Genomic DNA, 71,937 nt, shown 5'->3' on the forward strand with positions numbered 1-71,937 from the left:
CAGTATGAGGAAGGCCAGTATAACATGAACAACCTATCACTTTTAAATACAATTTCATACTGCATTTTAATACTATATGCCTATAAGGATTTCCTAGCTACTTTATATCCTTTATATATATCCCTTGGGTTGCATTTTGGTTAGTTGTACTAGGTGCCGCGCTATAACACATAATGGTCCTTTTTAATTAATTTGATTAATGGTATATGCAACTTAATTCTGAGAGTGGCCCTCTGTGTGGCTTGAGTGGCTCACGTCTCGTTAAAATTGGTTTTGTTAGAAACATGGTTTAGGGGGCCAGCACGGTGCTTACTGCCTGGTTGGCCACTCTCCATAAGGACCGGTTCATAGAGTGACAATCTGGGACAACAGCGCTACCACAAGACTGGAATGGGACGGTCTTGGTTTACTAATTAGGTCATTTTGGTTCGGGAGTAACTTACCTGCGGGGCAAGAGGGGAGTCGAGCTTCGATGGTGGTCAGGCTACGAGGCTAGTCTGTGTGTCTTGTACCCCCTCGAGGTGGACACCATCGTTGCATTGACTGAATCCTTAGCGGTTACACCTTACCAACGCGTCCTTTGTAATGGCCTCGTTGTGAGTTTGCTAATTATCTCACCTAAGGAAGTGTGATGAACAACTAGCGTAGCTCACGACTTGTGGGTAAAGATGTGCAACCTTTGAAGAGTGTAAAACTGGTATACTAGCCGTGCTCACGGTCATGAGCGGCCCAGATCCTCCTTTTGATTAGTGGGGTTATCTTCCTTTGACGAGGCAGGTTTCCCCGGGTGGCTTGGTTTCGGTTTGGTTCTCAGTAGTTTCTTAATTAATTCTGATTAATTACTATGTAACTGGGTTAATGGTAATTCATCAACTCGTAGTAAATAGCTTTAATAAATTTTTGCCAACACTTAAAAGCTAATGCAGTTGAGTCAGCCAACCTTAGAGCCTCATAGTTTGTGTTATACTTGTTGAGTACAAGTTGTGTACTCACTCTTGCCTCTTCTCTACTTTTTCCTCTTGGATACGCTACTGCTGCTTAGTTCCTGCCGACGCGAGGGAGTTCGCTCAGCGCTTCCAGGACTACGAGGACTTCTAGGCGTTCGTCTCCCAGTCGGCGTCCCTATGGCGCCCTGCTCAGCTTCGGAGAGTTTTTACCGTATTTGTACTTCGCTTCCGCTGTATCAGACATTTTGTCATTAATGTAATAAATAACATTCGTATTTCGATTTATTATGTCTTATTCATGATATGTGCTGTGATATACTGTTCATTCTGTTGTATATACGTGTGACTTGATCCTGGCACATATATGATTGCTCGGTTTATGCTCTATTATAAACCGGGTGTTACAGAGTGGTATCAGAGCCGTATCGACTGTAGGACGAAGCCTAGATAGAACTGGTCGAGTTTTAGGACTTCTTCTCTCCAATCCTTGTCTGCTGAAATTGTTTTGTTATTATACCCCTTGACTTCTATGACTTTTTACCCGTCTTGCCTTGATTTCTCTATCTGAAGACTAGTTTTCGTAGATTTTGGCCTGAATCAGTCATCTGACCACCATGAGTATTAGCTAGTTGACCCTTTTATAATAATACGGTAGTACGTTCTGCGACGCATTGTGTTAGTCGAGTCGGATGTTAAACTCGGCTAAGTTGTGAAATTTGTATGCTTGTTATTATGCTACATGTTTGATTTGGATTTTTGAATGATTGCATAGCTTAGTAGTTTAAATTTGTTTAATGAAAATCAGTATTAAGTTAAAGTTAATTAAATAATAAAACGAGATAGATTGTTGGGGGGTAAAACTGTCCACTCTATCCTGTCTACTTTATCATGTCCGAGTCTTTTCCGCAAAGAGTTATCGTATCCATCTGAATTTATCTCTGCAATATCCTTACTCATGAAATCTTTTGTCCAAAATCAGATGTTGAACACCAGGCGTGGTTCTGACCAGCAGGTGCAGAACAACCAGGGTCAGAACACCCAGGGGACCGGGATCCCGATGCCTCCGCCTTTGACTCCGGAGCAGTACTTCCAGCTCTAGATGCAGATGATGGCCACCCTGAACAACATTGTTCAGGCTCTTCAGCAGGCTCACACTCAGCCTCCGCCTCCTCCACCGCCGCAGCCTCGCGACAGGCGTGCCGAGTTCCTGAGGGGTCACCCGCCGACGTTCTCTCACACGTCCGACCCTCTTCAGGCTGACGACTGGCTCCGTGCAGTGGAGCGCCAGCTGGACATCGCCCAGTGCGATGATCGTGAGCGCGTCTTGTACGCAGCAGGATAGCTGCGAGGGGCAGCTTTGGACTGGTGGGAGTCCCACCCAGTTCAGGACCGCGAGGCTCTCACCTGGGCTCCAGTTCCGGGAGCGGTTCCGCAGCCACAACGTCCCCGCGGGCGTTATGAAGATGAAGCAGAAGGAGTTCCTTGCACTGAAGCAGGTAATCTTAGATATAATCATTCCGCGGTTTCTTTTGAGCTAATGCCCCTTGTTCTATCCTTATGAATCTTGAGTTAATCTTTCGATATCTATCTGTCTTTGTCACTCCAGGGGACTATGTCGGTCACGGAGTATCGTGATCGCTTTCTGCAGCTCGCTCGCTACGCCCCTGCCGATGTTGCGGATGACCGCAAGAAGCAGGAGCACTTCATGGAGGGTCTTGAGGACTACCTCCAGTACGCACTGCTCAACCTCCGCTTCGACGACTTCAACCATCTGGTTGATAGCGCGCTCAACACGGAGCGCAAGTACCTGGAGATGGAGGATAAGAAGAGGAAGATGGTCCCCATTGCTTCCGGCAGCAACACTCGTCCTCGCCTCCAGCCGCCCCAGCCGTACTAGCAGCCGCAGTACCGGCCTCCCCAGCAGTACCAGCAGAGGCCGCAGCAGTACCCGCCTCGACAGCAGCAGGCAGGTCAGGGCCAGAGGTTACCGGCACCTCCGGCTCGTGCTCCACTAGCTCCGCCAGCACCTCAGGCTCCATGGCAGGCAGCTCCTCCTGCCGGACAGCAGGCTCCAGCACCTCCTCGCGTGTGCTATCACTACGGCCAGCCGGGGCACTACGCCAACACTTGCCCCCGGAAGGCGCAGGCGGGACAGCAGGGGCGCCCAGCTTAGCCCAGGGCGCCAGCACAGGGCAGAGTGAATCACGTGACGGCCGAGTCAGCGGCCGAGACTCCTAACGTGGTTATTGGTACGTTCATGGTCAACTCCCATCCAGCTACAGTGCTTTTCGATACTGGTGCTACTCATTCTTTCATCACCAAGTCATATGTTGAGGAGCATAGTTTCTTTACCACTGCATTAAGGAAGTGTCTGCTAGTCTCTTCACCGGGAGGGGAGTTGAGATCCCATATTGTTTGCCCCCGAGTCAGTGCAGCCATAAGGGGGGCAACGTTCAGTGCTGATCTGAGGGTGCTAGACACCAAGGGTATCGATGTGATTCTGGGAATGGATACTCTTGCCAAGTGGGGAGTCAGAATTGATTGTGCTCATCGGGCAGTTCACTTGACAGCATCTGATGGCCAAGAGGTGACAGTCAGTGCTTCAGAGCCTTCTGGATTTCTTCATCAGATGGAGGCTAGACCCACGGATGGTATTCGCGTGGTGTCTGAATTCCCGGATGTCTTTCCGGATGATTTGCCAGGTATGCCGCCTGAACGCGCCATTGAGTTTTGTATTGATCTCTTGCCTGGCACAGCTCCTATTGCAAAGCGGCCCTACCGTATGGCACCTATAGAGCATGAGGAAGTCAAGAAAACTATTGATGAGTTGCTAGCCAAGGGCTATATCCGTCGCAGCTTCTCTCCTTGGGCTTTTCCATTGTTGCTAGTTGATAAGAAGGATGGCTCGAAGAGAATGTGTGTTGATTATCGGGAGCTGAATGCAGTTACTATCAAGAACAAGCATCCATTGCCTCGTATTGAGGATCTCTTCGATCTGCTTCGAGGTGCCCGTATATTCTCGAAGATTGATCTTCGTTCGGGTTATTTTTAGCTGAGGATCCGTCCTGGGGATATTCCGAAGACGGCATTCACCTGCAAGTACGAGCTGTATGAGTACACGGTCATGTCCTTCGGCTTGACTAATGCCCCGGCTTTTTTCATGCATCTAATGAATTTGTGGTGATTTTCATTGATGATATTCTGATCTTCTCCAAGACAGAAGAAGAGCATGCGGAGCATCTGAGACTCGTATTGCAGAGACTGAGGGAGCATCAGTTGTATGCCAAGTTCAGCAAGTGCGAGTTCTGGATTGACGAGGTTCCATTCCTCGGTCATGTTATCTCTCAGGGAGGTATTGCTGTTGATCCGAGCAAGGTGAAGGATGTGCTCGAGTGGGAGACACCGCAGACAGTAAAGGAAGTCAGGTCATTCTTGGGCTTAGCTGGATATTATCGGAGGTTCATTGAGAATTTCTCCAAGATCGCGAAGCCTTTGACTTCTTTGCTGGAGAAAAAATGTGGCTTTCGTTTGGACTGATGAGCGTCAGAGGGCCTTTGATGAGCTGAAGAAAAGGTTGACTACGGCGCCAGTCCTGACTCTGCCAGACCAGACCAAGAGGTTCACGGTGTATTGTGATGCTTCGAAGGATGGCCTCGGTTGTGTTCTGATGCAGGAAGGCAGAGTGATAGCTTATGCTTCACGGCAGCTACGCCGGCATGAGCTGAACTATCCTACTCATGATCTTGAGTTAGCCGCAGTTGTGCATGCTCTGAAGATTTGGAGGCATTACTTGTATGGACAGCGGTGTGATATCTACACTGATCACAAGAGCCTCAAGTACATTTTCACGCAGAATGAGCTGAACATGCGGCAGAGGAGATGGCTAGAGTTGGTCAAGGACTATGATCTGGAGATTCACTATCATCCGGGCAAGGCCAATGTTGTAGCAGATGCTCTGAGCAGGAGAAGCTATGTCAACATGGCCGTGGCTTTCCAGATGCCTCCAGAGTTATGCGAGGAGTTCGAGCAGTTGAGTCTGGGCTTCTTGCATCATACCTCTAGTGCAGCGTTTGAGGCAGTACCGACTCTAGAGTCAGAGATCAGGCAGCATCAGAAAGAAGATGAGAAGCTGCAGGAGATCCGTGAGTTGCTCAAGAAGGGCAAGGCTCCTCATTTCAGAGAGGATGATCAGGGTACTTTGTGGTACAAGAACCAGATCTGTGTTCCAGATGTGAGTGATCTCCGGAAGTTGATTCTGAGTGAGGCCCATGATACAGCTTATTCTATTCATCCGGGCAGCACGAAGATATACTATGATCTGAAGGAACGTTTCTGGTGGTATGGGATGAAGCGTTCAGTGGCAGAGTACGTGGCTATTTGTGACACCTGTCAGCGTGTCAAGGCTGAGCATCAGAGGCCAGCAGGTCTGTTACAGCCTTTGAAGATTCCAGAGTGGAAATGGGAGGAGATCACTATGGACTTCATTGTTGGATTGCCTCGTACTCGGAAAGGGTACAACTCCATATGGGTAGTAGTGGATCGATTGACGAAGGTTGCTCACTTCATTCCAGTGAACACTACTTACTCCGGTGCTAGACTTGCAGAGTTGTACATCTCTCGGATTGTCTGCTTGCATGGTGTGCCCAAGAAGATCATATCTGACAGAGGGTCTCAGTTCACTTCTCGATTCTGGGAGCAGCTCCATGATTCGTTGGATACGAAGCTGTGTTTCAGTACAGCTTATCACCCTCAGACAGATGGGCAGACAGAGAGAACCAACCAAGTGTTGGAGGATATGCTGAGAGCTTGTGCCATTCAGTACGGTACTAGTTGGGATAAGTGCCTGTCTTATGCTGAGTTCTCATATAACAACAGCTATCAGGCCAGTCTGAAGAAGTCCCTCTTCGAGGCATTGTATGGCAGAAAGTGCAGGACTCCTCTCTATTGGGATCAGATTGGTGAGAAGCAGCTCTTTGGCTCTGAGATCATAGATGATGCAGAGCAGATGCTTCAGGCTGTGCGAGAAAATCTGAGGATTGCATAGAGCAGACAGAAGAGCTATGCTGATGGCAAATGGAGGGATCTGACCTTCAGTGTCGGTGATTATGTGTACCTGAAGGTGTCTCCGATGAGAGGAATCCGCAGATTCAATGTCAAGGGGAAGTTAGCACCTCGGTATGTTGGTCCATTCAAGGTGCTAGAGCGGAAAGGCGAAGTTGCTTATCGCCTGGAGTTACCTCTCAGCCTCTCAGGAGTTCACGATGTCTTCCATATATCTCAGCTGAAGAGGTGTTTGCGAGTACCCGAGGAGCAGGCACCACTGGATGGAGTAGATGTGCAAGAAGATCTGACTTATACTGAGCATCCGGTGAAGATTCTGGAGACATCAGAGAGGGTTACTCGGAACAAGCGCATCAAGATGTGCAGAGTTCAGTGGAGTCACCACAGTGAAGCTGAGGCTAATTGGGAGCGAGAAGATGAGTTGAGGAAGACCTATCCAGATCTCTTTGCTAGTCAGCCCAGCTAAATCTCGGGGACGAGATTTCTTTAAGGGGGTAGGGTCTGTAACACCCTAATTTAAATTTCAGCAATTTATAATGAATTTAATTGGCTTTATTTAAATTTCTAAGGTTTATTGTGTTAGGCTTGCATTTAATCTAAAATTTTGTTCCTCAAGTAATTAAAATTTTTCCTAGGTTTACTTTTAATGTTGCATTCATGCTGGAGCATTGATTTTTTTTGTTTGAGTGTTAGAGTTGAATTCAAATTCAAATTTGAATTCAAATAGATTTGGTTGAGTTAGTTTGAATAGGAAAAGAAATAGAAGAAGTAATAGAAAAGAACACAACCCAACCCAAAGCCAAACCCAACCCAGCAATCCAGCCCAACCCGCGGCCCCTTCGAGTTGGATAGAACCGAATCCGGCGTGCGGATCCAAAATCACCGCGGCTGCGTGGCCCACACCCAAGGTGCCTCCCTGCTCCTTCTTAAACGCCGTCAAGTTTCCCCTGAACCCCTGAACACAGAGCCGCCACGCCACGCACGCCCGAGACCCCCGCACCGCCCTCTCATTGTTACGCAAATCGGAGTTCCGCCGCCGCCGCAGGTGAGCCCGGCTCCGAGCCATCGCCCAACCCCGGCGATCCTCCAGCCTTGCTAACCCTTCTCCTAGAATCGCAGACCAACACAGCACTCGCCCGTGAAGATCCGGAGCCCGGAGTGCCGCTTCCGCACCATCTTCCGCGAGCCCCGCCACGGCCGCCGCCGGAACCCGACGTCGCCGGCCCTGCACGTCAGCACAGCCCAAATTCGGGCCTGTGAGTCACCCCAGAGGCCGGGCACCGCCCGCCGGTGGATTCCCGATGCCCAGAGTCGCCGCCGCCATCGCGAGCGCAGCTCCGAGCACCCCCCCCCCCCCCCCCCCCCCCCCCCGCGCTTGGCACGGGTGGATTAAGCGTGCCGTGCTGAGCCTCCCTAGCCCATCTCCCGCTCGGATTAGCCACGAGAAGGCCGAATTTGGCCAACTCCGGTGACCTACCGTGCCGCGCCGCCAAGGGAATTGGTTTCCCGGCGACCCGCGCCGCCGCCGTCGCCCCCTTTCAATCTAAACCGTCCGATCCACCACGTACGCCCAAGATTAGAACCCGTTTCGATCCAATCTGGACCGTTAGATCTAGATCCAGCGGCCGTAATCCAAACATACCGGTTCGCTGCGGCTGTTTTGCATAAGAGCCCCTGTAGTTTATAGTTATCAACCCACAGTCCATAATAGTGTAAAACTATTTGCAGTTTGGCCCAGAATTTAGCAAGCAGCCCCCTAAGCTTTTTAAATATTGAACCCGCCGTCCAGCACCTGGTCTTTTGCACGCTAGCCCTTAGATTTAACGGTTAATTACGTTTTAGTCCTTGGTTTTTGCAGAAAACCCCCTGGAACCTAGTTTTTCTCGCAGATAAGCCCCTAGACCTTGTTTTTGCTCTAGTTTTCGCGTTTTAGCTCCGTTTTAGGCGTTCTTTATGTCCACGCGATCGTTGTAACGCGTAGAATAGTTTTAGACTAGTTTAATGTGCTGTTTTTATGTATTGATGTATTGTTTCTTAGTTTTTGTTAGTGTTTGCTTGTATGCTTATTATTGTGCATTGTTTTGGCCATGTGTTCGTGAGTAGACGCTGATCCATCTGAGGAGCCCCAGTACCAGTACCAGGAGCAGCCGTCTTCCGAGCACTTTGAGCAGCAGTAGGAGAAATACGAGGAAGGCAAGTATAACATGAACAACCTATCACTTTTAAATACAATTTCATACTGCATTTTAATACTGTATGCCTATAAGGATTTCCTAGCTACTTTATATCCTTTATATATATCCCTTGGGTTGCATTTTGGTTAGTTGTGCTAGGTGCCGCGCTATAACACATAATGGTCCTTTTTAATTAATTTGATTAATGGTATATGCAACTTAATTCTGAGAGTGGCCCTCTGTGTGGCTTGAGTGGCTCACGTCTCGTTAAAATTGGTTTTGTTAGAAACATGGTTTAGGGGGCCAGCACGGTGCTTACTGCCTGGTTGGCCACTCTCCATAAGGACCGGTTCATAGAGCGACAACCTGGGACAACAGCGCTACCACAAGACTGGAATGGGACGGTCTTGGCTTACTAATTTGGTCATTTTGGTTCGGGAGTAACTTACCTGCGGGGCAAGAGGGGAGTCGTGCTTCAATGGTGGTCAGGCTACGAGGCTAGTCTGTGTGTCTTGTACCCCCTCGAGGTGGACACCATCATTGCATTGACTAAATCCTTAGCGGTTACAACTTACCAACGCGTCCTTTGTAACGGCCTCGTAGTGAGTTTGCTAGTCATCTCACCTAAGGAAGTGTGATGAACAACTAGCGTAGCTCACTACTTGTGGGTAAAGATGTGCAACCTCTGCAGAGTGTAAAACTGGTATACTAGCCGTGCTCACGGTCATGAGCGGCCCAGATCCTCCTTTTGATTAGTGGGGTTATCTTCCTTTGATGAGGCAGGTTTCCCCGGGTGGCTTGGTTTCGGTTTGGTTCTCAGTAGTTTCTTAATTAATTCTGATTAATTACTATGTAACTGGGTTAATGGTAATTCATCAACTCGTAGTAAATAGCTTTAATAAAATTTTGCCAACACTTAAAAGCTAATGCAGTTGAGTCAGCCAACCTTAGAGCCTCATAGTTTGTGTTATACTTGTTGAGTATAAGTTGTGTACTCACTCTTGCCTCTTCTCTACTTTTTCCTCTTGGATACGCTACTGCTGCTTAGTTCCTGCCGACGCGAGGGAGTTCGCTCAGCGCTTCCAGGACTACGAGGACTTCTAGGCGTTCGTCTCCTAGTCGATGTCCCTGTGGCGCCCTGCTCAGCTTCGGAGAGTTTTTACCGTATTTGTACTTCGCTTCCGCTGTATCAGACATTTTGTCATTAATGTAATAAATAACATTCGTATTTCGATTTATTATGTCTTATTTGTGATATGTGCTGTGATATACTGTTCATTCTATTGTATATACGTGTGACTTGATCCTAGCACGTATATGATTGCTCGGTTTATGCTCTATTATAAACCGGGTGTTACAGACGCCCATCATAGGATGGGGACCACTTTTTGGGACCCCACAAGCCCCACCCGAGAACCCTGAAGGGCCTACTGCCGCCGTTAAAGGAGAAGCTATTGAGCAACCCCTGGAAAACGGAGACGTAGATAATGGCGAGCAAGGAGTGCTCATTCCCCTGGAGAATGTGTGTTCTCCTCTTGTTCTAAGGGGAGAACCCACTCAAGCCAATGAGTCTGCCTAAGTGCTAGTGACCGTCAAGGGATGAAGCCGTGTGGTCCGAAGTTAGAGTTGTGCCCCCTTCTTTTGGAGTTGTGTACCCGGACGTGTAGTACGCATTTTGGCCTTACCAAAGTGTTGTACCCCCCTACAGTAATGAAGTTATTTGTGCTTGTTGCTTGCTAATCTATGTGTTTGTCGTTAGTTGGTGTGCTTTTGGCAGGAGGTGGATTCTGTCTTTTCAAAAATACGAACTAAATAACCTAAACATCACTTAATCCTAATCCTAGTCTCACAAAGACTCTATCCAATCTACAGATGGCTTCCCGACGCGGTTCAAGAGCCTCCCACAGTCGGACCTCTACAACCCCTGGCACAGGAGGACCGCAAAATGAGCACGGACAGGACCCTGTTCAGAGAGAGCAGGAGGTAAACCAGCAAGGAGGAGGAAGCCAAGGAGAAGTGCCACTGCCACCACCTCCACCTATCGGGGACTTGGCACAGGCGATAAACAATCAGACCCTCATACTGGAAGCCCTGGCCAATGCCCTCGTCAATAAGCGGTCACGAGAGCAGACCATGAATGACAAGTTGACAGCTTTCCTAAGAACCAAGCTACCCACCTTTGCCGGATCCAGCAACCCCTTGGAGGCAGATGACTGGCTGCGTGTGATCGAAAGGAAGCTCGAGCCATTCGAATGCCAAGACTAAGACAAAGTTCTTCTGGCATCTCACCAACTCACCGGAACTACCTTAGCTTGGTGGGAGAATTACTGTGCCGCTGCCGAAGATGCCACCACCACCACTTGGAATGAATTTGTGAAAGAGTTCCGCCGCTACCATATCCCCATAGCCACCATGAAGCGCAAGATGGATGAGTTTCGCGCACTACAGCAAGGGAGCATGTCTGTGGAAGAAGACACCTATCAGTTCATGGAACTTGCCCACTATGCACCGGAGGAAGTGGATAAGGATGAAAAGAAGCAAGACATGTTCAAGAAGGGATTAAGCCAGAACTCCGGACCTTTCTTACCCCTTAAATATACCCGGACTTCAATACTCTGATGAACATGGCCATTCTCACGGAAAGGGCCAAAGCTGAAGAAAGGAAAGAAAACAAGCGTAAGTTCCTGGAAAGCAAGGCCCGCCAACAGAACCGCTTCCAGAAAACAAGAAGCTCCTGCTATACTGCACCAGGATCACAGGCCCCAATGCAGTATATGACCCAGTCCCAAGTGACAGGCCCCCAGGCCCCTAACACACAGTTCAGGAACCAGACCACCATGAAAGCCCCGCAGAACAATACCAGCCAAGTCACCACTAACAACAACAATGCTAGGGCATGTTTCAACTGCCGTGAGATAGGGCATTACATTGCCAACTGCCCATATGCCAAAAACAAGCCTGCTACATCAGCCTTCTCCAACTCAGTGAATGGGCCTAGGCCACCTGTATCCGGAGCCAACCGTGTCCCCGCCGGCAGCAACAAAAAGGGCAACAACAACAGCCAGCAGCCTTATGGATGAGCCCGCGTCAACCACATCAACGCACAGGAGGCTCAGAGTGCACAAGGAGTGGTACTTGATGATCTAGTCGGCTCAACTCTGGCAACAGTATTATTTGATTCTGGAGCATCACACTCATTCATATCATCAAGCTTCATGGATAAGCATAAAATACCTACGGTACTACTAAAAACACCCCTATTAACCTGGACGCCTGGAGGTGACATCAAGTGTCAACTAGGTTGTTTACGTGTAAGGATCAATTTAAGTGGGGTAGAATTCCTAGCAGACCTAGTAGTACTTAAGTATAAGGAAATAAACGTGATCCTTGGAATGGACTGGTTAAGCCTACACAATGGCCTCATAGGCTGTGCTGACAAGGTAGTACACCTAATCAACTCAGATGGGATGCAAGTGACCTGCCATACTCGAGGAAGTGGACCAGACCCAATGGTTTTCAGTATGGATGGGAAATCCCTAGAAGGAGTTCCAGTTGTGAAGGAGTACCTTGATGTTTTCCCAGAAGAACTCCCCGGAATGCCACCTGACAGAGATATCGAGTTTGTCATTGAACTTATCCCCGGAACCTCTCCTATTGCCAAGAGACCCTATAGGATGGCAGCCTCAGAACTAGCAGAGCTGAAGAAACAACTAGAGGAGTTACAATGAAGTGGTTTTATCAGACCTAGCTCGTCCCCATGGGGAGCCCCAGTCCTATTTGTCAAGAAGAAGGACGGGAGTGTAAGGATGTGTGTAGATTATCGTGCACTGAATGAGATCACCATCAAGAATAAGTATCCCCTCCCCAGAATTGTTGATCTCTTCGATCAGCTAAAAGGAGACAAGTACTTCTCCAAGATTGATCTGAGATCAGGATATCACCAGCTCAACATTAAGGAAAGTGACAACTCAAAGACAGTCTTTGTCACCCATTATGGGCAGTATGAGTTTATTGTGATGTCTTTTAGACTCACTAATGCACCTGCTTATTTCATGAACCTCATGAACAAGGTATTTATGGACGAGTTAGATAAGTTTGTTGTAGTCTTTATTGACGACATACTCATCTACTCCAAAAGTGCTCAAGAGCATGAGAAACACCTTAGAGTGGTCTTGGAAAAGCTAAGAGCACATAAGCTATATGCCAATTTCAGCAAGTGTAAATTCTGGCTAGAAAAAGTAGCTTTCCTTGGTCATATTTTGACCGCAGAAGGAGTAGCAGTTGACCCCGAGAAAGTTGAGGCAGTTTCCAATTGGCAGCAGCCGACCAATGTTAGTGAAATCAGAAGCTTTCTTGGATTAGCTGGTTATTATCGGAGGTTCATTGAAGGATTTTCCAAGATAGCTCGGCCCATGACAGAACTAGTCAAGAAGGAAAAGAAATTCACCTAGACAGAGCCATGTGAAAGAAGTTTTCAAGAATTGAAGAGCAGGTTGACGACCGCCCCAGTGCTGACCCTACCAGATATTAATCGGGACTTTGTCATCTATTGTGATGCATCCTGACAAGGTTTAGGGTGTGTCCTTATGCAAGATGGGAAAGTAGTTGCATATGCTTCCCATCAGCTCAAGCCTCATGAGCAGAATTACCCAACTCATGACTTGTAATTTGCAGCCGTAGTGCATGCCCTCAAGATTTGGAGACATTATTTGATCGTAAATAAGTGTGAGATATATACGGATCATAAGAGCCTGAAGTATATCTTCACCCAACCAGATCTAAACCTCAGGCAGAGAAGATGGTTAGAACTGGTCAAGAATTATAATGTGGAAATTCACTACCACCCTGGCAAAGCTAACGTAGTAGCCGATGCCTTAAGCCGGAAATCGTATGGACCCAAGGATGCCCATCTGCAAGAGGAAATGGCACGATTGAATGTGCACATTGTCCCTCAAGGTTCCAGCCACAAGCTGAGTGTTCAACCTACCCTGGAGGACAGCATCAGAAAAGCCCAAGATTCAGACAAAGATTGAATGAAAATACGCAAACATACCGGAGAGAACAAATCACCGGATTTTCGAGTGGACGATAAGGGAACCCTGTGATACAAAGATAGGATTTGTGTGCCCAAAGAAGGAGAATTCCGGCAAATGATCATGGACGAGGCTCATAACTCGGCATATTCCATCCACCCAGGGTCTACCAAAATGTATTTGGATTTAAAACAAAAGTATTGGTAGAATGGAATGAAGTCAGACATTGCCCAGTTCGTTGCCCATTGCGACACATGTCAAAGGATCAAGACTAAGCATCAAAAGCCAGCAGGATTACTACAACCCTTACCTATTCTAGTTTTGAAATGGGACGAGATAGGAATGGATTTTTTTGTAGGATTGCCCAAGACCCAGAAAGGTTATGATTCCATTTGGGTAATAGTGGACCGGCTCACCAAAGTCGCTCACTTCCTACCAGTACGGACCAACTATGGAGGAGAAAAGCTCACCCGGCTCTATGTGGATAATATAGTAAAGCTGCATGGTGTGCCTAGTAGAATCGTTTCAGATCGAGGGACCCAATTCACCTCCAAGTTTTGGAAAAGTCTGCATAAGGCCATGGGGACCAAATTGGATTTTAGTTCGGCCTATCACCCGCAGACTGATGGACAGACTGAAAGGGTAAACCAAATTATGGAGGATATGTTAAGGGCATGTGTCCTTACCTATGGTAAAGATTGGGAATAAAGTTTACCCTATGCAGAGTTCTCCTACGACAACAGTTATCAGGCAAGCTTAGGCATGTCGCCATTTGAGGCTCTCTATGGAAGAAAGTGCAGGACCCCTTTGATGTGGTCAGAAGTAGGAGACCGTACACTAACCGGATCAGCTCTCATAAAAGAGGCAGAAGAACATGTGGCTGAGATTAGAGAGAAGCTAAAGGCAGCCCAATCACAGCAGAAGAGTTATGCAGACAAGCGAAGAAGAGAATTATGTTTTGAGGTTGGAGATTTCGTATACCTTATGGTCTCTCAGATTCGGGGGACTCGAAGGTTTCAAGTTCAAGGAAAATTAGCCCCTCGATATATTGGACCATACCAAGTAGTGAAAAGAGTTGGAACGGTAGCATACCGTATTCAATTGCCTAAGGAAATGTCGGATATACATTCGGTATTTCATGTCTCTTAGCTCAGAAAGTGCTTGAGCGTACCTGAAGAAGAAATAGTACCAATGGGAACAATTGATCTGCAAAAGGATCTTCGGTATCAAGAAGTGCCTGTCAAAATCTTAGACACTGTCACAAAAAGAACAAGGAATTTAGAGGTACGGGTTTGCAGAGTGCAATGGAACAGACACGGAGTAGAAGAAGCTACGTGGGAACGTGAAGATGCTCTGAAGAAGGAGTTTCCCCATCTCTTTAGGAACCAACCAAATCTCGAGGATGAGATTCATTTTAAGTGGGCTAGGTTTGTAACATCCGTAAAAATCCATCCAATTAAATCACCCGCTAAAATTATTTTTTTAAAAATCTTTTCGACGTTGAGCTCAAATCCTTTCAAATCTTTTTCCTTCCGAGCTCCTAATTTCCCCGAAATCTTTCCCGGCGATCCGCCGACCCGACATCAGTACCAATCGCCATCCTATTCCCTTTCCCTTTCCCTCGTTTTGCATGCACGTCGCCGCACGCGCATGGCCGACCGCAGCCGCGAATCGCGCTGACGCCTCTCTCTCTCTCTCTCTCTTCTCTCTTCTCTTTTTCTTTTCCTTTTTCCCTTTTCTCTTTTTTCTTTTTTTTCCCTTCCCTCTCATTCTTCCTCCTCCCTCTCTCCTCATGGAGCAGAGCACGCACAGCATGAGCATAGCTCGGCGCCGCCGTGCCCCCTTGCATTGGCCGGACCCCACCTGCGCCGCCCACCCCTCCACTTGTGCGTCCTTCCCTGCCACCCCGTCCCCTCGCCGGCCAAGCCCGCCCCGTCGCTCACGCCGGCCCTGGCGAGCCACGGCGAAGCTCGAAGCTGAGCAAAGCAGCGCAGCTGTAAGGATCACCGGGGTGTCCGACCCTAGAGGGGGAGGGGGTGAATAGGGTCACTAATCGCTTTTTAACCTAGGGCTCAAACTACTTGCATAAGATAAACCTAACACGTCCTACGCATGCTAGTTATGACTAAGGTTTATCTAAGCTACTCTCTACTAACCCCTAAAAAGACTTGCAACCTAGCTAATCCTAATCAAACTAACTAGGAAAGTAAAGGTATGCAAGGTAGAGTAAGTGCGGAAACGTAATGCGGTAAGTAAAGAGGTAAGTGCAAGAGGGATGCAAACTCCCGAGTAGACACGGTCATGTAACGTGGTTCGGCATAAACGCCTACGTCCACGGGACACCGAGGCTCTTCCGATCACCGTCTTGCACTACGCCACCAATGGCGATGCCGGCAAGCAAAGGCAAGTGCCCACAAGACACCGAGTCTCGTGCACCGCCACCGTCTCTCTCGGTCACCCGGCCGAAATCCACTACGGAGCTTCTCCACCAAGGAGGGGGCCTCCTCTTCCCCCGCACAAAGTGTCGTTGCCACTCCACACCAAGACGGAGGGTCACACGACGGATCACAAGTTGCTTGCCGCAGCAAGACTTCTCTCAAGGGAGCTCTCGCAAGAACTAATCCCTATTACAAGCACTAAGCACTCTCACAAGTGTGCTTACGCCTATATGATGTACAATGAAGCTCTATGGTGGTTGGAGATGATCTTTAGCTCTTGTATACTTCCTTGAACTCCAGCACTACCAAATGACCCGGCCTTGGGGGTATATATAGGCAGCCCAAGCAAATATAGCCGTTGGAGAAAAGCTGCCAGAAAAACGCTTAACGCCGGTTAATCCGACGTACCTCCAAAGCCATCATCGGTTTAACCGGTGTATGTAAACTGCTACTTGAAAAACTAGCCGTTAGCAATTAACCGGTGTATCGCCGGTTTAACCGATGCAATCAACCAGTGTATGTAAAATTGGCGTCGGTTTAACCGGTGATTGTTACTTCTTCACGTTCCTCCAAAAACCACCTCTCTGGACAACTGAACCGATGCAATTGACCGATGCATCGTCGGTTCAACCGGTGTATGTAATTTCCTCGGTCTTCATCTGCCAATGCACCGACGTATACATTTTCTTCAACGTCGGTTAATCCGGTGTTAAACCCTAGCCCGCAGACCTTCTCTGTGATTGCACCGGTGAGTTCATTTTGCCCTACGTCGGTTTAACCGATGATAGCAAAATGCCTCAATTCTTGTCCCTTGGACCGAAGCCTAGCTACGCCTCTCTTCGGCCCTTCGGACCTAGCTACGCCTCTCTTCTCTTTGTCATCACTTGAACCTAAAAGCCTGAGAATAGTCATCTTAACAATCACATTAGTCCAAGTGTTGTGTGTGTCATCAATCGCCAAAACATTATATTGAAATATGGCAAGAGAGGCCATTTTCGCTACAGCAGCGCCCCCCTGCATCGCACCTCTCCTAGGCGCGCCCCTCCCCGCTACGCGCCACCGTCCACCCCAGCACGCCGTCGTCTTAGCGCCACCGCCCCGCTTCGCGAATCCGCACCGGCCCCCATGCCATTAAAGGCGAGCGGCAACCTTGCCGACTGACCGGCCACCGCGGCCCCTCCTCCTCACCCCCGCCCGCCCTATAAATACCCCTCCACCGCAGCTCGCCATCCCCACAAACCCCGTCCGCCACCGCAAGCCCCCTCCCTATGCCCACAGCGCTGCCACCACCACCATAGCCGCCGCCTCCGGCAGGCCGCCTCCATAGGCCGCCTCCGCCCGAAGTAAGTGGGGGAAATCAACTCCCCTGTCCGCCCTCTCCCTTTTCCCCCTCCTCCCGGCCGCCCCCGGGCTCCCAGGCCGCCAGCCCAGGCCGCCGGCGGCAGGCTGCCCCCCTCCTCTGTTTCACAGGAGAGAGAGGAGGAAGAAAGGGCACTTTTGCCCAAAACCCCCTCCCTTCCTTACTATTCTTTTAAGAACCCTCCCCCTCTTATGTCTTTTTTCCAAATAAACCCTCCCTGTTTTCCTATTTAGGAAATAACCCCTGAACCATATAAAAATAATTCCAGATAGACCCCTGCCGCTTTGCAGAGTAATCCGGATATTTCCAAAAATTATAATCAAGTCCTTTGTCTCCCCAAATAATTACAAACAAGTCCCTAAACTCCAGTTTAGCCCCTAAAACCCTCTTTGACCTATCATTTCATGCGCCAAAAATCCTCCGTTTGCCCCGAAACTTTACCACACCATTTCTAATATAATTTTGGCCATGCCATTATAAAACCACCCAAAAATATTACTCCTATCCCCATATCTTAATTTTTTTCCGATTCGAGATTAACGGTAAAACCTTTATTTCTTTTTCTTTATTGTGTGCTTGTTTGTGTGAACGAGGGAGAACCCGTCGACAAGCAGTACCGCAAGCAAGAGTGCGAGGACCAATACCGTGACCCCGAACCCGAAGGACAGAACCTCGATCAGGATTTCCCGGAAGGCTTTGTGAATGGCAAGTTCAATCTCATCCTTTGATGTATATTTGGTCCCAGTTTTATAAACACAACCTACTGGCCTGTTTTACAAAACTGCATATGCTTTTACTGCTAAAACATGGTTGGATAGCCATCTCTTGATTTGTTATAACCATTCCTTGACCACCTAGATTGATGTCTACATATGATTCATTCTATGTGGATGTTAATCCCTGCTAGAATTGCTTAGGACCTTATACTCGTTCTACTACACATCAAATGTGATTATTTATAAAAGAAAATGTGTGAGTGTGTGGGAAGGGAAAAAGGTGGATTTGTTGGAAAAATAAATGAAAGATGTGTTTCGATGAGATGGAGGGCATTTCTGTGTGAATTGCCAAAAGGCGTGCTTGTACCTTTGTGGTTGAGCAAGAAGGTTGGGAGATATCCATCTTGTCATGATTAAGGACCGAGTTGATGTCTCATCTTGCCTGACTCAACTATCGTACAAACCACTCGACCATTGTATGTGGCAACGGCTTAGCATAAATCCCACTAGTTAGTCTGATAGCCATCAGGAGAGCTGAGAGCAACGGGTGATCAAGGAGAAGGGATAAGCTCTGTGTGACTTATGCCCCGGTTAAACCTCAGAAAAAGGTCAATGACCCCTTGGTGGATCCCGTGTTGGCTAGTCAGGTCTAGCTAAGGTGGGTAATGGCTTTGTTGGGATCTTCACCGACACTAAGGTGATCGTGCTGTGGTACCCCACTTGTGGGTAAAGTTGCACACCTCTGTAGAGTTAAAACCTATTCGAATAGACGTGCCCATGGTACTGGGTGAGTTACGGTTTGGTCACATAACTAGTGTTTGTTCTGGGAATGGTTGGGATGGCGTAAGTTGTTTTAGAAAAGTGTCTGGCAGCTGTGCCATGTGCTACGGCGGATGAGGAGTCTGGTGGCAACTTTTAAAATCTTGGATCATGTGTGGATCAACCCCACCGGTTAGAAAAGAATTGTTTTAAGAAAAACCTATTTCAAAATAAACCCTTGCATGTGTTAAAAATTAGCTTTTCGCAAAACAAACCCTAGCCTTATCCTTGATTTATCATGTGCATGGTCTCTGTTTATACCCCCTCCGTGGGTGCGGTTGGACTTGCTGAGTACGTTTGTACTCACCCCTTGCTTAATTTTTACAGAGGAAGATCCAGACTTTATTCCCGAAAACATTGAGTAGGGGGTCCATTCTGCACCCAACCTTACCTGTAGATAGGGTCACCCGCAGGAAGCTTCGTATGGCGCAAGACTCTGATGACATCTTCGTAGTTAATATCGTTGTTTGGGTTTTAGTTGTTATCCTCGCGATAGTGGCGCTTCATTACCCATTACCGCGCAGAGTTGTACGTTGATGTACCATCTGATGTAATAAATGTGTTATCAACCTCCTGGGACTGATATTTGTATCATATTTGAGTTACCTCTGATGAGGGGACGCTTCACCACAGTTCACAGTTTTGCAGTAGTACTCTTCCCTTTGCTAGTTACCCCGTAGTTTTTATTACTATGGATTGTTAGTTACCTCTGCAGATTGCTAAGTTTGTTGGAAAGCATTAACTTTGTCTTACTTTGTACAGGTGAATGAGTTCTATGACCTATGTACTTCTGAATCCAAGAAGCCATTCTAGCAGAGTTATGTTTGTGCAGTAATTCCCTCTTCCTGATTGTGCTTTTAGTTAAATTCTAGCAGCATAATTAGCGCATCTTTGTCTAAAAGCTGCACATTGCTGTATTGATAATCTTGTGAACGAGTTGAAATGAAAAAATAAAACCTACTGATAATTCTAGCAGCATAATTAGCGCAGCTCTTGCTTGTCATCGAGTACAGAAGCTGTTAGCTTGTTTATTTGCATGACTACTACAGAAGCTGTTAGCTTGTTTATTTGACCAATTAGCAATTCTTCCATACTGAGTGACCTGAACTTATGATTGAAATGGCTAGCTAAATGTCTACTATAGAAAGACCATATGATTTTTCTCTTTTGTTGCTCACATGTCAATACATAAACATGTACAAACTGTAATGCCCTTATATTTTGCAGCACGCAAAAGCTAGATATATTGAAGATGTGTGTGCTGATTCTTTTTGGTGATCACCTCTACCTCTAAAGGTCACTATCACATAAATCATCTCCCATTTGGCTGTTTAAGTAATCCATTTTGATTGTCTTTTATTTACAATTTAACTTGCCGATTCATCGGCAAAGAGGTCTGGGCATCAGCATATGTGCTTGTGGATGTGAGCAAGAATACAAAACTTGGGCAGGCCTTGAAGCATGGGTTTGCTTGAAGCTACTTTTTATTTGCTGTATTCTGAGATTTTGTGCTAGATAACTAGAGTTAGACTGATTTTATTTTAAATCGAAAAACATTGATGTATGTATGTGATCAGATGCTGGATAAGAATTTATTTATATATGGACTTCTTTATATCTTGAGCAGGGTTTCTCTTACTGACCGGTCCGGCCAAACCGGCCGGGTCCGGTACCGGTATACCGGATCGGTTTGGCCGGAAACCAGTCGGTACCGGTCGAAGTCAAATTTGAATTCAAAATTTGCAGTGCAAACGGTTCCGACCGGTATACCGGTCGGTTTGACCGGTTTACCGGCCGGTTTGACTGGTAACCGGCCGAATTCAATTTTTTTTCTTTTTTTGTTTAAATTCAAATGTCCGCAAAGTATACTAAATGAATGTTTGTATAATATGTTTTAGTCTAAATGAACTCTCCAATCTTTTTTTTACTACTTTTACATTGTATTTGTATACTTTTGTATGCACATTTTTTTTGTTTAACTTCAAATCCCCGCAAACTATACTAAATGAACGAATTTTTGAGAAAATTTGATACCATTAGATTCGTCGCACCTTGAAGTATTTTTAGGAATTTTTTGAGAATTTTTCATTTTTTTAATTTAATTTTGAATTTTGAATTTGAGCCGGTTTGGTACCGGTCCAAACCGGAACCGGGCCGGACCGGTTTGACCGGTTACCGGTCAAACCGGACCGGTTCCCACCGGTTAGGTAAACCCTGATCTTGAGATGGGGCTGAAATGATGATGGATTGATCAGAAAAATAGGCTGGATGTAAATGGGCTGTTTTTTTTCATTAGCAGATACATAAATGGGCTATATGCAATAGACCCATATCATTGTCCATGTCAGCATCCATGTGGAAGCCACATCATCACCACAATCCACATCATTGTCATGTCAGCAGCCACTGCATGATGTGGCAATTGAATCTATGCCGTTAATTTTCGTCATAGAAAACGGGCTTGGGTAGGGCTTCAGAGGGCCCGGAGACATTCTATGACGGTTTTAAAACATCATGGATCAAGCAACCTATGACAAAAATTTAAGGAACGTCACGAGGTGTGATCTGTGACGCTCAATACATGACGCTATTTGAGATCGTCATAGATACTGTTTTATGACGGTTTTTTAGTGATCTATGACGAAATTCAATCATCATGGATCAACAGATTTTTTGTAGTGTAAACAACCCGTTAAGTTCTAATAGAAGGCGGACAGAATGGTATACAGGTAAACAAAAATTTGTGCGATGGTACACTGGTATCTCCAAACTTTCAATGGTATGTTTGTAACCATGAACTTTCTTAATGGTATAGGCTTAAAAGACTCTTCTTTTACTTATTTGGTTAAGTTCTCGGGAACAAAAGGAAGAGATTGTGGATAGGTTAGGTCGTTAGGATAACCATAATCAACAAAATACAACAAATTATGCTCTTTATGTTTTTATTATCCTTCACGTTCCTCAACTTCATGATGTATAAACTTGCACCCTTTTTTCTTAAAAATTTGTGAGACTCTTGAGATATCATATCTTACTGTTTTCTTTTTCTTAGTTTCTGTTGACTATCTAAATCTAAATCATAGAAAATAAAACATACCGGACCACCAGTCTGACTGGAAAAAAACCGCGAACCGGCAGCCAGCCGGTTTGGTTCAGATTTATTTTGGACCAATTTCAGATTAAAAAAACCGGCAGCCAGTAGCTGTGTTTGTTTTGCCGTGGCTGGTGCTGATTTATTATGAGAGAACAGTACTGCTGACTGGCTGGTAGCTGGTGGCTGGTACTGATTTAGTATGAGAGAACAGTAATGCTAACTGGTTGGCTGAACAGTTAAACAAACAGAGCGCATATTTCTAGCTTTTTCGGGCTGAAAACTAGCCTCCAGCCGGCCCAATGAAGCAAGTGGAGACCCAAAGCGTAACACGATCTAAAAATGGAGAGAGAAAACGAGCTAAAGATCATAATATCCTTCTAGGTTGAGTTTTGCCTCCACCGTCTCACCATAAATCCATAATATAGCTTATGTAAGAATGTGGTTGAAATCTTCAGCTTGCATAGTTGACAATGATTACACTCTTAAAAGAGATCCGGATGGATTTTGTTCTCACACACTCTGTCTCTACATCAGTAAGTTTTCACCTTTGTACTAACTACTGTGGGATTAAGCTGATGAGCCATACGATAAAGTTCTGAGAGAGGGTTATCAAGCACCGCCTAAAAAGAGTGACAAATGTGACCCAAAATCAGTTTGGGTTCATGCTTGGAAGGTCGACCATGGAGGCGATTTTCCTAATACGACAATTGATAGAGAAATATAGGGAGCAAAAGAAGGACTTGCACATGATCTTTATTGACCTCGAGAAGGCGTATGACAAAATACCAAAAAAAATATCATGTGGTGGGCCTTGGAGAAGCACAAAGTCCCAACCAAATACATTACCCTCATCAAAGATATGTGCAAGAATGCGATAATGTTTGTCCGGACATGTGGTGGCGACACCACTGACTTCTCTATTACCATAGGCCTACATTAGGGGTCGGCATTGAGCCCTTATTTATTTGCTTTGGTGATGAATGAGGTCACAAGGGACATGCAAGGTGATATCCCTTAGTGTACGCTCTTTGCTGATGATGTGGTGCTAGTGGACGAGAGTAGAGCAGGGGTAAATAGGAAGTTAAAGCTGTGGAGACGCACATTAGAGTCAAAAGGGTTCAGACTTAGTAGGACCAAGACCGAGTACATAATGTGCGATTTCAGCGCATCTAGGCATGAGTGTGGTGACGTTAGTCTCGATGGGCAAGTGGTGGCCCATAAGGACACTTTTCGATATTTAGGTTCGATGCTACAAAAGGATGGCGGCATTGATGAAGATGTTAGGCATAGAATCTCAGTTGGCTGGTTGAAATGGCGTCAAGCTTCTGGTGTCCTCTATGACAGGAGGATGCCACAAAAGCTAAAAGGTAAGTTTTATAGGACAGCGATTCGCCCGGCGATGTTATGCAGTGCTGAATGTTAGCCTACAAAAAGACTGGAGCAGAGATGCGGATGTTACGGTGGTTTTGCTAGCACACAAGGAGAGATACAGTCCGGAACGAAGCTATTCGGAAAAGGGTAGGGATGGCACCAATTGAGGAGAAATTTACCCAACATCAGTTGAGATGGTTTGGACATGTCCAACGGAGGCATCCGAAAGCGCCGGTGCGTAGTGGGGTGCTAAAGCGTGTTGATAAGGTAAATAGGGGTAGAGGTAAATCTAAACTGATTTGGGTAAATCTAAATTGATTTGGGACGAGTCGATTAAGAGAGACCTTAAAGATTGGGATATCTCGGAGGAGTTAGTTTTGGATAAGAGCGCTTCAAGACTAGTTATCAACATCCATGAACCATGACATCTGTGTTTTTTGGGTTTTATCTCTAGCCTACTCCAACTCGTTTGGGAAATTAAAAAAACTATGTTGTTGTATTGAGATCAAAACCAGTTTCATCCATCCGAGGAATCGCAAGTGTGCAAATGTTGTACGAGCCGAGAAAAGTTGTGCAACCAAAATTTTAATCCTCAATTACCGCAGATATACCAGTACAAGGAACAAATCGAATGAAACAATCAAGCCAGTAGCCAGAGCCACCGCGTTTGGTAAGAGCAGCGCTGAATTACAGAATTGGTGTTATCCTTGTCAATGGCGTGCTTCATCAGTCATAATCCTCCATCGGCGTAGCACTTGCTGCGGTTGCTCCCTTTGCCCTCCTTTCGGAGCTTCTTGGCCCGACGCCGCCGGCGCTCGGCGTCCTCCACCCGCCGCACGGCCCGCTCCAGCGCGTCCACGCGCTCCGCCAGCGCCCCGATCACCGCGCACTGCTGCGCGCTCCGCTCGCACAGCGCCGCCACCATCTCCATCAGCCTCTTCGCGTCCGGGCCGCCGGTCTCCGCCGCCGTCCGGATCTCCTTCCCCGGCGCCGCTTCTTGTTGCGTCGGCGCTTCGCGCGGCGAACCCGCCGCGGCAGGCGCCGGCTCGTCTGCCACCATATTCTCACATTCATCCGGCTTGTCGTCGACATCAAGAAGATTGGCGTCGCGCGGAGCCGGTTCCCTCTCCACTCTGTTCTTTTCCGGCTCGCCGCCGGCGATTTCTCCATCCACCTCCATCCCGTCGGCCGTCTCAGCCGCCGCCTTCGCGTTGTTCTCAGCAACGTGGTCCACGGCGTCCGGCAGCCTCGGGACCACGGCGCTCTCCTCCGCAATCTCAACGGCCGCGGTGTCGTCCTCGGCCTCGGTCATCTCCTCCGCCACCGCGTCGGCTGCCGGCGCCGTCGCCGTCTTGGGCTCGAGGGCGTCGACGGCGTCCTGCAGCGCGAGCACCCGCCTGGTGACCCTCCGCCGGTACTCCCGCGCGCCGCGCACCGCGTCGAGCCGGAGCAGCAGCCTCATCAGCGCCTCCCCGACGGCGACCCGCGCCCTCGCGTCCCCGCGCAGCGCCTCCGCCTCGCGTGCGACCTTCCGCCCGACCTTCTCCGCCTCCCGCTCCACCTCGCGCACCGCCCGCACCGACCTCCGCGCCATGAACCCGCGCGCCGCCGCCTGCACCCGCACCGCGGCCTCCTCCGCCGACGGCGCCCGCTTCACATTCACAGGCACGACCGCCGTCCTGGCCACCGGCTCCGCGCGCAGCGCAGCCGCCTTCCTCTCCGGCATCGCCTCCGGGTCGGACCCGACGAAATGAACGGGGATCAAGACCGACCTCGCCCTGGGCGCAGTGTCCACGGCCGCCGCCCTCCTCACCGCCGCGGGCTCGGCGTCCGCGGCGACCGGGAAGAAGCCGCTGCATCTGTGGGCTGGGGCGGCCTGCTGCTGGTGGTACGGGTAGGGGTAGTGGTACGGGGTGGTGTAGTAGTAGTCGTAGGGGTCGTAGGCGAAGAACCGGCGGGACGCCATTGCCGTTGATGTCTCAAGCTTTTCTTGGAGTCGGTGTTGTTTTGTTTGCTCGTTTGCGAATTCGAGTTGTGATGGGGATGAGAATGGAGGATTTCGTGGTGCGGTATATATTGGGGACGAGGGGAAGGTTCGAGAAGGAGCGCGGTGTCCTCGGAAGGTTCTGGAGCGGCGGATTGCTTGGGAACGGGGCGGGGGAGAGGGGTTCGGGAACGTTCTGGAAGAACCAAAGAAGGGTGGGGAAGGCGGAAAGGGTCAGCGGTGGATGTTCTGAATCCGAGTCGTCCGATTGAGAATCGACGGTGTCGCAACCAGCAACGAATCTTCAGTTCGAGATTATTTTCTTTTTCCATGCTCCTGGAGAGGGAGCACAGGGACGAGATCGCAGTTGTACAAACAAAGAACCTTGAGGTGCTCCTGTACTCCACCGTCAAAAAAATACACCCACCATGAAAAAATACACCAAAATGTGCACGACAAATTTAACCGAAACTATACTACGTGGATCGCTGTAGTGAATAGAGGCTGCAACACACTATATTAATGCAAATTTTGAGATTGAAAAGGAAATATGTGCAAGAATAAACAAAAAAGACAAATCGGCATATGAAAAGGTGCGGGTCGCAGGTCCAGATGAACAGTGCATCGATCTGATTCCATCCTGATTTTGTCTTTTTTTTTTAATTGTCCTTGCACAGACATTTGTTGAGCCTCAAAAATTTTCTTTAATATAGATCATTTCATTCTCTATCCATACATATTTTTGGTTCAATTTTTCATGCACATTTCGGTGTGTTTTTTTATGGAGTACGGAAGCACCTCAAGGTGTTCGAGCACACGTACAACACCTTGTTGGGTTCAGAAACTCCCGTCAGTGGCACTTCTGAACCCACATTTCAGTGAAACAAAGGAGCATATCCGAAAACAAAAACTGAACCACCGGATATGCAAGTCCATCGATAGAGATATCGCAACTGCAAGTCTGCACTATTTTCTTCTCGCGTGAGGCTCTACTTGAAGAATGAAGATCAGCCATGTGCTTTCAGTTGGTTCCCGTGTGCCTGTGCACATTGCAAGCTGCAAGCACTGCCACTGCACTGCCCTGTTCTTACCAAACTGCAGTTCAAGAATACCAAGACATGAACAAAACAGATGCCAAAGCTACTACCACCAAACCAAACTGCTCTCGGCCGCAAAAAAAAAGCCTGAATATCCAAAAAAAAAAACCATGCCTGAAGGTTGATGAACCTGGTACTAACGGGTGATGCGAATCGACAAATCTCTTATTGCTCTGTTTGCTGTACAGCCTGTACTTGAGGTAGAGCCGTCTCTGTTTCCTGTACCATTGCATGCATGTTTGAGGGGATAAAGGGGCAAATATCCTGTATGAAGGGAATGAATCCTCCTATAAACAAATTCTAGTGTTTTCCTCGATTATCCAAGAATAGGCATCATACTTAATAGCCCACGTATCAACTATAGAAAGCACAGCATTAACCTCTGGACATATGTGATCCTGCATTGCCTTTAAAAAGCTTAATTTCATGTCAAAGTGGGAATCACCAAGGTTTATGCTGCATGACTGGAATAGCAACTGATGCGATTGCTTGGAGGACGTTCCTAACACTAACAGCACTGCAGAATAGTCTTCACCTGGTCAGTAAAATCAAAGCCGCAAGCAAACTTATTTCTGCAATGGATTGATGAAATGCTTCAGAGCTAGTCTTGCAAAACTTATCAACATATTTAAACAGAAGCAAACAGGAGTAGTTTACCTTCAAGTTTCTCAGAACATAACAATGAATAACTGCCTTTTGTTAACTGTTCTAATACCATGTCCATGCTCAACAGGTTGTACACATCAAGCAGAGTCATTGTTACAAGTGCCACTTTGTAAATCTTTCTCACCAGTTCCCTGCTTCCACATACAGTGGCTAGCTCATCTTTGGTCAGGAACTTCGTATTCGAGTGACAGTTTCAATGAGATAAACTTGATGGTTGTGTTCCAGTCATGTTGGAGTCACAAAGCCAGCATACAACTTTTGCACATGTTCACCTCTTGTAAGGCTTGATGTGATAAAGTTTGAACTCATCACCAAATTTTGCTGCTTCTTCATCAACCCTGCGCTTCAGCCTTCTCCAGGTCCTCAGCATATCTGCCTGTATCAGTCCACGATACAGCGTTTCAAAGGTGATCTTCTGGGGAAGAAAACCTTTCTCTATCATTTCCATGAAGAACTGGCATGCCTCCCTCCATTTCTGGCGGCCGCATAAACTATGAATCAGCAAGGTGTACGAATCAAGATCAGGACCCACTGTGCTCTCGCACATATCGCTCCAAATTTCCAGAACAGATCCATGTCGGTCCAGTTTGATGAACATTCCTAGCAGAATGTTGTATGTGTGAATATCAGGTGCTGTTGGTGAACCAGCTGCCTTCATCTTATTGTACAATTGTAGAGCACGACTCACATCCTTTCTCCCCCGATACTCCTTGAAGAAACAATTGTAGGTAGCTGGAGATGGACATACTCCCTCTGCAACCATCTCATCAAGCAAGGTCTCAGCATCTTCCAATCTCCCACAGGAGGCAAGGCACTTGATCACAGAAGTGTAGGTTGCTACTGTGGGGCAAATGCCTCTCTCTTTCATTGAGCGGAACATACAGAGACACAACTCAGGTTTATGTGCACGACTGTAAACATGCAAGATGATTGAGTAGCTGGTTACGTCCGGTTCAATTCGCTTGTCACGCATCTCCTTCAACAGATCCTCAGCTGCATGAACTGTTCTATCAAATCGGTTATCAGGGTGCAAACTTGCATGCCTGCAGATACTATTCAGGAGAATGTTGTATGTGACTATGTTTGGTTCTATTCCATGATCAATCATGTCTTTTAGGAACTTCTGTGCCATGTCATTCCGATTTACCTTGCACCATCCATAAATTAAAATAGTGTACATCTTTTCATTTGCCTCGTACTTGTATTTCCTTTTATTAAATATCTCAGTAGCGACCTATAATGGTGATAAAAATGCCAATGAAAAATCAGTAAATGAATCTAATCAGTCCCTCAAAAGGCCATAAAAAAAAAACTATAAGCTAACCGAAGATATAAGTGAAAGCTGACCAATGCAGTTCAAACCCTAGATGAGCTAAGTGTTTTATTAAGTTTCTAATTTACCTTCTCTGATTATCAGTTCAGAAGCATAGGCTTCCACACAGAACTTGGTACAAATGCAGTAACTGAAGTTGATAAATTCTAGAACTTGGCCCCTTACTAAAGTAGCTATAGCAGTAGTATATTAGTTTGATCATAAGCTTGTAAGCACACTGTTGACACATAAAATCTCACAAAAACTAACAAAAAGACAGATTCATTGAAATCATGTTCTTTTTAGGAAGTCACTGAAATCATCTTCCCAAATCAGAAATACCAAACATTAAAGTGTGCGATAAGACTGCATAACCATTTATCAGTAGAGTGATACTCTGGTCTTCGGTTGTCAGCAGCACACAGCAAAAGAACAACAAACGAACAATTTTAATGTGACAAACCTCTTGAAAAATCTAGAGAAGCAAATCTACTGAGTAATTTAAGCACTAATAGCCATTGCTACGATCATAAGCATCAAGCAAAGCAACCAGGTCTAGAGAAGGGCAAATTATCTCTGGTAGCACCCTTATTCAACTCAGTAAGCCTGACAAAGATACTCTATGTATTAATTTGCTCAAATATAACCCTGACATCATTCCATTTCACAATGGTGGATTGTCATTTCGCTATGCCATGGAGAACAGATCATATGCAGAAAGCAAAGACAATCCTATGCTTCAGCAACCCATTACTGAAATACTCCACCTGCTGTTGCTTACTGAAAGAGAGTATGGCTGGGAGAATTAGTAGATTGATTATGAGAGAGCCTACTGAAAGAGAGTATGGCTGGGAGAATTAGTAGATTGATTATGAGAGAGCCCAAGGCTCGAGTACATATAGGCAATGGTGTCCCGTGATTTAGGAAACAACTAATCACGGGAGATCCTTGCCATAGCCATAACCAACTAACCAAACATAGGAGGGGTGGAACATAAGGCAGGCATTGCACCTTGCAAGATAGCAGCCATACCCCCCCCCCCCCCCCCCTAGAACCCAGAATACATCACGCTAATACTTACCATGATAAGAAATAATTCATATGAAAATATGAATAACAAGATTCACAGGAGGCTCAAAACCAAAGTCGATGTCATACAACAACCGTGCAAATTTCATACAAAAATTATGCAAAATAAAAGAATGTCTGAGTAACCACTTGCATGTATCAGAAGGTAACAAAAAAAATAAGCCCAGAAATTCCAGAAGGAACCAACTGAATAGTGTCTGCCAACAGATTCTTTAGAAATTACTACAAATGGATCCACAAAAAACAACAATCATAGAACTATATTACCCATGTTCATTTGGAGATACCAAACTGCATAAAACAGAAACCAAAATACAATGAGAAGCTAAGAGCTTTGAGCTAAGCCACAAAAGAGCTAAATAGTGTTGGACAAAAAGCTAATCATATAAACAGCCAAAACACAGCTACAAGTACATAATATTGTCATCTTATCCGCAACAATTTGCAACAGATAAATGAGAATGACACCTCACACGCAGCAAAAATTTCATTGCATTGAACTATCACTCAAGCCTGGAGAAATGACCAGTACACATTTCCAACAAGCCAAGGTAGAACATCTACCTAATCTAGCTCAAGAGCAGAGCATCCGGGGGTTAAAGAATTAGCAATCAAGCAAGCATCTAAATGTGCAATGCTCAGCAGATTCGTGCATATCATCATCGACAACTGAAAAGACCAGTGCCAATCAATCAATCAATCAGGCAACAATGTTATCACGAGGCCTGCAACTACTGGTTTCCGGATTCCGAACCTTGGGGTACTTGTACTTGCAGAGCGTGTCGAGCAGCGTGGCGAACTCGACGGCGTCGGGCTCCCTCCCGACGAACGCCTCCATGTCGTCGAACGCCCGAATGGCCTGCCGCGTCATGCCCGCGGCGACGAGCCTCCGCGCCAGCACCGCGAACGTGCGTGGCGAGGCGGCGCCGTCGGCCGCGGCGTCGACGACGACCCGCCACGCGGCGTCGAACTGGCGCGCGCGGCCGAGCGCGTCGACGACGGCGTCGTAGGCGTCGGCGGGGGGCCGCGTGGGGGCGAAGGACGGGTGGAGGCGCGCGGAGTGGAGGAGCGAGAGCGCGAGCTTGGAGGCGCCGCGGAGGCGGAGGAGGAGCTGGACGAGGAGGTCCCCCGAAAGGGAGACGCCGCCGCCGGAGAGTAGCTGGAGCGGGGACTCGGCCGGATGGAAGGGGTTGTGGTGCGCCGGGAGTAGGCGTGCGAGCTCGTCGGCGGCGGGGGACGGGGTGAGGGGCGGGAGCGCGAGGAGGTGGGGCAGGGGGCCGGTCTCAGCAGGGACCGTGGCGGTGCAGAGGAGGCGGACGGCGGCGGCGCGCGCGGCGGATCCGCCGCCGGCGGGGATATGCGGCGGCATGGTGGGCGGCGGCGAGGCTGCGACCGAGGAGTTGTTTGGGGCCTCAGGATTGCAAGGACGATGGATCAGCACCGTTGGTAGTCTGACTGGACGGTCCGGAGATGAAAACAGGCTGCTTCAGCTTTCGTTCAGTGACGCTGGCTCACCTTGACACCTTGCATGCTTTCTTAGTTTCTTGTGTTTCTTTTGACAAAATAGCCGTGTTTTGCAAACTCAACTTTGATCTAAGGCCGTCAAATCGGCCAATGTAATCCCTCAAATTTATTTTTGAATTAAACTCATTATTATACTAATATTAATATTATACTTCATAATAATATGAGATTATGCGAGGGTTCTCTTAGCCCTTGACTCCTTGTGCTACCTACAAAAAGTTGACAGTTGAATATTATGGAGTATTTAACTATCTTTTTCTGATAAACACAATGTAAAAAAAAATAGCGCCCTATAGCACCGAAATAGCGCCGCTATAGCGGCCAGAAGCAGCTGCCGCGACGATATTGCACATGTTTACGCTATCTACGCTATCACCACTATTGCATGCAATAGCTGCGCTATTTACTGTTTTGTACATGTGGGCTAGAAACTAGGACATATGACTGTTTAGACTTTAGATGACTGTATGGGACTATGTCTTTACTCTTTAAACTTGTGGGCTATGTTTTTATGAACTATGAGTCTATGTCTACATGTGATGAGTGATGACTGTATGTGTTTATTTTATAATTGTATGACTATATGAAACGTATATTGTCTGTGCTTACCATTGTATGTTGTATGGTAAAAAATAGCGCGCTATAGCGTCAAAATAGCGTAGATATAGCGACCATAAATAGCTGGCGCTATAGCATATAGCAAACGCTATAGCAGAGCAATAGCGGTGCTATAGCACCCACTAAAGCGGCAATAGTGGTTTTTTCTAGCCTCCCGATAGCCCACGATTTTTTCCATGGGATAAACAAAATTAAAATGCTTCTCCATCGTTTTTTGTTCATAAGAATTTGTTTATGAAATAGGAGGGTGTACAGGTATACCATCAAATTAATGAAAAATACATTGCTCCAAGTGATTTATGTCATCGAATTGTGGGCGCACTTGATATGTCGCATGCCTAGCCTAATTGATGAAGTTAAGACAAACGTAGTTAAGCTTGTTTCTCTTGCACGTGATTGCGGCAAGGAGTTGTCGGCTTTCTTATAGGTTCGTTGTGCGTTGTGAACCATCATGATATGAACTTTTTTATAGACAGCCTTGCTTATGAGAGTACAAATTGTAGCATTTAAATTTACACATTGACACACACCCCATACACACCCAAGACCACACTCACACCTATGTGCAAGCTAAACGCTACCCCTATACTCACACTCACATGCCTACCTTGAAGGCACATACTTGCCAAAAATGGTAGGAGAATGCATTAATTACTTGCTGAAAATGGTAGGAAAAGACACTAATTACTTGCTGAAAGTGACAGAAAAAGGCACTAATTACTTGCTGAAAGTGACAGAAAAAGGCACTAATTACTTGCTGAAATGACAGGATAAGGCCTTAATTACTTGCTGAAAATGACAGAAAAATGTACTAATTAGTTGCTGAAAATGACAGGAAAAGGCACTAATTATTTGCTGAAAATGACAGGAAAAGGCACTAATTATTTGCTGAAAACAATATGAAAAAAGGCACTAATTACTTGCTGAAAAAGACTAGAATGAGCACTAATTACGCGCGGAAAAAGACTGGAAAATGCACTAGTTACTTGCTGAAAAAAATAAGACTGGAATGGTAACTAATTACTTGTTGGAAAAGACTGAAAAAGGCACTAATTACTTTCTGAAAATAACATGAAAAGAACTAATTACTTGCTGAAAAGGACTGGAAAAACACTAATTACTTGCTGAAATAGATTGGAATGGGCACTACTTACCTTGTAGCCAGTGTATTTTGTACTCGTAGATGCGAAAAAAAGTCCACTTGCAGCCCTGATAGGCTCTCTTGCATTTAGCTCTAATACTCTTGTCTTTTTTCACAATCTCAAAAGCATGATCATGCAAGATTGCATGATTGGTAACTGCAGACTTACACTGACCCACACCTGGGAACACCACATTTACATCGAGAATTGGATTATCAACGTCATATGAAAAGGGGGATGGTTATATTCATCATTATTGTCAATTACTTCACCATTAGGATCAAACTCAAGGTCCGAGCAGTCATCGTCAGAGTCAGATGATGGAGGCAATTCACTATCATAGCTGCTATCACTTGGCGCCACAAGCGAATCGGTGTCAGAATACATGCCCTCCTCGTCAACTCCTACACAGTCATCATAATCTCCACATTTTCCCTTACATTTGGTATCTCTCTTTTTCTTACTTGTGAATGTGGCTTTCTCATTGGTGCAGTCCTCATTGGTAGGTCCCTTGGTGGCTCTTTCATTGGTGGTGGTGTGTGCTTTATTTCTTACGGATGGGTGACACGGAACACTGCAATAGACCCTTAAAATCATTGATACGGGCATGAATTCGAACTACTCCCTTCTTTAGGTTAAGTTGAAACGACTCAATCAATTGCTCATCAGATTTTAACTTCATAAAATATTCTAACTCACACCATAAAGTAATGTGCTGCTTGGAAACTCACATGTAGTGTTCAGCTATGAAATCAACCAACTGCAAGAAGCTATAGTTATGGATGTCAACCATTTGAGTTGGCAAAATTTTACCCTGCATAATGTTTCTGGTCCACCATTGGGCAAACCAGGGGCGGATACAGGAGGGGGGCTAGGGGGGCTCAAGCCCCCCCAAGCTCCCCTAATTACACGCAAAACACTGTAGCAAGACCTCCAAATCACCATTAAATCTTCACACAAATCAACATCTCTATTGTTTCAGCCCCCCTTGCCTCCAATCCTGCATCCGCCACTGGGGCAAACTGAAGAAGGATCGAACCCTAACAACAAGATTTATGCTCATATGATTTGGCCTACAAATCAGAGGAATTGAAACTAAATTAGTGCAATTGTCTTGTCTAAATCCTGAGGTTAGTTCGTTCCACAATTGGCAAATACACGGTTAGAGATAGAAATTAAGTACTAGGCATTGCTATCTCCACGGCTCTAGACTCTGATTCCATGGGCGCCCACGCCACTGGCCCTCTGCATGAACTCGTGCTGGCCGGGCCTCGCGCACTGGCCGCGTGGCCAAGCCGCGCCCCCTCCCTGGCCGCCGCGTGCGCCCTCTCCCTGGCCATACGGTGCCCCCTCCGTGGCCGGGCGCGTGCCACCTCCCTGGGCCGCCGAGCCGTACTCCCTCTTTGGCCCGTGATGCCCCCTTCCTAGCCGCGCGCGCCCGCTCTTGGCCACACGCCCCCTCCCTGGCTCGTGGTGCCTCCTTCCTGGGCGCCCCCTCCTGGCCACGACGCGTCCCCTCCAAAGGCCCGCCGCCGCCACTGCCATCTCTAGGCGCGAGAGAGGGGAGGATGAGAGAGTTCTAGCCAGATCTGCTGGGGAGAAGAAATAAGGACAAGAGGTATGTTTGTCTTTTCACAGGGTTTCGGTAATTTTTCTAATTGTTTGTTTGGGATGAGCTGGTAAAACAGATGCTTCGTTTCAAATAGGGGTAAAAATGCAAAGTGAAAGAAAGTGGAGGTAAAATCATATATAATCGGGGTTGAGCAGGGGCAAGAACGTAATAACTCCTTTAGATTATTACCGTTAAATTTGGGAAATTTTAATTTAGGAAATTAGAAAGTAGGACAAAAAAAGTAAAAATGAAAAATAGAAAAAAATAAAAAATCGCACTTCGGGCTGCACTTGGGCCATAGGCCTTTTCTAGTGGGCTGTGTACGGATGTGAAATGCCGTCATCATCAATTGTGTTGTCAGAACGCAATGGATGTATCTTTTCTTTTCTTTTGCAACAACATATTTTCGAAATCTAGTATAGACCTTGAGATTCCAAAATTTTACACTAAAAAATATCACATCGAATGTTTGGACATATATATGGAGTACTAAATAAAATCTATTTGTAAAAGTTTTTGCACAGATGGGTTGCAAATCGCGAGACGAATCTAATGAGCCTACTTAATCCATGATTTGCAATAGTGATGCTACAGTAGCCATCTACTAATTATGAATTAATTAGGCTCATTAGATTCGTCTCGCGATTTACAACTCATCTGTGCAAAAAGTTTTGTATATAAACTTTATTTAATGCTCCGAAATAGTAAGATTCTATTCCAAAAATTTACGCCAAAAAAATCTAAAAACACCCATAGATACATTATATTCGTACGCTAGCACACTCAGCTCCATGAATATAGGCATGTAAAACTACTCCCGAGCACCTCCAAAAAAGCTGAACCAACCGATCTCGAGATTCACAAAATCACTATAGGTGTTCTTAGGGCATGTACAATGATGTAGACGGCTGCTGTTTGTAAATGTCTAGAACACCGTACACAGACAATAAAATAGACAACTTTACAATGAGATATCTGTTAGTGTGTCTGTTAGCTATTTAATCTATGTATGGGCACATAAATCATGATGATCAAATATGAACTAAATTTTTGTGTCCTATTCTGTTGCTTGCTCTAGAGAATGCATATTGTATGCTATTTGAGACAATTACATTTTATTTCGGATTCTTCTTTCATAATTAAAGGTTTCCTTTGTGATACATGAGAATAACAAGGATTATTATGTAAAATAGCTAGGGACTCAATCGTAAAACTGCATGGAATATCTCATCTGGCTTGCTCGGGTATCTCTCGACCACTCGTTTCTCAATCTCTCTCCATCTCTCTAACTGTCATTTTCCTAGTTCTCTGCCGGAATCGTATCTCTCCGGCTCATCGTTGACCAACGAGCAGGCAAGGCGCCGAGGCCAGCTCTGGCCTGCTTGACGCAGGCGCCGTACACGATAGGCTAGGCGGGAGTGAGCTGGCTAGACGGCGGCCGGCGTTGGCAGTGGGGGCAAGGCCCGGTAGCGGCGCGGCGGCGGGAGCGGGCAGACTCGGCGGCGGGAGCCGTGGGGGCAAGGCGCGGGGTCTGCTCTGACGGGAGCGGCGGCCGGCTCAGCGGCGCCGCGACGGCAGTGTGGAGGCAATGGCAAGGTGATATAGGTAGGCCATGGCTTCTCGCCGGCAGCACCATCGCAGCTTTCTCGCCACCGACCGTTTTGCTCGCGCTCTTGAAGGAAACCGAAACTGGTGCACGGGATCTCTCCCCACCGTAGCTGACTCGCAACGGGCGTCGGTAGGCTCTCGTGAGGCGACGGCACCAGCGGTTCACTCCTTAATTGGCATTGGTAATCACAATAAACCGTATATAGACGACTCATTAATTACCGTTGTACATGTTCTTCCCACTGATAGAATAGTGTTAGTTAAATTCGAAAAGAAATTGAGAAAAAAAAAATGTAAGTAGCGGTGATGAGTCGAGAACTCGAATCAGGATGGATACCGCCGCCCCGGAATCTTACCAGCCGAGTTACGTTCGCTTCCGAAAGGTCGATTGTGTTCTTAAAAAAAGAAAAAGAAAAGAAAAAACAGCACCAACTAAACAAACGCCCAGGATAAACATCCTAGTAGGATCCGATCCGATCGACGAAAGAATCAGACAATCAGCGCTCGTCTCTGTGTCGTCCGCAGTCAGCCTTTGCATATCTTGCACGCTAAACCAGCTCACTAGCTGAAGTTCCCGTCAGCTGGGGTTTGGCCAACGCTCCCCAACAGACTCCTCGACGCCGGCGGCGCGGGGCGGCGGTGGCCAACCCCAACGGAAGCCCGCGACCTCCCAACCGACATCGTCGCGGTGGATGGTCGGACGGGCCAGTATTTCTCCCCCCCCCCCCCCCCCCCCTTTTTGCAACTCGTCGGCCACGGAGAGACGCACGGCCGGGGCGCACACGCTCGCTGGCAGGTGGGCCCACGGGCCACGCGCTGTCGTGACACTGCTACGTCGGGCACTGGGGTGGAAGGGAGGGAGGTTTCCTGCCTTCCTGGACTGTTCTGAACAACAGCCTCAGGATGGGGACTGTACAGAGTTGACATCGGTGCCGTGGGGGTCCAAAAATAAGACGTTGGGTAAACTATGATGTAGTAATACCTCCCTTTTACAGAGGAGGATTTCGTTTCATTAGAAAAAAAAATTCAGATCAGACTATAATTATGATACATATGATTTACTTACTTTTACAGAACACGCTGATCGAGTACAAGATGTTGCTTTGTTTTATTTTTCCACAACTAGCACAATTTTGTACTTTGTACGCGCCTGCTGCCAGCGCAAACTCTCAAATTGTTCTACACATGATCAATCTTTTTTCCCCTGTAATTTTACCAAAGGAGCACACTCCACGCATGATAAAAAATAACGTAGGATTCCACACCACACCTCCTATTGGTACCTATGCATCTGTTGCATACGTATAATAAAAATTAAGCCTCCTATTTTTCATTCAGATCCCCAACATTTTGTGGTTGTTAATTTTCAGCCAAGGCACTGGCGAAAAAAAACCTTAGCCAACATAATAACATTCCTGTACTATGACGCTTCATGCACTATTTACAACACAGAAAAATCTACAAACGTCAATACATCCCCATTCATACCCTGTCAGAATTTGCCTATCCTAAGTTAAAATGATTTTACAGCGAGCCAGTACAGTTCCCATGTAAATCCTGCTTGTTTGTCAAAAAGGCTCCGTTTTTATTTTAGGTGGAGTCGGTGCGTAGTACAAATATCTTAGCAATACCTTTGTCATGTGCTTGGTTTACTTTAAACAATGCTAATCTCAGATTTTTTTTAGGACAACAATCAAATCCCAGACAGAGAGTGAGATTGGTAGTTATGCAACCCCTCCAACCCCAACTGTTTTGCATCAGCCCCTCCTACCTTGACTCGTCCAAGCGAGCCACCGTTGCAACTGCAATATAAACACTGCCCCCACAAACCCCTGAACTCACAAATCACAAACCCATCTCTCCTGTTTTCTCTGGCGCACACACACTCTCTCTAAGCTATCCTTCTCTCTCTAGAACCATCACCACCACTCTTCTCTCTCTCCAGCCGAGCGCATCGTCGACCATGGTGAGTGACATGTGCTTAGTTGCTGAAGCTGATGCATGCTTTGCTGATCAGGCATCATCTGTTGCGAGCATTTCTGTGACACCATGTTTTCTCACGACGCAGGTCGTCGAGATGAAGGAGAACGGCGTGGCGGCGGCGGCGGCGGGCGCGGGCGAGAAGGCGGCGCAGCAGCTGAGCGTGAAGCGCGGCGAGCCGACGCTGGTGCCGCCGGCGGAGCCGACGCCGACGGGGGAGCAGTACTACCTCTCCAACCTGGACCAGAACATCGCCGTGATCGTGCAGACGGTGTACTGCTACAAGCCCCACTCCGGCGGCGGCGATGCCGACAGCAAGGACGTGGCGGCGGCGCTGCGGGACGCGCTGGCGCGGGTGCTGGTGCACTACCACCCGCTGGCGGGGCGGCTGGGCATCAGCCCGGAGATGAAGCTGACGGTGGAGCTCACCGGCGAGGGCGTCGTGTTCGTGGAGGCCGACGCCTGCTGCGACCTCGCCGACGTCGGCGACCTCACCAAGCCCGACCCCGCCGCGCTCGGCCAGCTCGTCTACTCCGTCCCCGGCGCCAAGCACATCCTCGAGATGCCCCCCATGACCGCGCAGGTACGCCAATTAACTGCCTCCCTTGCACCTTCCGGTTGGCCGCCCGGCGGCCGAGGCGCCCCGCGCGCCCGGGCTGCCACCTCTGACGAAGCCGTCGCGTTAATGGCGGCATGTGGTTGGGGGAGAGATGGAAAAAAGGTGACCTCTTTTACTGGGGCGCCGCGTGAGAGCTCAGGAATGGGTTGGGAGGTTGAGGAGATGAATTCAATGGCATGTCTAGCTTAGGAAATGGAAGAGCGGAAATAGGAAATTTACTGGTCCAGCCTTGGGACTTGGCCTCGTCTGCAACACGGGCAAGTTTCTCGATTTATCTTGGAGGTGAATTTACTGCGTGCCAAACTGGTGATGCATGGGCAGCGTACTGTGGTCTTGCGAGAGATTGGAACGGCCAGATGAGTGTTTGGATTCTTTCACAAAAAGAAGGATGTTTCATTGACGGTTCACGGAAAAAAAACCGTTGGGTAACTGTTTCGTAGTTTTTTTCCCCTCGGTATTGGGTTTTTGTTTGGAGAAACAGTTTTGAAAAAGATTGAGTTTTCAAAAGAAAACGAACTTCCGACAAAGATTAAAGTTTATGCCATGTTTAGGTTCAGCTAGTTAAATTTTAATTTGTAAGTATTATATATCAGTCAATTGGTAGCAACTCCCCGTCAACTTTATATTTGTATTCGTGGCTTTTCACAAAAAATCCCAACAATTTGTTTGATTTTATTCTCAAAGGTTCGGGGTGCCTAGTCTCTGTTTGGTTTCTTCCTGTTGGAATGGGCCGGGACAGCTCAAGCACTTTGTTAAAAGGTTTTGTCCATCACCTGATCACCTGATCTCATAGTTTGGTGATTTGAAGGTGGGGTGGTTACAGCAGAGTACCACATCCAAACGCAGTTGTCGGGATTACAGAATCTCTGATGGTTGCATAGTAGCGTCTCTGTTTAGTTTTCACTGTTGGAATGAGAGGGCTCAAGCACTAAGCCCCGTTAAGCCCCATTCGGAACCTTGGCATTGAATCCTATTCTGATAATAATAATTTAGATATAAATCTACTAAACTAACATAATTATATACGAAATATATTTTTAGTATACTATTGTTGGTCATATGATAGAGATACTTATGCGCTATATTTCTAGTATATAGAGGAGTGAGTCAAATAATGTGCTATAATTTACGGAATACAAACATTGTTTGGTGGTGTATAGAATCAATTTTCATCTACCACTCTATGAATTTAGGATAAACTTATATCTAAATTTTGCAAAGTGTTGGAATGTCAAATTCTAAACCAAATAGTCTAGTTTATTAAGTAGATTTTAATTGCTCCAAAATGAGAGGATCCAAACGGTCTCTAAAGTGTTTTTTTTTTTGGGTGAGATGTTAGATCACCAACCTGTACCTAACAAATCAACCAATCCACATCGCCTTCAACTTTTGTTTCCTATAATAGTATAATACGTACGTACCCATGTCCTGCCGTGTGCCCGTGTCACCCATGACACACCATGCCCGACCAATGTTGACTTCCGACATGCGGGGCCAAGGTGACATGGAAAATTGATGCACGTACGCATGATTACTTCCATCAACAACGTCCGACTCAGATCACACAATAGCTTGCTTCCAATCATGTGTGCATTGTTTGATAGCAATGTTCATCACTCAAAAGTACTAGTTGAATAATTGAACCATGCAAACTCGTCAAAAAACATCTGCTCCAAATTTTACTCGAATTTGTCAGTAATCAGTGAAGTATCAAATTACTCCATATTTCTTTTTTTGAACCATGGGCTGACAATTGATCTGCCCGCAGGTGACGAGGTTCAGGTGCGGCGGCTTCGCGCTGGGCCTGGCCATGAACCACTGCATGTTCGACGGCATCGGCGCCATGGAGTTCGTCAACTCGTGGGCCGAGACGGCGCGCGGCGCCGCCGAGCTCACCGTGCCGCCGTTCCTCGACCGCGCCGTGCTCCGGGCGCGCGACCCGCCCGCGCCCGCCTTCCCGCACCACGAGTTCGCCGAGATCCCCGACGTCTCCGACACGGCGGCGCTCTACGGCTCCCAGGAGCTCCTCTACCGCTCCTTCTGCTTCGACCCGGACCGGCTGGAGCGCGTCCGGGCGCTGGCGCTCGCCGGCGGCGACCTGGGCCGCTGCACCACCTTCGAGGCGCTCTCGGGCCTCGTGTGGCGCGCGCGCACCAAGGCCCTGGGGCTCGCGCCCGAGCAGCGCACCAAGCTGCTCTTCGCCGTCGACGGGCGGCGCCGCTTCGTGCCGCCGCTGCCCCGGGGATACTTCGGGAACGGCATCGTGCTGACCAACGCGATCGCCACCGCCGGCGAGCTTCTGTCGGCGCCCGTGTCGCGCGCGGCGGGGCTGGTGCAGGGCGCCGTGCGGATGGTCACCGACGAGTACATGCGGTCGGCGGTGGACTACTTCGAGGCGACGCGGGCGCGGCCGTCGCTGGCGTCCACGCTGCTCATCACCACGTGGTCCAGGCTCGAGTTCCACGGCGCCGACTTCGGGTGGGGCGAGCCCGTCATGTCCGGCCCCGTCACGCTGCCGGAGAAGGAGGTCATCCTCTTCCTCGCGCACGGCAAGGAGAGGAAGAGCATCAACGTGCTGCTCGGCCTGCCGGCCACCGCCATGGACGCCTTCCAAGAGCTCATGGACGAGATATGATGATGGATCTTCTGCGGCCGGTGCCCGCGCCGGCTGGGTGCTATACATACATATATATAAATGCAGGGTTCTTTTATATATGCTTAAGTTGCACGGGGTTTACAGTACGGTCGCGTGTGTTAATATTCACTCTATGCTGGTGTTTAATTGATATATATATGTGGGAATTCGTTATCAGCTGTAATGGTTTTTGTTAAATGAAAAAAATAGCTAGCAGCTGTCGTTGCTTTAATTTACTAATACTTTTGTCGAATGAAAGGTTCAGGCAAGATGTCCACATCATTCCCCACTCGGTGTTCTCCTAGAAATCCTTTCACGCAATCTATTTATGTTTTCATATTAATTACAAAAAAATATCTATGTCATATCTACTATGTACGTGCAATAGGATCTCGGACGACTCACCAAAGTACGAAAGCCAGTTAGAAAATGGATTCCTATTTGAAGAGCGGTTCAAATCCGATAAAGGGCTTTTCACTTAGTGGTAGAGTAATGCTTTGGTAATCCGAGAAAGTACTTTTCCACAATTTAATCTTTAATCTATTAATATAAATCACATACATACACTATTTTCTCATCGGCTATTCTTCTATAATATGATGAAATATTTTATTGGTGTTTCTTCTATTAGCATATTAATTTTACCAGATCCAATAAACAAAAAAGTCCATGTCATCTCTACTATATGCAATACTTTTAATCTATTAACGTAAAGTCATATACATACGCTATTTTTTTTCATCACCTATTCTTCTATAATGTGATCAAATATTCTATTAGTGTTTCTTCCATTAGCTTATCGATTTTTACCAGATCCGATTAAAAAAACATGCATAGCATCTATTTCTTTTAACATGCAAGCTATATACCTACTCCCTCCGTCCTGGAATATAGGGTATTCTAGAGTTCAAATTTTATACTCAAATATAAGGCATTCTAGGTTAAGAATGGATCAAAACATCTTCATTGTACATCGTTTTCGTGTCTTTACCAATAGAAAGATGTGCATGCAGTTATGTAGGGGAAGGTGCATATGGTGAAGGTGCATGAGAAAGAGTTGGTACTTTAATTATCACATATTTAATTATTTAAATACAGTCCCAATGCTTAATAATTAGGAGTAGGAGAGTCTTTTCTCCATCTCCATAATCTGTTGGAAAAATCCTAGAATGACCTATATTTTAGGACGGAGGGAGTACATCATATAGGAAGCCACTCTATCAAACACCACATCACTATCCACTAGGACCATCTATTTATGTGTTGCACCGATTTTCTATGAATGTGCCATGCAATCACCTTAGTGTTTTTACTCTCAAATTCCACCTTAAAGTTTTATTTAAGAAATCATGCAGTAACGCACGGGTATCACTTAAGGGGGTGTTTAGTTGCCAAATTTTTTTTCTGTAGTACCCATCACATTGAAACTTCGGACACATGCATGGAGCATTAAATACAGCTGAAAAAAATAACTAATTAAGTTTAACTGATTAGGACAAGATGAATCTTTTAAGACTAATTAATCCATGATTGGATATTAATTGCCAAATAATAACAAAATATGCTAAAGTACCAAAATCTAAACTTTTTCACCAACTAACCATCCCCTTAGTTCAGTAAATTAGCAGCCGATCATCAATATTCATAGTATCGAGATCGAGCGTCCCATCACATCATGCTCATGACATGAACCGCCTATCAAGTGCACAGGAATAAATAGATCGCGACCTTCACCTCTTCACCATCCCAAGGAAATTCTTCTCAAAATTTTCCATGGAATTTTTGGGACGAATTGAAATTGCGCGGGAAATTGTTTGCTGATGTGTTTTCTCTATTACACGAGTTGCCTCCTACTAAATTGAGCTGATTTCCTCTGTTACCCTCTCTCTGTCAAATGACTTGGAAACAGGGTATGCTGGAACCACCAGCCACATCTTTTGATCTTTATATTGTGACCAACCAAGCGCAATTTGATGCAAGTTCAACGACAATTCAAGCGCAACTAGATCGCCATATGGTCATATTGACCACACACACAAAAAAAATGACCACCTTATTACAGTCTCGTGAACAATTGAAGTGATGTAGAAGTTCCTAATTTAATAAAACTTTTAGCTCGCTCATAAGGTATGCACCACTAAGGAAGAAAATTGGGTACGCACCGGGCGCAGGGAGCTCCCCAAGCGCCCCCTGGCCCGATGCCGTCCCACTCCAATCCGACAGAGTGCGCAATAATCGACTCTTCCTTTGCCTCTTTTCCTTCACGCGCCCGCCTCAACTCAGCTTGTTTGTACAACTCCGCTTCCTTTTCTTCAGTACCCTTTGCTTTGCTCCTGTTCTTTGGATCCCATCACCGGAGCTGCCGCGGATCTCCATCGCCGGATTCGTCGCGTCCCCTGCTCCTGCGCGCCCGAGCCGCCCTCCTCGTCGCCCGACACTTCTGCCTCCCCACGGGGCTGCCCTCCCCATTGACCACAGCAGAGTCCGCCCGGCGGCGCCACAGGGGCGCCATCTCGTCACTGCGCCTACTCGGGCAGGAGACACTGGGCGCGCTGTGGCCGTGTTCCGCTGCATGCTCGCTGAGGATGTTGTCCCCAATGTGGTGACCCACTGACCCTTACCGGCGTGGTCACGACATTTGCTGTGCGCCGGGGCTGGATGAGTTTGTCATTGTAGCCACCAACCTGGTTAAAGCCTATGCAGCAGGGGCGGAGCTACAGGGTATGCCAGGTGGGCCAAGGCATACCCTGTGGCCTAGCCCAGCCTAGTACTAGTAGTTAGCCCGTTAAGTTAAAAAACAAGCACTTCAGACTTCTGCCGCTGTGTTAAAAACAAGCACTTCAGACTTCGGACTAGTACAGGGTATGCCTGTGCGACGTTTCAGTTTTGTGTCCGTTCGTATTCAATCCAATCGTCCACGCCTCCCTATGCTGTGTGCCTCTCCGGCCATTATCTGGCCGCCGGCCGGCCGGCGGTGGCCGACTGCAGCACAAGCAGCGACGCTCACGGCTCACGCTCTTCCGTGGCTCCGATCCGATCTTCTGCAGCTGCAGGCTGCTACTCTACGGTCATCCAAAGCCTTCACGGTACAGGCGCGTTCCTACCTTCCTGATCCTTTCAAGTTCCGTATAATCCTTGGGAATTTGGTTCACGCAATTGACAGGAAAATTAAAGCACAATGCAAGTATCTAACGGCACAAAACTGCATTTAAGGATCGGATGATTGGTGACCTTTGTTTCTAGAGCAACCTGATTACCAATTTTAAGGATCAGACAAACAATTTTACTGATCGATCAAATTGCCAATAGCCAGTAGACAAGTTCATGCAATCACATAAGAATATGCATACGCTTAGGCAGTATTGTTTGAGAATTAATCATCATCAGCTAATGCTACATCTTGCGCATTTGTTTATAGACTTATTGAGCTAATGTAGTCTTTTGGATGATTGTCTAGTCACATTCATTGAACGGGATGATATAATTGAAACTTTCATATCCTTTAGACATCGCATATTAGATAAAAAGTAGAGGAACCGTTAAACTCTTCTAGGTATGTAAGCTTCCCTTATGTACATTTTGGACCTAATATGTTTAGACTATTTATATTTAATTTATGCAATATTTGCATTTAATTGTTGAGCTTAAGACTTTGTATGTTATTATCAAATTTCTCTAGTAATTTTGTGTTTTTAGCTGAATTTTGTGAATCACATGGTTAGCTGAAAATTTTTAACGGCATACCCACTAGTAAAATCCTAGATCCGCCACTGCTATGCAGTGGTGTCAGATCTTTGTTGTGCCAGTGCTATGTTCGATCGAATGCCGAATAGGAACACAATCACTTGGAATGCAATGCTCAATTGATATGCGAAGGCAGTGATGATGGAAATGGCTGCAGAGGTGTTATTCTGATTTCTGAAGGCATGTGCTCGGTACTCTCTTGTCGCAGAAGGCCAGCAACTGCACTATTCTGAAGAACGGTTTTGATGATCCATTTCTATGGTTTCAGTGGTCTTATTGGCCTTGCCCAGATGCAATTCAGATTTTCAGACAAGTCACACGTAGCATCGTGGAATGCTCTTTTGCAATTCAGATTTTCAGGAGGCATTTCTGATGAAACATCACATAAGAACAGTGCACCCATATATAGAAACACCATCAGGAAGTGAGACAGTTGTTGCTTAGTCTATTGTGGCTTAGTTATTTTGCATGATTTATATAGTGTTGGGCTCAAATCGTATAATGTATGGATGCATTACAATAGAGAGATTATTCTAAAATAAATATGGTTGTTCTTGCACATGGCAGTTGTTCAGTTTGTATACAATGACATGTTTCTGTTTTGGCTGAATCAATTTAAGACAAAAGAACATTGCAAGCGATATGAATAATAGGGTTCACTCAACTGAACACGAGCATAACAACCCATCCTTGTAATATCCTTTTGTGACGAGTCATTTTTTTATATCCTTGGCTAATGCAAACTGATGTTTTTGACATAAACTACCATCTAGGCGGTGCTTTGTCTTGCTGTTTCTAACACTGAACCCAATTTGTCCGGCATAGGTGTTGTACATCTCATGAGCCTTTTCATCAGATTCAAAACTCATTCCAACTTTAGATGGGATCAAATTTTGTCCAGATTTATCAACCGACCGATTCCTGTACATATACAATTGTCATTTAAAAGTGTACTATAACAAAAAGAGAAATTTTACCATAATTGAAAAAATAGGAGCCGTCCATCTAATAAATCCTACGGTGGTGAAGGTAGGAAGTATCTAGAAATACCTAGGATAAAGTACCTGGTACTTCCAAAATATGGGATCAAGTACCAAAAAGTGGGACCAAATACTAATTTAATTTAATTCTGATAAATATTTTCTATAGATCTACGACTAGAAAAAAGTTTTTGGTAAAAGTACATAAAAGTACCCATCTAACAAAAAATATCATATATTCTACCAAATTTGTTACTTAATTTTTTTTACCTCATTAGGTACTTGATTCTCCGCTGACCTAACATGTGTTAATTGTTGTTCCTATTCTCTAGGACCGCCACTAACAGCAGCAATTTCGAGTGAACGTAGATCCTCCATGCGAGCAGAAGATGCCATGTCTTCAAGGCTGCAGGTTAATGGTTCTACTACTTAACCAAAGAATACAACAAATACTACGAGAACCAGGTTATTTGCCGAGTACCGTAGGCACTCGGCAAATGACACACGGCAACCAATGTGACATCAAACGTCTCTTTGTTGAGTGCCCAAAAAACTCTCGGTTAAAAATAACACTCGGCAAAATTTAAATTGAAAAAACATGAAACAAATGTCAAAAATATTAATCAAGGTAATTCGCGCCATTTCACGCGCTACGCGGCCGGCAGGATTCAAACCGGTGACCTCCCCCTCAAGCATAACACCCTCTGCCACTGCACCACTATGTAACTTGTGTATAGAGTCTTTTTGTTCCGCACATATCTATATCTTTCTATACCTATTTCTAAAGCAATCAACGAATTTTGGTGCGTTCTGCCATGTCAAGTTTTTTCATACGTCGCCTCTACTGATCTTGAGCCGGATTCAAACATCCCCACAACCAAGCTTCGCCCCTACTGCTATAAACCTGAGTCCCAGAACCCCGTATGCTAGTACCAGTAATCGTTGCGTCGCCGCAATCAACCATCGATTGAGCCGCCGTCAGCCATCGATCGATGCCGTCGTCGTCTCTCCGGCCTCCAGCCGCATCGCCATTGCATTCCTGCGTGTCGTCCCCTCTCATGCCCTCCCACGCACCGTCGCCCACCCCGCCCTCCAGCGCACCGGTGTGGCAGCGGCGAGAATCCCTCACAGCCACGCCCTGCCGTATAGCGTGTTGTCGAAAAGGCATGTGTGCGCCTACCATCTTCCGCCTCAGGCCTTGCTGCCCCATCGCCACACAACCTCCCTGGTCGAGCGGCCCAGAAGATCTGACGCTTGTTCTTTGCTCCATGCTATTGTGTTCTCATCTGATGTGATTTGCTTCATTTGCTTGATCGGTGATGTTACCCCTGCTTGCTGCTGATCGGCGTCATTGCTGCTACTGCATGCACTTAGTGTTCGATGAAATGCCGGTTCAAAAGCTGTAGGCTACTTTTGCAATTATAGTGGGACTAGCTGCATGGTGGTGTTGTACTCAAGATGCAGGCGGGCCTGTCTGCCGACGCCTGCAGACCAACCGGCATCACCCGCTTGCATAAATTGCTCCCTATGCAGGAGCCTGCCAACATCTACTTAACTAACCACTATCTCCTGCCAGGTTTTGCGGGAAGCAAGGTGCAGGCCGGCGGACATCTGCCGGAACCTGCGAGGCCAATAAGCTATGATCCGAAGTTCTCAACAACGTAAGCCAAAGCTAGAACTCAAAACTAGTTTGAAACAATCAACAATAAACCAAAGCTACCTTGCAAGCTACAATTTACTCAAGTCTAAAACAGCAGAGCTTATGTACAGATACAAGATGGAGTACCAGATGGCATCACAGATCTACGTTCAGATTACAGGGATACTTAACTTTAATCCATGCTAGACACCAAATGATGTTATACTAGTATCATGAGCAGGTCAGCAGGTGGCACTACCAGTGCAGAAAGGGGAATAACATTTCCATTACAGTTACATGTAGAACCTCACCAGAATGAAGCTTATGTACAGATACAAGAGTGAGAAAAGGCTAGCTATCATACACATGATAAAATGATATACATCACGGTTAGCTGCAGAAGTTTATGTTGTCTAGTTGATCCTGTTCATCACATCATGGTAATACAAGAGAAGGCATATAGGTTGCCCGTAGATGCAGAAAAAGAACCAAAAGATCATATTGCCAACCTATTGAAGATGCCACAAGTTAGAACAGATTCGCATCCCAGAACAATCCTAACTGTAGCAACTAAGGAAAACATTGCCTCACCATCGTGTCTCTGAATTTATTTTTGAGGTAAGATGTCAATACGATAAGGGGAATCTGGTAAAGGGAAAAACAAAACATGCTGTAAGAAAATGTTCACATATTAGATGAGAACTCATGATAGCAGACTATCTAATGAATAGAAAGAACTAATAAAGGAAAAAAGGAGCAATGTTGAATATTATCGACATCATTTGGGTCGTATCCAATTACCTGCAACATGATTCCTAAGAAAGCCCAGAACTTGAGTATGCGGCAGGGAACAACAACACATAGCTGGTGTAAACAATTATAAAAGAATTGTGTCATAATTTGCTCAAAAGAGGCTGGACTATGAAATTCTGAATGGTATAAAGAGCAAACTTCACCCAAGCAATCTACATCTTGCAAGTTCAGAACAAAAGCATGTCAAAAGGGGACAATTCAAAAACAGAACAGAATACAACCATTCAAAACGGCCCCTCTGGCCCGTTCAAGCAAGCCACCTGGTTCATAAGCAAAAGCAAGGAGATTGCAGCTCATCACAAGCTAAAGAAAAACAAGAACAGTTTACAAATGTCAGGGATGTTGGACAGTCATCTGGTTCAAGTGAGCATGGTAAAGACAACTCATGGATGCAGTTCATATCTGATGATCTATGGTGCAACAAAACAAAGTGATGGAATTGAAAAGACAGTTGTTTAACTACATCTAACTAGAAATTTCATTACCAGTTGCATTTAGACTCAGTATATGTTTGATAACAGGGCAGTCGGTATAACCTTCATAGAAAAAACAAGAACAATACCAATTTAACGCAATAACCTAGCACATATGGAGTGAAAAAAATTATTGGCAAGCATCATTCATAACTACAAGAACCGAGATATAAATAAGAGAGAGCCCCACCCTAAATCCCAAACGTTTTCTATGAAGACAACTACGGTCTTCCTATAGAATGGATCCTAAACAGCTAAACCGTGATGAAACTACAAGGACACAAGCAATAATCAACATATTTCTTCACAGAAAGGGTCAGAGGGGTAAGGGGGAGGGGATGCGCTGCATACCCTGGGAGGTGGTCAAAGAGGAAGAGATCAACCAAGAACTCGCTCGGGAAGATGTAGATCCTGAACAGGCGCCGGAAGTCCTTGGTGCTCCTCACTCTTCTTGGTGTGGATGCCTCCTATATATGGACGAGGATGTAGATCCTGAACAGAGCACAGCCGCGGCGGTGATCTCCTCCGGCAGCGGATAGCTTCTTGGGACCGGGGAAGAGGAGGGTAGCGACGGCGGCGAGGATGAGGCGGAGGACGCCGAGGCAGCGAGGATGAGGCGGAGGACGCCGAGGTCTGAGGCGACGGCGGCGCTCCCGCACCCTCCCGATGGAGAAGGCGCAGCTCGATCCATCTTGGAGGAGAAAATCGGGATTTTGTCCTCATAAAAATTGGGCTTCGCCCGTTTGCATCGCACAAATGGGATTCGCTGGAATGTGATTATCAAACATTGCCAAACACGCTAGAATGCCATTTGAGGAGATTTGAACTCAAATTTGTTGATTTCTGGGCTGGACCATTTTTTTCCCGTTTTGCCCCTGGCCAACCCAGCCATACCCACACATGCCCGTCGCCATCTGCTTAGGACCTTCCCAACCCTAGCCGCCACAGGCAAGTGTGCCTGGCTCCCCGACGGCTGGGCGACGCACCGCCTCTCCATGCCGCCCCTCCCTGCCCACGTCGTAGCCGGCCCGGCGCCCAGCAGGTCCTACGCCGTCCCATGCTTTCCGTCCTCCCGGCGACCGACGACCAGGAAGTACAGGTGCGCCTCCTCCTCCTTCTCCTATTGGTAGGGATAATTCCTTTTCCTTGCTAATGCAGTACCTACGTCAAGAGGAGCATTGGAGCAGCAAATCTCGGAGTAGCAGCTGTTGCAGCAGACCGGCATTGGAGCAGCAGAAGGGAGAGCGCCGGAATCTGTCATGGAAGGGCATGACTTTTTGCTGTTCATAATGTACAGATGTAGAAATTCTCTATGTGGACGTAGATTAGACACGATTAGTGTAGATATCTAACTTTGCCATATTTTTTTTTGTTAATTAGGCTCGATGGAGAGCTTGCGTTTAGCTTAGCAGAGGTAGAACCTATTGATTGGGATAAGCTGCTGATTGAAGGGCACTTGAGATGACGAGGGAAGATTAGAGATTATTGACGATGAGGTGATGTATGAGTTGCTCGGGTTTAGGGCTGAGAATGAGGCTGCTGAGAAGGCTAGGGAGGCAGCCAACAAACTTACCAGGGGCTGACAATGGCGAGGAAGTTGATACAAATGGAGCAGCCATTGTTGTTGATGACTACTTACCAGGGGAAATTATTGTGGTTCATGACCCAAATCGGCCTCGTATGGCGCTTGGCACCATTTATCCTAACCAGCAGGAGTTTAGATTGGCTGTGAGACAATTTGCTATAAATGAGGAGTTTGAACTGGACACTGTGAAAACTGATAAATCTAGGAGCATTTATGGTTGCAAAGCAGAAGATTGTCCTTGGCATCTTGTTGGGCGTTTGCAGCCTGATCGACACACCATAATGGTACTAACTTCGCTGTTGTGAAACTTTATTTGTTGCCCCTTTATTCAATTGAGAATGAAACTACTAATGTATTTTATACTTCTCTAATTGCATATTTTTTGTCCGCAGGTGACAAAGGTCATTGGGAATCACACATGCACATCAAGTGCTAGGAGGAAGACTACCACACCAACTAGTGCCTGGGTTGCTTCAAAGGCAATACATCACCTTAGAAAGAAGATAACAATGGGTATTAAGGAGCTGCGGGATATACTACAGGATGAGCACAAGTGTCAAATTCATTATGACACTATTTGGAAGGGTAGGAAAATTGCTTTGACAGAGTTGTATGGCAACTGGGAAGATAGCTTTCAGATGCTATTCAATTGGAGGGCAGAGGTGCTGAAAAGGTCTCCAGGTAGTGTTATTGGGATAGGCCTTCAGAAGGTGGATGGCAAGTTCTATTTCCATAGATTTTTTTTTTTGCACTGAAACCTTGCATTGATGGATTTCTAGAGGGTTGCAGGCCATACCTTGCTGTGGACTCTACTGCACTTTATGGTAGATGGAATGGTCATTTAGCTACAGCTTGTGCTATAGATGGTCACAACTGGATGTATCATGTTGTTTTTGGATTCATAGATGGTGAAACTTGTAGGATCAAGAACACCGACTAGAGGGGGGGTGAATAGGCGGTTTAAAATCTAAAGCCAACAACACTAGAGAAATTTAATTAGTAACAAAAGAAAGCCCTATGTCAAGCTATTACTATCTCTAGATGGGTTTGCAACCTAGGGTGACAAGATACAAATCAAGCTCTAGTAAAGTAAAATGCTCAAAGTAAAAGCAAGAATTAAAGTGAGCAAGAGAAGTAACCAAGTTTGACACAAGAAAATATCCCGTGGTGTCGATGACTTGCCGGTCACCCCTAATCCACGTTGAGGTGGATTCCAAGAATCAACCGCTCCTCTATCAAGAACCTCTTGATCTTGAGCCGGCTTGAATCAAGGAACCGCTCCACACCTCGATTCCACTAGAGTTGTTCTTCACCACTCCGGTGAGGTGAGCACAAAACCTCTCACAACCGAAATCGGGGCTCCTCAACAATCTCCTTGGAGGAGCTCCACGAAATCCACTTCTTCAAGCCGTCTAGGGAGCGGCAACTCCCAAGAGTAACAAGTTGATGACGCTTGCTTGAAGTTTCCCTAATGCCACAAAGCTCAAACTCTTGATGCAATGCACTAGGAAGCTCTCACACTCTCAAGAATGCAATCTCTAAGCAAGTGTGTGTGAGAGAGGGATGCCTTAGCTCTAATGTGTCAAGAATGCTGTCCAAATGGCCAAGAGAGTCATCCAATGCCCGGGCATTGGGTATATATAGACACCCCTCCAAAAACTAGCCGTTACACTCTTTTCTGCGAAGTCGCGGACCGTCCGCGTTTCAAAAATCGGACTGTCCGCCGTTATAAACCAGTGAGTCAGAGTGCATTTAATGCGTGTCAGAACTAGCCGTTAAGCCCTGGCGGACCGTCCGCGCCCCAGGGGCGGACCGTCCGCGCCCCAGGGGCGGACCGTCCGCAGTTAAGAGTTCCACACCACCAGAGACTAACATTGTCTCTGGAACAACTTTGTGATTAGCCTGCGGACCGTCCGAGCCTCAGCAGCGGACCGTCCGCAGTTTAACTTTTGAGCCCAAACCAGAGAAACATCCTCTCTGGTACAAACCTGAGATTAGCCGGCGGATCGTCCGCGCCCCATGGGCGGACTGTCCGCCGTTCAACTTTGAAGCTCACACCAGACAGACACCCTTTCTGGTACACATTTGAAATATAGTGGCGGACCGTCCGCCCACCTGGGCCGGACCGTCCGCGAGCCCACCAGAGACTCTGCAAGCTCTCTGGAAAGGGCGCGGACTGTCCGCCCCTCTGGTGCGGACTGTCCGCCGTTACTCATTCAGCTCTCAAACTTAGTCTTTTTCAAAATCTTTTCAAAACGCCGTTAGCCCTCATGCATGCAACTAGACATTTTGAGCAAAATGGCACTAAAGACCCGTCAAGCATGAGTACACAACCCCTCTTGATAGTACGGCTATCTATCCAACAAATCCGGTCACTTTTCATCCACTAAACGCCTTGTGACAGGTAAAATATAAAAGCCCTATTTTATACCTTTGCCTTGAGTCCGAGCTTTGCTTATGATCTCCAAAACTCCATACGTTCACAACCAAATCTCTTTCATCCGTGGATCAACCTATACTCATTATCTCAAATGAAATCGTTAATCCACAAACCGTTGTCATTAATTACCAAAACTCGAATTAGGGGCCTAGATGCTTTCAATCTCCCCCTTTTTGGTAATTAATGACAACACTAAATTTTGGAGTGATAAAAGTTTTCAAGTCAACTTGATACACTAGGCATAAGGTGGACTTGGAATTGAACTTTGGAAGAACTTACTCATTTTCTTGAAAAATTTCAGAATATGGTATGAATAAATTCACCAAGTTCGATGAGTAGAGAGAACTCCCCCTTGATATGTGCATATAAATTTTCATGAATCCCAAGAGCACATATATATATTTGAGAATTTTGACAGAGTTTTCCCTACAAGTGGAAATCGAGGCATACAAGATACAATAGATATATGATATGAAATTTTAGCATGGTTAGCACAACCTCACAACCACAAGATGAACATAAAAGATAAGAGTAACATAAACCAACATAGTCCATCACACATTACAAGCCAAATGTTCAAATCCAAACACAAGTCTCAAACCAAGTTCAAGCTAGAAACAAATCAAAGACATGTAATGTAAAGTTCATCACAAATAATCAAGAGTGGCAAGCGGAAGCCGAAAGCGAATGATCTCCATGAGAAGTCCATGAGCTCCTCCTAGATCCAAGCACTCCAAAGCACTTTCTCCCCCTTTGGCATCAATTGCCAAGAAAGTCAAACCATCGGCGGTGGAGGAGGTGGCGGTGGGTAAAACGGCTGGTGCGGGTAGAACTCTGGAGGCGGCACTGGAGCAAGAAACACTGAGTAGAAGTGGTCAGTAAACCCTGTGAAGGCTGTGCTGAAGGCATCAAAGCGCTGCTCTAGCTGCTCCTGTCTCTGCTCAAGCTGCTCAAACTGCTCAGAAGAGGGCAAATCCTCAAAACGTGAGTCAAGAGCTGCTATATCTGAGTGTAAACTCTCATGAAACCCCTGCATCTGAGCCATCATGGGCTGGAGCATCTGCTGCTGCATGTTCTGAAAGTTGAGGTTCATCTGACTCTGCATTTGACTAGCCAACCCCGCAATCTGAGAGGACATGCTCTCCTTCATGGATGCAAAGTATGGGTCAAAATAGCCAGCTGGAGGAGCCCACTGCTGCTGTGCTGGAGGATGCGGTGGTGGCATGGCATGCTGAGCTGCAGCTGCTCCCATGTGAGCATCATCATCACTATCATCTTGCCCCTGTGCTTCAGCATCCATATCATCTCCAGGGAAGGGAGTCAAAGGCCTCAAGAGAAAAGCATTGTCATTTTTGAATGGCCTGAAAGGTGTGTGCTTGCTTTCACATATCCCTCTGAAGCTAGTCTTAGCCTTGATGATGAAAATGATGTATGGAGCAAAATACAAGTTCATCTCCATGTTAAGCCTCAAATCTGCAAGCTGATCCATGATAAGAGCAATGACATTGATTCTATTTCCATTCATGATATCACATTCCAATAGTGCCCTCTAATCTTGTCCTTGTTGCCACTCTTAGGCATGAAAGTGACTCTGACAATCTTATTGATCACTGCAGGATGATGCCTCAGACCCTGAGTGCCCCCAAAGCTTCTAGCAATTCCAAGGTGTGCAGGCTCATAGAACATGGGGTAGTCATTCTCATCTAGAGGGTTTTCTAAGACAACATTCATGCTTTGCTCACTATTGATGAAATTATAATCCAATTGATTTGCCTCAGCAAACTGTGCAAATGTAGCCTCATAGGTTCTTTTGCCAGTTGTCCACCTAAGTGTTTCCTCAACCATGTTGATCTCTAGAGTGGCATAGAACTGGCGTATCACAGTTTCATTCCAATCACACCTATGCTGCAAAAAATTTGCTAACCCCATTTGCTGAAATCTATCTACTAGATCAGTCATGACTTGTTGTTGTCTCATGTAGCCTAGGTCAATGGTCTGATGTTTGAATACATTTTTCTTAATTAGATGACCAAAGTAAATATCTTTTTGTACCTCGGTTTTGAAGAAGAGAATGTTGGTGTCACGAGGCAAGCTGAACTGATCCACTGCTCTTGCATTTGCATAGCTTTCTGCAGTCCACTGTCGACTAGGTAGATCCAACCCCATCAAATCTGTAACATCATTGTCAACCCCTCAGTATCTTCCTCTGAAGACTCATCACCAACATCTCCCACTGAAGATGCAGCAGCCATCTCACTGGCATTTGGAGCATAGTCCACATCATCCGAGTCATCACTATCTCTTTGTCTTTTAGAAGTCATTGCCTTCTTGATTTTAGAAGCTGTGGCCTTGATGATCTTCCGAGGCGGCCTGAGTTCAAGATTTAACCATAAGAACAATTACTAAAGCAATAGGATCAATCCATAAAGATATAACTCAATTCAGCATTTCTGAAAAATCTGATACTGGCGGACCGTCCGCACTTCTGAACGCGGACCGTCCGCGGTTCATGAACTACCACGGCGGACCGTCCGCGTCCAGCAGGCGGACTGTCCGCGACCCATCTGTTTTGCGCAGGAACACAAAATCGCCCTCATCTTTGATTCACCCATATTTTGAGTTTTGATTCAAATCCACCAACCAAATTATAACTAAAGCATCTCCTCATCACTAGGAATAAGATCCCCCAAGTATTTTCAAGAGTCCATGGTCCAAAAATAGATCGGAGCATCTAACCCTAACTCTTTCCAATAAAGAAAACCAAGAACAAGAGTTAGGGATTCATCGAAATACCGAGAGGACATGATGCACAATCTTGAGAAGAGTCCGGGAATGTGCTCGGACCGTCCGGGAACCACTCCAAAAAGCCTTGACCTTGTGGTCTCCCCCACATGCTTGAGAGAGAGAGAGCTTTTGGATGTTTGTGTGCGGTTTGGTGGAGGAGAGTGAGAGGGACACCCCTTATAAATCAAGTCTGGCCGACCCCACCTTTCTGTCCATTCGCGGACTGTCCGCGATAACCTGGCGGACCGTCCGCCGTTGAATTTTTTACACTGCCAACCGACTGAAACTGCCTCTGGTAAAATCTGCCCAGCACAGGCGAACCGTCCGCGGTCCTTTGGCGGACTGTCCGCCCCTTACCCGCGGACTGTCCGCAGTACCAAATTTCAGACTGTCCAGAATTGTGCCAACTTTCTCAATTCCAACCTCAATTTGGGATCATTGCTCATATAAAAATCCAAAAATCTCAAATATTGCATGAAAACCTTAAAAAGACTCATATGAGCAAGTTTCAACAAAAATTCAAAAATAAATCGAGTAGAATCAAGAAAACTCATAAATGGCTCAAAAATACCTCAAAAATTCAGAAAAATGAAACAACTAGTGCATGAAAGAACCATATGCCACATGTGCTAGTTTTCAAGCCACATTTGAGAAGGCAATGATATTTAACTCATTTCTCAACTTGTAAAACCGAGATTCATCTAAAGGCTTGGTAAATATATCGGCTAATTGATCATCCGTGCCAATACCATCAATCTTGATATCACCCTTATTCACATGATCTCTAAGAAAATGATGGCGGATATCAATATGCTTGGTTCTTGAATGTTGAACCGGATTAGAGGCAATCTTCACGGCACTTTCATTATCACACAACAAGAGAATTTCATTAAATTTCACACCATAATCTAGAAGAGTTTGCTTCATCCATAACAATTGTGCACAACAACTTCCGGCCGAGATATATTCCGCTTCGGCGGTTGAAAGAGCCACGGAATTTTGCTTCTTTGATGACCAAGATACAAGAGATCTTCCAAGAAATTGACAACCACCGGAGGTGCTTTTCCTATCAACCTTGCACCCCGCATAATCCGAGTCCGAGAATCCAACCAAATCAAAATGAGCACCCTTGGGATACCATAAACCAATATTAGGAGAATATTTCAAGTATCTCAAGATCCTTTTGACGGCGGTCAAATGACATTCTCTAGGTGCGGCTTGAAATCGTGCACACATGCAAACACTAAACATGATGTCGGGCCAAGATGCGGTCAAATAAAGCAAACTACCAATCATAGAACGGTAAAGCTTTTGGTCAACCGGGTTACCTCCCTCATCTAGGTCGAGATGCCCATTGGTGGCCATAGGAGTCTTGATTGGTTTTGCATCTTCCATACCAAATTTCTTCAAGATATCCTTCACATATTTTGATTGACACACAAAGGTGCCTTCCTTGAGTTGCTTGATTTGAAGTCCAAGAAAGAAACTCAATTCACCAATCATGGACATTTCAAATTCCCTAGACATCATTTCACCAAATTCCTCACAAAAACTTGGGTTAGTTGAACCAAAGATAATATCATCAACATAAATTTGACAAACAAACAAATCTTTACCAATATCTTTAGTGAACAAAGTAGTGTCAACCTTACCAATTTTGAAGCCCTTAGAGATTAGAAAGTCCCTCAATCTTTCATACCAAGCTCGTGGAGCTTGCTTAAGACCATAAAGAACTTTAGAGAGCTTGTATACATGATTTGGCTTCTTGGGATCTTCAAAACCAGGAGGTTGCTCAACAAAAACAAGTTCACTAATCTTGCCATTCAAGAAAGCACTTTTCACATCCATTTGAAAAAGTTTTATGTTGTGAGAGCAAGCATAAGCTAATAAAATTCTAATAGCTTCTAATTTAGCAATGGGAGCAAAAGTTTCACCGAAATCCAAACCTTCGACTTGAGTGAAGCCTTGAGCTACCAATCTTGCCTTGTTTCTCACAACCATTCCATCTTCATTTTACTTGTTTCTAAAGACCCATTTAGTGCCAATAACATTATAATTCTTGGGCCTCTCAACTAGATCCCAAACTTGATTCCGGGTGAAATTATTTAATTCTTCATGCATAGCATTCACCCAATCCGGATCTCTCAATGCTTCATCTACACGGTTAGGTTCAAAAAAAGATACAAAAGAATAATGTTCACAAAATGAAGCAATGCGAGATCGAGTTTGGACACCCTTACTAATATCACCCATGATTTGATCCACTGGATGATCCTTTGCAAGAACATGATGAATTCTTTGAGGAACAATGGGTTCTTGAGTTGATGAAGAATGTGCACTAGATGAACCAACTTGATCTTGTACTTGAGAATCATCATTACTTGAATCTTGTACAATTTGTTGTGCTTGATCATTTGAGATAGAAGTTGAAGGATTAACTCTAATAGAGATAGAAGGACCATCTTCATCTTCATCTTCTTCTCTTGGTCTAACATCACCAATTGACATATTTTTCATTGCATTTCTCAAACCATCACTTCTCACATCATCAAGATTTTCTTGTTCATTATGAGAACCATTTGTTTCATCAAACTCAACATCATATGCTTCTTCAACAATGCCATGTGTTTTGTTGTAGACCCGATAAGCCTTGCTACAAGATGAATATCCAAGAAGAAAACCATCATCACATTTGCTTTGAAACTTTGATAACCGAGTTCCCTTCTTGAGAATATAGCATTTGCAACCAAACACTCTAAAATATGATATATTTGGCTTTCTTCCAATGAGCAACTCATATGGGGTCTTGTTATGAAATCTATGGCAATACAATCTATTTGAGGCATGACAAGCCGTGTTGATTGCTTCGGCCCAAAAGCTATCCGAAACATTGTATTCGGAAAGCATTGATCTTGCCATATCAATCAAGGTTCTATTTTTCCTCTCAACAAGACCATTTTGTTCCGGAGTGTACTTGGTTGAGAATTCATGCTTGATTCCTTTCACATCACATCATTCCTCAACTCTTGTGTTTATAAACTCACTTCCATTGTCACTCCTCACTTTCTTCACCTTGAGCTCAAATTCATTTTCGGCCCTTGTAAAGAATTTCTTGAAAGTGTCATATGTATCGGCCTTGTCATGAAGAAAGAAAACCCATGTATATCTTGAGTAATCATCTACTACCACAAGACAATAGCAATTTCCACCAATACTTCTATATGTTGTAGGACCAAATAAATCCATATGCAATAATTCCAATGGTCTCTCGGTTGACATGACACTCTTAGTGGGATGAGTATTTGCAACTTGCTTTCCGGCTTGACATGCACTACATAGCTTATCTTTATCAAACTTCACATTCTTCAAGCCAACTACTAAATCATGCTTCAAAAGTCGGTTGAGTTGCTTCATGCCAACATGACCAAGCCTTCTATGCCATAACCAACCCAAAGATGATTGAGTGAATAATCAAGTGGACAAGTTTGCCTATTTAGTAGCAAAATCCACAAGATATACATCCTCATGTCTAAATCCCGTAAAGATGTGATCTTTTCCATCCAAGATAGTCACTACAACATCATCTTTAGTGAAACTACACTTATATCCAAAATCACAAAGTTGAGTGATCGCTAAGAGATTAAACTTGAGAGAATCAACCAACAATACATTTGAAAGAGAATGATTGCTTGAGATAGGAATTGTACCAACTCCTTTGACTTTGCCCGGCTATTGTCACCAAAGATGATGTCACTATAGCCACCCACATTCTCATCTAGAGAGGAAAACATCAATTGATCTCCGGTCATGTGTTGAGTGCATCCACTATCAAGCACCCAATGTCTTCCTCCGGACTTGTAATTCACCTACAAAGAGGAAGTAACTCTTTTAGGTACCCAAACTTTCTTGGGTCCTTGAACGTTAGTGACCACATTAGTGACCAAGACTTTTGGCACCCAAATGGCATTCTTTTTAGCACCATTTATAGGTATCCCAACAAATTTTGCACTATCATTGCCATTTGAATTTTTCATAAGCATGTAACTTGAATCAAAGGATATGACTTTCTTGTTGGTGCAATTCTTCTCAACATGACCAACCTTCTTGCATTTTTCACAATATGGCTTGCCACTACTCTTCACAAAGGTAGTTTTGGTTTGCACAAAAGCCTTGTTCCCTTTCTTAGGAATATATCCAAACCCTTGCTTGTTCAAGGTGAACTTTTGGCTTGTCCAACAATGATTAAACTTTGCTCTACTATCATAGCATTTTCTCAAATCATTAGTCAAGCAAGTAACCTCTTTCTTTAACAAATCATTTTCCATAATGAGAGATTCATTGCAAGATGAGTTATCAATTTTGGTGCACAAAGAACTAGTAGAGCTAGAGCCACAAGATTTATCATCAATTAAATCACAACTGACACCAATGCTCAATGTTGCTTTTCTTTCATGACTAAGCAAGGTATTGTGAGCTTCCATAAGCTTCTCATGAGTTTCTTTGAGATTCTCATGAGAAGTCTTTAGCTCGTCATAGGAATCTTGAAGAGAAGTAAACTTCAACTTCAAGTCCCTCAACTTAGTCTTTTCCTTTGTCATGAATTCATCGGCATCATTAAGCATTTCAACAAGATCATCATATGAAAGTTCATCAAGTTCACCATGTTGTTGTACCTTTGCACCACCCTTTGCCATAAGACAATGTGGTGTAGAGAAGAGTGATGGAGCCTCCTTGATGGCGATCCCGGCAACTCGCTTGGATGGCTTGTCATCATCATCATCATCATCGGAGCTTGCATCGGAATCCCATTCAACAAAATAAGCTTGGCCATTCTTCTTCTTCTTGATGAACTTCTTCTTCTTCTTTTCATCATTTTTCTTGTCCTTTTTCTTGTTTGGACAATTGACAATGATATGACCTACTTCACCACAATTGAAGCAAGTCTTGTCCACAAAAGGATTTTTTCTTGATGATTGACCTCTCTTGCCAAAGTTCTTCTTGCTCATCATTCTATTGAATCTCTTGACAAAGATAGCCATCTCCTCATCCGATTCTTCTTCTTGGCATCCACTTTCTTCTTCATTTTTACTACTTGAGTTTTGAATGCCACACTTTTCTTTTTCATATCAATTTCTCCCCCATGAGCTTCATCTTGAGATTTCTTGAACATGTCATGGGTGAGGATTTCTCCTAATATTTGTGTAGGAGTTGCGGTCTTCACATTTGACCTTACAAGTAAGGTCACAATTGTGTCATATCTTTCCGGAAGACATCTAAGAAACTTGTGGTTGAAATCCCCATCCGGTACCTCAAATCCAAATCCCTTGAGGTCATTCACAATGTCATTTAGCCGGTTGAACATCTCGGCTATACTCTCATCCTTCTTCATGGTAAATTCACTAAAATTCCCTTTAAGCAAATATAACTTGGCCTCCTTCACAGTTGATGTACCCTCATGAATTTCCATGAGCTTCTTCCATATGTCATTTGCATTTGTGAGGCTCTTGACTCTATTAAATTCATTTACATCAAGAGCACTAAAGAGCACATTAACCCCTTGATCATTTAGTGTCTCATTTTCCTCATCTAAGGGTGTCAAACTCTTTGGGTCCAAAATGACATATCCATCATTTACTATTCTCCATAGCTTTCTACTCATGGCTTTGAGATGAGCCGACATCCTAGTCTTCCAATAATCATAATTGTTCCCATCAAAAAACGGTGGCTTCCCAACAAGAATCCCATGATCACTAGTCATTGTTCTACTCCAAGGTGGTTAAATCCGCAATTAATGGAGTACTTAGCTCTGGTACCACTTGTAGGATCAAGAACACCGACTAGAGGGGGGGGTGAATAGGCGGTTTAAAATCTAAAGCCAACAACACTAGAGAAATTTAATTAGTAACAAAAGAAAGCCCTATGTCAAGCTATTACTATCTCTAGATGGGTTTGCAACCTAGGGTGACAAGATACAAATCAAGCTCTAGTAAAGAAAAATGCTCAAAGTAAAAGCAAGAATTAAAATGAGCAAGAGAAGTAACCAAGCTTACAAGAAAATATCCCGTGGTGTCGATGACTTGCCGGTCACCCCTAATCCACGTTGAGGTGGATTCCAAGAATCAACCGTTCCTCTATCAAGAACCTCTTGATCTTGAGCCGGCTTAAATCAAGGAACCGCTCGACACCTCGATTCCACTAGAGTTGCTCTTCACCACTCCGGTGAGGTGAGCACAAAACCTCTCACAACCGAAATCGGGGCTCCTCAACAATCTCCTTGGAGGAGCTCCACGAAATCCACTTCTTCAAGCCGTCTAGGGAGCGGCAACTCCCAAGAGTAACAAGTTGATGACGCTTGCTTGAAGTTTCCCTAATGCCACAAAGCTCAAACTCTTGATGCAATGCACTAGGAAGCTCTCACACTCTCAAGAATGCAATCTCTAAGCAAGTGTGTGTGAGAGAGGGATGCCTTAGCTCTAATGTGTCAAGAATGCTGTCCAAATGGCCAAGAGAGTCACCCAATGCCCGGGCATTGGGTATATATAGACACCCCTCCAAAAACTAGCCGTTACACTCTTTTCTGCGAAGTCGCGGACCGTCCGCGTTTCAAAAACCGGACTGTTCGCCGTTATAAACCAATGAGTCAGAGTTCATTTAATGCGTGTCAGAACTAGCCGTTAAGCCCTGGCGGACCGTCCGCGCCCCAGGGGCGGACCGTCCGCAGTTAAGAGTTCCACACCACCAGAGACTAACATCGTCTCTGGAACAACTTTGTGATTAGCCTGCGGACCGTCCGCGCCTCAGCAGCGGACCGTCCGTAGTTTAACTTTTGAGCCCAAACCAGAGAAACATCCTCTCTGGTACAAACCTGAGATTAGCCGGCGGACCGTCCGCGCCCCATGGGCGGATTGTCCGCCGTTCAACTTTGAAGCTCACACCAGCCAGACACCCTTTCTGGTACACATTTGAAATATAGTGGCGGACCGTCCGCCCACCTGGGCTGGACCGTCCGCGAGCCCACCAGAGACTCTGCAAGCTCTCTGGAACGGGCGCGGACTGTGCGCCCCTCTGGTGCGGACTGTCCGCCGTTACTCAGTCAGCTCTCAAACTTAGTCTTTTTCAAATCTTTTCAAAACGCCATTAGCCCTCATGCATGCAACTAGACATTTTGAGCAAAATGGCACTAAAGACCCGTCAAGCATGAGTACACAACCCCTCTTGATAGTACGGCTATCTATCCAACAAATCCGGTCACTTTTCATCCACTAAACGCCTTGTGACCAGTAAAATATAAAAGCCCTATTTTATACCTTTGCCTTGAGCCCGAGCTTTGCTCATGATCTCCAAAACTCCATACGTTCACAACCAAATCTCTTTCATCCGTGGATCAACCTATACTCATTATCTCAAATGAAATCGTTAATCCACAAACCGTTGTCATTAATTACCAAAACTCGAATTAGGGGCCTAGATGCTTTCAAAACTACAGACAACTGGACTTGGTTTATGACTTAGTTGCATAAGGCCATAGGAGACCTTCCAGTTTTAGCCATTTCTTCTTATGCATGCAAAGGTCTTGAAAATGCAGTTAATGCAGTGTTTCCCATGGCTGAACATAGGGAGTGCTTTAGACACTTAATGAATAACTTTGTTAAAAGGTTTGGTGGTGATGTATTCTCCAAGATGTATCCTGCAGCTAGACCTTACAGAGAATCAATCTTCCAATATTTTTTCAAGTCAGTTGTTGAAGCTAGTCCTGAAGTGTTGGTTTGGCTACAGGCCCACCATTACAAGAAATGGATGAGATGTGCCTTCAATCCTGACATTAAATGTGATTATATCACTAGTAATCTTGCTGAAGTGTTCAACAATTGGATCAAAGACTGGAAAGACCTTCCTGTTGTTGAGCTTGCAGACAAACTCAGAGAGATGATTATGGTGTTGTGGGCCAAAAGAAGGAAAAATTCAGAAAAGTTGATGGGGAAGATCCTCCCAGCTGTAATACAACAGTTGAAGGCAAGAACAAGAGGTCTTGGTCATCTATCTATTGTAGACTCTGGTAACAACACAGCTCAAGTTTATGACACCACAAATATTCACAGCAGGCATGTTGTTAACTTAGATTTGCATGAGTGCACCTGTCTTGAGTGGCAGCATACTGGTAAGCCATGTCAGCATGCTTTGGCTTTGATAACAAGTGTGCAAACCAGTAATGTACACATGGAGGATTACGTGCACGAGTACTACTCTGTGGAGAGGTTTAGGGCTGCATATAAGAGAACTATAGAACCATTGCCAGATAGGGGCCACTGGCCAGATGTTGATTTGCCTGTTGGGGTTCATGCACCACTTCCCAAAAAAATAGCTGGTAGGAACAGAAAACTCAGAATAAAGGGCTGCCTTGAAGGTGGTAATAGCAAAGGGAAGAAGGTAGCCAAAGAAGCAGCAAATGAAGCTGATAGGCAAGCTGAAATAGAAGCACAAAAGGGGAAAAAAACAATGATCAGAGGAAAAAGAAAGTGCCAGCATTGTGGAGAATTGGGCCATGGTCAGACTAGCTACAAATGCCATCTCAATGGGACTAAGAAAAGACAAAGGAAGCCAAGAAAAAATACAACAAAGTATGGTGAAAATGCAAAAATCCCAACAAAGAGAGCAAAGAAGGGAGCAGCTGCAAATGCCCCAAATGCTTCAAATGACCAAGAAATGACAGCAGCCCCAAATGACCCAATGCCCCAAGAATTCCCACTTGTAGATGCCTCAAATGCTTCCAATGGTCAAGAAATGACAGCAGCCCTAAATGACCCAATGCCCCAAGAATTCCCACTTGTAGATGCCCCAAATGCTTCCCATGATCAAGAAATGACAGCAGCCCCCAAATGAACTCTCAAGCCCCACAAGACTCACAAGAGAGCAGATCATACAAAACAGCCCCAACAGGGTGACAAGAGGGTAAGCAACACATTTTCCCTCCTTTCTTTACAGCTATAACCAAGTGCTTGGAATGACTTATATTGATGCTTTTTGCTGCAGCCAAGTAAAATCTTTGTTAGGTCAAGGTTCCACCATTGGTGCCTCACTAGAGAAGACAGTTTACAAGAGGAGCCCAGCAAAAAAGTTGAAGCCAAGGAAAATGCAACTCAACTGAGATCTTATGTATCTGAGCATCCTTTATTGTAACTTAAATGCTTCTATGCTACTGTGTGAACTTGTGTCAAGATGCTACTATGCTATGTGTTGGACATATGTAATCTGAACCTATTTGGTTGGAGATGTTATCTAGAATGTAATCTGAACCTATTTTGCTGTTATTTGGAATGTTATTCGCACTGTGTGGAATGGTGTTCACCATTTGTTACTCATCTATTGTGATGCTGCACAATGTTATCTCCACAATGTTATTCATCAAAAGTTGATGCTGTACAATGTTATCTCCACAATGTTATTCATCAAAAGTTGATGCTTTACCATTTGCAATGAACAAAACATAGATTCATTCCATAGGATTCAATGTCATTACACATGCTGCTACTAGTCATTACAACACAATTCTACAACACATACAATCACTTGCAAATGAGCACTACCACACCTAAAAGAGCTATGACATTCATGATTAAACAGAGGACCACCAATAGCTGCACCAGAACAATAAGCTTGTCCATCTTGAGTTCATACTTCTCCAACTTGATTGCAGTCTTGTCTTCATCATAAATCGGGCTGCGATGCTTCATTTGTCTCACAGCTTCATTTTCACCCTCACTTGGATCAAGACCAGCAACTTTCAAATCTTTTTTCACCTTTTTTGCCACTTCTTGCTTGTACTCTTCGATCCACCTAAAGAATGGACATTTATTCTCTCCCAGCTACAAATAGACACAATGTCAGTTTAAGTTCTCCTTTTCAGTTCATCAAGTTGTAAATGATAGTAAACAATGGAGCAATATGTACTCACCGATTCAGTGAACTTGACGCATTTGAAGAAATTTTTTCCTTTGTTCTTTCGTGATTTAAATTCGACTACTTCATCTTGGCACTCTGGGCATGGAATCAATGGAATCCCACTGGGGCCAAGAGGATGCATAGAAAATGCAGCTGCAGGGATGAACGATGAGCTCGAATCCTCACCCATGGCAGCCGGTGCCGGGATTCAATGCCGCACTGCGTGGCTCGTCGGTGGTTGGCGCGCCTCGGTGGCCGGCGATGCGTCCAGAGAGCCACGGGCGGAGGAGGCCGTCGGGGGCGGCGCGTCGGTGCCCGGCGGCGCGTCTAGCTTCCGGTGGAGCCGCGTCGGGGGCGGCACGACCACCTGCCGGGGGACCCGCGTCCGAGGCAGCACGGGAGGAGGGCGTCGGGCAGATCTGGGCGGAGGGAGCTTTTTTTCCCTGGGGAACGAGATGGCGACGGGAGAGAGATGACTGTGGGCATGGCTGGGTTGGCCAGGGAAAAAACGGGAAAGAAAAAATGGTCCAGCCCAAAAATCATCAAATTTGAGTTCAAATCTCCTCAAATGGTATTCTAGCGTGTTGGCAACGTTTGATAATGGCAGTCTAGTGAATCCCATTTGCGGGATGGCAAACGAGCGAAGCCCAGTTTTGATGATGGCAAAATCCCGATTTTCTCATCTTGGAGGCGCTCTCATGGGCCACGCAGGCCGCGGCGGGCATCACAGGCTTGGCTGCCAATGCCTGCTGGGCTTAGCAGGCATGCCTGCACTAGCCCACTTGCAAAAAACGGGCCTCTGCAGGCGCCCGTGAGGCCAAATTTTGCAGGTGGGTTTGGCAGGATTGCAGGTGGACCTGCGCCCACTTGCATCCTGACTGTATAGTTTATAACCATTAAAATAACAACCCTTCAAATAAATATATAGACTATAGAAATATATATCAATGTTAGATGAATTTTCTTGACAATGCTAATTTAACATACCATTTTTTTTACTTATAACATTGACCGATCACTATCTTTATTATTTCTTACAAATGTGTTCCTAGATACAATCCGATGATGATCACACTGGGACGAAAGACCTAAGCAGCAACATTGACACAGGTAATATTGATCAGTCTCTACTCACAGATATTTCTTTAGATGGCAAGACCACTATAAATGGTAGTGAGTCTGCGATATCCAATGATCAGATCAGTCACTACTCACGGATCCTACAGAACGCAAGAGGAAACGAGAAAGGGATCGATATGTACAATTGTCTTACTAGCAAAAGAATGAATTACTAACGAAGCGTCGTGAAGCTCGTCATCGAAAGAAACTTATAGCCGACTTTGTTGACGTAGAGCACCATGGTCAGATGGGGTCAAGGCAGTGCATATGTGAGCAAACTGCAGCAAGACGTGTGAATGCTAGGACACGATATGCAAATTTAAAATCCTAGAAGAGGCAAACAATACTTGATGTTAAAGGTTGCTTATGCAGACATGACATCTAAGCAAAAACATGTCAAGAGAAATCGTGAAATAGTATGTCATGCAATTCGACGCAATACTTTGAGTAAGAATTCCATCGCCATAAAGAATCCTTTGTATAACTCATCAGGTTCAGAATGAGAGGTATTTCTGGATAATATGTTCATTTTCAACATTCTAAAACGTGATGTGAGTTTAAGAATTTGCTAAGTTTCATTACATTGTTTTATGTATGTATGTCTGAGCAAGTTGCAAACTTATTATTTGATGGTACAATATTAATTCTACAATCCAATATTACTCAAAGAAAAATGGCAATATCCAGGATCCCGATGGTAATAACCTTGTCTTCCATTTTTTTAAAAAAAAACTTTGCTCTTGTCTAGCTTAAATTAAAAACAAAATCAGGTTTGTAACATGAATTTGATGTCTACTTTGGAAATAATTGAGATGGATCATAAATCAAGTTAGCTTTTACATTTTTACCAATGTTTATTGGACGAGGGTATGAGGAAATTTCATTTGTCCCGTTGCAAAGCACGGGCATGTTTACTAGTTATATTAAACTGAGTGTAAATTGCTTGTTTGAGATTCTAAGCGAATTCAAATAAAAAAGTTATCAACTACAAGTTTCATAACTTTTTGAATCTACACAAGGTCGGCGAAACTTGCTTCTTTGCCGAGTACCTCTCCATCTGGCAATCAGCAAAATAGCCAACGGCGCTTTCGTTGGCTGCCTTGCTTTATGTTGCCGAGTGTTTTTCTGCTCTCGATAAATTTTTTGCCGAGTGCTCGAAAAAATACACAGCAAGTTGTCTTCGCCGTCACTTTGTTTACCAAGGGACCTTTGCCGAGTGCCACATTCGGCAAAGGCTTTGCAGAGTGTTTCTGGCACTCGGCAAAGTGCCTGAATCCGGTAGTGGTGGACCTTGCAACCACGCCGACTTTGACTGCGGGCTGCCACACAATCGCCTCCACGAGGTCTCCGTCGCTGGGTAGGGCTTCGCGGTGCCGCCTTCAGGGCCGGCCGCGGTGCCGTGAACTACTGTCGATCGCTCCCTTGCTGTCGCTGGGTAGGGCTTCTCAGCGCTTCCACCAACGTGTTTGTCTGCGTTTCCAGGCACGCAGCGGTGGAGGTAGGGAGTCCGTGATCCCGTCGTTGCGGCGACGCCAGGCAGGCAGTCTGTACCGGATCGCGGGCAGGAGATGATATTCGATGCGGGAGATGAGTCTGGGAAAAGACGTGATGAGGCATCATAATCCAAAGTGATTTTTTGTATACTATCGTAAGAATAAAACATGACCTAATTCATCTTCCCAAGAAAGACAATGAAGCAATCTAAGCAAGGAGACGGTGCCCCCGGGCGCGGTTCGACTGGCGGTGGCCCGCGCTCTGGGTGACCACCACGTCCCGCATCGCGTCGCACTGGAGGTCGGCGAGTCCGGCGGCGGAGGCCACCGCCGGCGCGAGCAGGATCGCGGCCGCCACCAAGACCGCGGCGGTAGGGTCGTAGCCTCGTAGGCGGAAGACTACGTCGACCTCGACGCCGATGGTGGCGTGGCGCGTGTCCTCCTCCTGTATATATATGGGCGCAGGTGGCGGAGGAGGAAGGCAGCGAAGGTGATTTGGAAGGTGTGGTCGGCGGACGGCGGTATGGTATGTGTCCATGCTTGGGTATGGCAGCCCGGCGTCGCGCGTGCTCTGTTTCCATACAAAGGACAAGATGGGCGTGATCTGTTCGTGGAACTCCGGGTGTTTTGTTTGTTTGTTTTTGATGAAAAACGATGGTATTGAACTCTGTTTTCAGAATGGATATTGCAAGTATACGGCAACTTCTGATGTGCCGACAAATCTGGGCAAATGCCGCTACCTGGGCAAATTGCCCCTCGCTGGCGCCAGCGAACTGGCCTCCTATGGTGCCGGACTTGCAGCTTTGGTTCACACAACTGTCGGACGTATGCAACCAGCGGAAGAAGGGAATCGGCTCATTGATACTTTTAATACTCTGGTCCCTTTGGAAGGAACGGAACAACAGGATTTTAGGCAACAAGAACTGCTCCCTGCGAGACTTCTCTCCCTCATCAAGGACGACATCAGACTTTGGATCTTTGCAGGGGCGAAACATTTAGATTCACTTGTTGGTCACATATTTAGCGAGTAGTCCCTTTTGTTTTTCCTGCCTCTATAGCATTCTGACGAGGGAGGAAGCTGCTCTAGGCACTGCTTGCGCCTTGTAATCTCTGACTCTCCTTATTAATGAATGCCGGACAATGGTCCGGGTCTTTCAAAAAAAAAAATTCTGATGTGCACAGCAGGTAGCAACAAGGGCAGATTTTGAAGCAAAAGGCAATGTTACCGAAGAAATCGGCAAACCGTCCTAGAAAGGATTACTGGATTGATACAGGGTTGAATAAGGATATGATTTTCCTTTCTAAGTAGTCATATTGTGGAACATAATGGGACTACAAAAGTTAAAAGTAATTTCCTCATTGTGGATTCTCTTTATGTTAAAAAAAACTGGATAAAATTTGCCACACGTACGGAACCAAATTTTGCTGGTATTAACTATTTCATTCACATCAAACATCATTTCAAGAGTTTGATAGGTACCATCACGTTGCCACAACACACTTTAACCACTAGAATAGAATTTTCTGTGATTTCACCGAGAGCTGAATCGACTAAAAAATACATGCGATTCTTAACTTGAGATGCTTACGTGTTAGAGTAGAAGTTATATTAAACTAGAACTAGAATATTGTACTCCGATTAGGTCACTTAGATTATGGTGCCGTTTAGTTCCCAAAATTTGTTGGACAAAATTTTTTGGCATCTTTTCCAATACTAATTAGGAGTATTAAATATAGAATAATTATAAAACTAATTGCACGGATGGACAGAAAATTACAAGGCGAATCTATTAAACCTAATCAATCTGTCATTAGAGGTTGGTTACTGTAGCAAGATATTGTCTAATCATTGTATAATTAGGTTCATTAGATTCGTCTCGCAATTTCACCCGGGGTTATGGAATGGATTTTGTCAATTATCAACATTTAATAATCCAAATTAGTGGTCAAACGTTGCAAGTACTGTAGCGCGTGAAAATTTTTGGTAACTAACCGGGGCCTATGTAATAAGATTAAGGTGGTGTCTGGTTGCCAAAAGTCTCTAGACTAATTTTAGTCCATGGACTAAAAACTTTATTCTCTACCAGTTTGATTCCAATAACTAAAAGAGAGTAAATGTCATTAAATGAGTGCACAAAGTACTATATCACCCCGGATATGCATCCATCCAAGAAGGTGGGGACTGGGGGTAGGGGTGGAATAGTAGACCTCATATAGGCTAAAAGTCTCAAAAAAACTTCTCAAGATGGACTTCTCATTCTGTAGCCCCAAATAGCATTTTAGCCGCAAAAGTCTCTCTTGTTTGGTTCTTTAGCCCCTAATAAAATCCAATAAACTTATACAGAAGTCCTATGAACCAAACAGGTCTAAGATTAGGGCTTTATGAACCCAAACTATATATAATAAAGAGTAAAATGCACCAGAGGTCCCCGAACTTGTAAGGGTGTGTCATTCAGGTCCACGAACTCCAAAAATGCATTTTTAGGTCCATCAATTTGTAATTTATGTCACTTAGGTCCGTAAACTTTGAAAACACAGGTCCATAAACTCTAAAAATGTACTTTTAGATCAATAAACTTGTAAATTGTGTCACTTAGGTCCATAAACTCTGAAAGTGTATTTGTAGGTCCATGAACTTCATCTTTTACTGAGACAATCCATGAACCCATATTTATATCCATGAATATCTTTTAACCTCTCACTAAGAACCACTCTGGGTTGACCTATGTCGTATAATGTCATTACGAGATTTTTTTCGCCATAGCACCTGACGCGACCATATCCGGCCACCTGCGCCACGGATGATATAATATTCTCTATCATGGTACAAATGTTGTTGAGACCCTCTATGACCTACTCCACCTTTCCATCCATCACCCCCTCCTCTCCACCCATATTACAGGGTCATATCTACATCTAACCTCCATAACTCACCAATGGTAGTCCTCAAAAATCTTTTTGAATCCTAACCTTCTAAATAAATCTTTCATCCCTCCTCTCTCCTTTCCCTATGCTCTTAATTTGAAATCGGGGCTCAAATTTCACCCTTCTGGTGAAACTCTAGCGACATATGGGCACCGTATAGATTCATATTGGTGTGATATCAATGCATGAAGGCTAGGTGAAGAGATACGGACCTAGGTGACACAAATTATAAGTTTATGGATTTAGGAATGAACTTTCAGAGTTTGTGAACTTAAGTGACACAGATTACGAGTTTATGTACCTAGAAATAAAATTTCGAAGTTGATGGACCTAATTGAAACTCTCTTACAAGTTGATGGACCTCTGGTGCATTTTACTCTATATTTTCCAATAATATTTTCCATATAGTATCACAGGCATTGACAAATGTTGCTCGGATTCTCGGAGAGCCCACACCTTCCGCTCCCCCAGATCAATCTCCATAATCTCTTTGGGGGTGTCGCATAAATTAGCTAGCTTCCTAATAGATCAGATCACTACTACAAAATAGGCCTTTGCTCCAGGCCATTTGTCCCGGCAGCCTTTGGGCCCGGGACAATAGGTGACTTTTGTTCCGGGTCCAACGGCTAGCCGGGCCAGCGGGGGGGGGGGGGGGGGGGGAGGGGCCTTTTGTCCCGGTTGGAGCCACCAACCGGGATAAGGCCCCCCCTTTTGTCTCGGTTGGTGTCTCCAACCAGGACAAAACTCCTTGGCCCCCTTATCCCCTTCCCTCTCCCCCCGCCCGAGCCATTCAGCTCACTTGTTCTTGCTGTTCTTGGCTCGGGAGAGGGGAGTTCTTGCTCATTTCTTCACCACATTCGTGAAGATCTTTGATTCTCCCATCCATCCATCTGTGCTAAAGGTTTGGGGCTTGTTTTTCTCTTCTTCCTTGGCTTGTATAGCTCATTTCATACTTTAGAAATAGAGAAAATGTGTAGCTAGCTCATTTCTTGGACATTTAGATTGCATATGTAGGTGTGATTTTCTTTTAGATTTAGATGAGTATGTGGATAGTAGAAATTTTTAGAATGAGTGTAGACACTTCATGCGATGTACTTGTATATA

General features: G+C 45.5%; 3 protein-coding genes and 1 long non-coding RNA gene across 6 annotated transcripts; 1 reads left to right on the plus strand and 3 right to left on the minus strand.

Moving 5' to 3' along the window:
* Positions 1–23,582: 23,582 nt before the first annotated feature.
* LOC120685881 (cilia- and flagella-associated protein 91-like) lies at positions 23,583–25,195 on the minus strand. The gene has a single exon (XM_039968002.1). The coding sequence runs from the start codon at positions 24,977–24,979 to the stop codon at positions 23,744–23,746; it is 1,236 nt and encodes a 411-aa protein (XP_039823936.1). The 5' UTR covers positions 24,980–25,195; the 3' UTR covers positions 23,583–23,743.
* A 500-nt stretch (positions 25,196–25,695) lies between these two features.
* LOC120685880 (pentatricopeptide repeat-containing protein At2g13420, mitochondrial-like) lies at positions 25,696–30,615 on the minus strand. Of its 3 annotated transcripts, XM_039968001.1 has the most exons (4): positions 29,916–30,615; positions 26,752–27,994; positions 26,475–26,666; positions 25,696–26,313 (listed from the first exon to the last, which is right to left on the minus strand). In XM_039968001.1, the coding sequence occupies exons 1-2, from the start codon at positions 30,528–30,530 to the stop codon at positions 27,029–27,031; spliced, it is 1,581 nt and encodes a 526-aa protein (XP_039823935.1). In that variant the 5' UTR covers positions 30,531–30,615; the 3' UTR covers positions 25,696–26,313; positions 26,475–26,666; positions 26,752–27,028. The 3 variants fall into 3 exon arrangements, with proteins under 3 accessions (XP_039823935.1, XP_039823934.1, XP_039823933.1); XM_039968000.1 differs by having other exon boundaries at positions 25,715–26,629; XM_039967999.1 differs by having other exon boundaries at positions 25,715–26,666.
* A 6,856-nt stretch (positions 30,616–37,471) lies between these two features.
* LOC120686139 (omega-hydroxypalmitate O-feruloyl transferase-like) lies at positions 37,472–41,152 on the plus strand. Its single transcript, XM_039968308.1, has 3 exons — positions 37,472–37,631; positions 37,734–38,228; positions 40,033–41,152. Exons 1-3 carry the CDS (start codon positions 37,629–37,631, stop codon positions 40,897–40,899), a joined length of 1,365 nt encoding a protein of 454 aa, XP_039824242.1. The 5' UTR covers positions 37,472–37,628; the 3' UTR covers positions 40,900–41,152.
* Positions 41,153–47,344: 6,192 nt separating this feature from the next.
* Positions 47,345–49,299, minus strand: LOC120686561. Its single transcript, XR_005680240.1, has 4 exons — positions 48,900–49,299; positions 48,064–48,126; positions 47,854–47,907; positions 47,345–47,771 (listed from the first exon to the last, which is right to left on the minus strand). It is a non-coding gene; the product is annotated as an uncharacterized LOC120686561 (long non-coding RNA).
* Between the last annotated feature and the right edge of the window lie 22,638 nt (positions 49,300–71,937).

Source organism: Panicum virgatum, chromosome 8N, assembly GCF_016808335.1.
Source record: "Panicum virgatum strain AP13 chromosome 8N, P.virgatum_v5, whole genome shotgun sequence".
NCBI classification, from domain to species: domain Eukaryota; kingdom Viridiplantae; phylum Streptophyta; class Magnoliopsida; order Poales; family Poaceae; genus Panicum; species Panicum virgatum.

What these genes read in the sequence shown, in the direction of transcription:
- LOC120686139 (XM_039968308.1), top strand. An exon ending in TGCCCCCCATGACCGCGCAG is followed by an intron (nt 38,229 to 40,032) that starts GTACGCCAATTA and finishes ATCTGCCCGCAG; the next exon opens with GTGACGAGGTTCAGGTGCGG.
- LOC120685881 (XM_039968002.1), bottom strand. Translation starts at nt 24,979, where the DNA reads ATGGCGTCCCGCCGGTTCTTCGCCTACGACCCCTACGACTACTACTAC.
- LOC120685880 (XM_039968001.1), bottom strand. Translation starts at nt 30,530, where the DNA reads ATGCCGCCGCATATCCCCGCCGGCGGCGGATCCGCCGCGCGCGCCGCC. An exon ending in GCAAGTACAAGTACCCCAAG is followed by an intron (nt 27,995 to 29,915) that starts GTTCGGAATCCG and finishes TCACCATTATAG; the next exon opens with GTCGCTACTGAGATATTTAA.